The following is a 71,514-nucleotide window of genomic DNA, read 5'->3' on the forward strand; positions in this document are numbered from 1 at the left end:
CCAAAGATTAATCCAGACTTGGTGACATTTATCCTTTGCCCTGAGGCCCTATTATAAAGGTTCAACACTTGTATTATATTTGTCGCTTCTGTAACATTGGCTTCCGCGAATAGGAGCGAATCGTCTGCAAAAAATAAGTGGGTTAGGGGCGGTGAGAGAGTATTGAACCTGAAACCATTGATCAGTCCGCTTTGTTGTGCTTGCGTGATCATAATTGAGAGGACATCCATGGCCATGACGAAGAGATAGGGCGAAAGCGGGTCGCCTTGCCTCAACCCTCTCTCCGGGATCAAAGGGTTGCTCAGAAAACCATTAACCTTTAGTTTATAAGTTGCTCCTCGAACCAGGATCATAACTCTTGCTATCCATGTGGAATTGAAGCCATAAGCCACTAGAGTTCTTTCCAGGAAAGCCCACTCTAATCTATCATAAGCTTTACTCATGTCTAATTTAAGGGCCATGTAATCTTTTGAATTCGAGCCTCCTTTAAGTAGCATATGGAAGGCCTCCTGGGACACTGCTATATTATCTTGAATTAACCTCCCCCCCCCCCCCACAAAAGCACTTTGATTCGGTGAGATTAACTCATTCAAATCATCTTTAAGCCTGAAAACAATGATGCGAGAGATGACCTTGAGGATGTAATTACAACAGCTTATAGGCCTAAATTGGCCAACACACTTCGGTGAATCAACTTTGGGAATGAGGGCTACTATAGTTTCATTGATTTCTGAAGATAAGTTGCCAGTAGTGAAAAAATCTTTGATAGCAGAGCAAACTGAACCTTTAATAGTATCCCAATGATTTTCAAAAAAAAGCCCATTCAACCCGTCTGGGCCTGGGGCTTTCAGCCCACCCAACATGTTCACCGCCTCAGTCATTTCAGCATCAGTGACTTCCATAAGTAATCTGTTATTCAGGTCAGAGGAAACCTTTAGCGGAAAATTGAGAAAACACTCTTCAATCTGGTTAACTCCTTCGGAATGAAAGGTTTCTTCATAGTGATTGACAAACGCTTCCATAACTTCATTCTGACCCTCAATCCAAGACCCCTGTGAGTTCCTCACTCTATCAATTCGGTTTCTGTTCCTTCTCCTGATTGTGGAAGCATGGAAAAAGTGAGAATTCTTATCTCCAAATCTGGCCCATTTAACACGAGAACGTTGCCCCCAGAAAAGTTCCTCCTGCCTCCAGAGTTTGTCTATCTCCAGTCTGAGATTTTTCACAGCAATCCAGTCCACACTATGGCCAGGTTTGTCCAGCTTCTGTTGTAAATCATGTTTGAGTCTTATGATTTGTTTGTCTGCCACTCTAAAAGTTTTTTTTTGCCAAGCCCATATAGTTTTCTTGGAGCTATGAATCCTGTTAGATAGGTCTTTCCAGCAATCATCAGTATTCCTTGGTTTGAGCCAACCTTGAGCCACTATATCTGAGCATTGTTCATGCTCATCCCAGAAAATCTCATACTTGAAGGGGGTTTTGCTCCACGTAGGTGGAGAGGGATCAAGAAGGATTGGGGAATGGTCAGAGCTGAGCTGTGGATAGGCTAGAGCAGAGGCATTGGGAAATAAGCTTCTCTAGTGCCAATTAGTTAGCACTCTATCTTTCTTTTCCCTTGTGACAAATCCATCTCGAGGATTACTATGCCATGTAAATTGACTACCTTTGAGGTCCACATCCATAAGTCCCAAACGGTGAACAAACTCACGGAAATTCTGTACAGCAGAGGGTGAAAGTGGTCTCAACCCGTCTTTCTCATGAGCATGCAACATGTCATTGAAGTCTCCTATCAAGCACCATGGTGTGTCCTCCCTGAATCTAAGAGCAGCAATTTGAGGCCAGAGTTGTCTTCTTCTTTGAGGAGAAGGGTCACCATAAACAAAGCTGCAATCCCAGTCCATTGTGGAAAGATTGGAGTGGACTGAGGTATGGATAAAATTATGTGAAGAGCAGAGAATCTGGATGTGCACTTCTTTCTTCCAAAATAGGGCCAACCTTCCAGAGAGACCCCTAGGATCAACCGTGTACAAGAAGTCAAACCCCAATCTTCTTCTAAGATTTTCTAAAAATCCCTTTCTGGACCTGGTCTCCATAAGGAATACAATGGTCGGCTTATTCTTGAGGCATAGGTTCCTCAGTTCCCTTCCCGTCGGGGTGGCCGCCACGCCCCGACAGTTCCAACTCAAGATCATCATAATGGTTGGTGGGGCGTGGATAGGCCCGCCTCCTCAGCCATAGTCTCCAAGGTGTTGTAGTTTTCTTTCTCAAATTCACCTGCCACTGTTTGGTTTTCCCCTATCTTTGCTTTCTTTCTCTTCATCACACTAGTTACAGTGACAGCTCCAGGTTCAAGATCGCATGAGTGGTAAGGGGGACAAGCCCTTTTCAAACTGAGAGATATTGCTAAACTAGAGCTAAGCTGAGTTTCACTCTCATAGCTGATTTGCTTAGGAATTCTCCTTTCATTCTCTTCTTCCTCTGGTGGGAAATCAATGAAGTATTCCGGTGGATCTCTAGGGGTTGTGGACTGATCATTTGGCTGCATTCCTCTTGGATTTTGTGTGGGGAATTGGAACCTTTTCATTCTCCTTCTCTCCATTTCCTCTGCTTTTTTCCTCCAACCATACATTCCCAGCTCTTCATTGATCTGTCTAACTTTCTTTAAGGATTTTATTTTCTCCTCTTCAGTAAGGAAAATTGCATAAGGGCTTTCAAACTCCTCCGGTTCCTCACACCTTTCAACTAGGGCATTCTGTTGGAAACTGGGTTCAGGGTAAGGCCAGTTGAAGTCAAAGTTTTGGCTTAAAGTCTCCAGTTGGCCTACTGATTCCTCCTCTTCTACTTGAACAGATTGAGTATCAATGCCTGCTTGGCAATAGCTAGTGGTGAGGTAAGCTTCCTTTTCTACTTCAGTAGAGGTGTGAGAATCAACTCGGGGCAGGGCCTCATCCATATTTTCCTGGACTTGCTGGCTTGGGTTTTCTTTAGGTGGGGCCTGTTGGCCTGTGTCCCCCATACTGGCTTGTTCATCAATGGCTGGGTTTGATTGAGTTTCAGTCTGAATGATAATACTTCTTGGTATTTCCTCCGATCTCAGACTGGAGCTACCCCCCTCCTCCTTATTGTTGGCTTTAGCAAATTTGTCCTTCCAGGACTGGATATCCTCTTCTTCACTTGTCCCATCTCCGTTGGGTTTCTGAGTTGGAGTCATTTTCTCCACCATACTCCATGAAGTTGTGGAGGAAACTAGATCTGCTAGGGGCTTGCTAGGAAAAGCACTTAAAACCAAGGAGTATCGTGGAATGTTTGGATTGGGAATAGACATCACCTTGGCTTTCTTGCAAGTGGTTTGCTCATGGCCTATATATCCACACTTAAAACAGAGTCCTTGGAGCTTTTCATACTTCAATGAGACCCAGGCCTTCTGTAAAAATTGTCTTGGTACCCAAAACCCAGTGATGAGAGCTTTGTTCACATTAAGCAAGACCCTGACTCTGTAGTAGGAACGAATGATGCAGCCATTTACTTTAGGATCTTCTATTTCCAGTGTTTCTCCTACTTCACCTGCAAGTTTCCTGACATTAGCCTCAAGAATAAACTCCATCGGCAAGCCATGGAACTGGACCCATAATGGAACCAGATTAAAACAAACTTCTAAGATTGAAATGTGTGGATCCTAATATTGCAAGCTTAACAGATTGCCCATAACATTCCACGGGCTTTCTATCATGATCTTGTTGACCATCTCTGCTGTTGAGAAGGTAAAGATTAAGGTATTTAGGTTTAAGTCTCCCACTTGTAATCCTAGTGGATTTCCCCATGCTTTAACTATTGTTTGCTTCACTGCTTGTTTATTCAGAGGTTTGTTGGTGAAGACCCGACCCACTAGCATCCTCTAGGCCAGATCTGCGTTGGTGGTTGGGTCTGGTTCGAGGGTGATGGTTAGCCCATCAAGATCTGAGCCTGCTTCCATCAACATGTCTGATTCTGCCATAGCTACAAAGCAAGAATCCTGCTGGTTCAGAAGAGAGCTCTCAAAGCTCAGAAGCTTCCACACAAGGAAAGAGATATTCCACAAAATGAAAGAGGTCCAGCAAATCTGGAATGATACTCTTCTTAGATTTTCTTCACTCTAGAGGGTGCCCTAGCAGAGGAGAGACCTAAAAGAGAGATTAAGGCCGGGGAAAAGCACCCAGCAAACAAAGCAAATTGCAAGTCAACATGACTAAGATTCAAAGTAGACAAAACAGACAACAGTACAATGGCCTAGGAACTAGTGGAATTGAAAGCAAATTAAACAAGGGGAAGAAAAACAGAGACCGAGAATCTATACACAAGAAAAGTGGTCCTTTTAACTAAAAGCCAAGAGGCTTCACATGGCAGCTGACAGGTGAAATGAATTTCCCCAACCTCTTCACTAAAATCCACTCAACAATAATTCATGGAGCCAAGCTGCTCTTGCAATCAGTAACAAAGCTTCAGGCGACCAACAAAGAAAGAAGCATACCGCGGCAGGATCATCAGTAGTGGCCACTTGTTCTAGACAAAAAAGCTGCTACAAATTGCATATGAACCTGAGGAGAGGACAAGAGATCAAGGCCAGACAAAGTTTAAGCTCCATCAGTAGTGATTAGGAAAGCCATTCTTCAAAGCAGCAGCTTTGGCATCTTCCACCAAGGAACTTCGAAGCTCCTGAGGGGGATTAAACATCCAATTACCCAACAACTTGTCTTCCATACAAAGCTTGGCAACTTGGTGAGCAGATATGTTTCTCTCCCTATTAGCCCACACAAACTCACAACGGTGGAATTGTCCTCTTAGGTAGGAGATGTCCTGCAAAATTGCACTTGTTTCACCAATCAAGAAACCTGAATTGCAAGCCTCCACTAATTGTTTGTTATCTGATTCCAGCACTACTTGTGGGCAATCCAGATTGTGATCCAGGACTAATCCTTCTCTAATAGCACACGCTTCAGCTGTCAAAGTGGAAGAGGCAAAAATCTTGGCACTTGAGCCAGCTTGGAGCGTTGAGAATTTGTCACGAATTAAGACACCAATGGAAGCATGTGGCAGGTTAGCCACCCAACTAGCATCCACGTTTATTTTGAGATTGTTTCCATGGGGTGGAAACCAATCCACTGACCTCACAGTTTGTGGCAAGTTATCTTCTTTGACTGTGTTTTCCTTGACTGGTTGTGCTAGGGCCATGGTTTGGATTTGGCTGAAGACTCGCTGTAGAGCAAACCAAGGATCAGGATGCATAGAATTAAAGACCACATCATTTCTCCCCTTCCATATAGACCAAAGGACACATGCCAAGGTGGAGAAGTCTTTTTTGAAATCAAGTGACAAGGCTTGTAGAGTAGTAATCTTTTGCATCAGCCACACATCAAAGGACCCTAAGCCACCTGAAGAGATTATCCATTGGAGCGAGGAGCCAAACCAAACCGCTCTCGTCCAAGGACAAATAAAGAATAGGTGTTCCACTGTCTCATAAGCTTCACTGCAGACTGGACACAAACCCGTAGGTGAGATCTTTTTCTTCCATAAATTATATCTTACTGCTATCGAATTATGACTTGCCTTCCACAAAAAAATTTTGAGCTTTTGGGGGATCTGAGAAGCCCAAATTGTTTTCCATAATTCATTTGGAATAATGTGTGAACTTGTGGTTAGGGGCTGGACTCTAATTGAGTTGCTTCTTGCTACCTTGAAACCTGAACAGACAGAATAGTCCCCTCTAGGATTATGAGGCTAGAACAAAACATCTGCTTGATTAATTTTACTGACCGGAGTTTGAAGAATTTTAAGCGCCAAATCTGGTTGAAAAGTGCCACGAATGAGATCAATATTCCAACCCTCTCCATTAGGTGAAACCAGATCACTCACCATTAAATCAGGGGCATTCGTAGGCTGAATAAGTGCATCACCGGAACTCAACCAATTGTCCCCCCAAACCTTAATTGAATGGCCTCCTCCCACTGCCCATCTACTAAACCTGGTAATGAAATCCCTCCCCTCAAGGAGGCTTCTCCACATCCAAGAAGGGTTGCAGCCAAGCTTAGCATGTAAGAAATTTGAAGAAGGGAAGTAGATTGACTTTAGAACTCGCACCCAAAGTGCCTCTGGATTCGTTAGAACTCGCCAGGCCTGCTTTGCTAGGATCGCCAAATTTTGGAATCTGAAATCCCTGAACCCCATTCCCCCTTCCTCCTTGCTCAAGGTTAGTTTTTCCCAACTTCTCCAATGAATCCCTCGCTCCTTCCCTTGCCCCTTCCACCAAAAATTAGAAACCATGGAAGACAGCGAATTACAGAAAACCTTTGGAAAGTACACAATTGCCATAGCATACGAAGGTATTGCTTGTATAATGGCTTTAATCAAGACCTCCTTGCCAGCTTGGTTCAATAGGGTCTCCTTCCATCCTTCTATTTTTTCTCTAACTTTCTCTTTAACCCATGCCAAAGAGTTACATTTGCTCCGTCCCCAGATAGCAGGCAGCCCCAGATATTGGCCCGGGTGTTCCCAAATGGGCATATGCAGGAGGCTCGCAATATCCCTTTTAGTGCGGTTCACAGTATTCTTTCCAAAGATTAATCCAGACTTGGTGACATTTATCCTTTGCCCTGAGGCCCCATTATAAAGGTTCAACACTTGTATTATATTTGTCGCTTCTGTAACATTGGCTTCCGCGAATAGGAGCGAATCGTCTGCAAAAAATAAGTGGGTTAGGGGCGGTGAGAGAGTATTGAACCTGAAACCATTGATCAGTCCGCTTTGTTGTGCTTGCGTGATCATAATTGAGAGGACATCCATGGCCATGACGAAGAGATAGGGCGAAAGCGGGTCGCCTTGCCTCAACCCTCTCTCCGGGATCAAAGGGTTGCTCAGAAAACCATTAACCTTTGTTGCTTCTTTTATTTCTCGGGCTTATATTTGGGTCTGAATGTGGTTCAAGATAATATTATTTTTTTGGTCTCAGGTTCAAGATAATATTTATCATACTATAATTCGTATTGTGGGCTGGGGTGACTATTTTTTGCTGGGAAAATAGGCATTCTATCACAATCTCTGGGTTTTATAAGGTGGAGTTTTCACCGTAGTGACTTGAATTAATGAAATAGTTATCCGTTGACCCAAAAAAAAGGTGGAGTTATTGTGACAAAAAAAAGTTGGAGTTTTGCTTTGACTTTCTTTTTGTGGGCTGACATTTTTTTTGTGTTGTATTGTTATATTTCTTTCATCTTATCTTAATTATTTTTTGGATCGATCGACAATCCGTGAGAACCCCATTTAGCAAGCCTGTATCCGCTGTCAAACTCGAATAATCTGTCGTTAGTGAAAGGACGATGGCGGATCTAGTGATTTGATGTTTGATACTTAAAGGAATAAAGTAAAGTGAGAAAATAAATACTTATCATATACATGTGATATGATATGACACAAATAGTTTCAGAAAAAGGGTGTACATCATTAAACTCTTAATTATACTACACCCTCCAATCCTCCATCAAACGTTACAAGACATGTAAGAAAACTGGAAACATAAAGGATTAATGCACATAGTAATTAAGAAATTAAACTCCTCCTAAATTCATTAGTCAACCAAACATGAACCATTTTCTACGTACCTATGGTCCGTTTTATTTTCTCCACCACCATGATAACACTAGTTAGATCAAATCCACTACCTCTTTCACGACAGAGGCCACCAAGGTTTCCACCTTCCTGTTGGGAACAGAGCACTTACCACGAACCTGTCCTTGTTTCCCAGTCAACACATCCAACTGGCTCAACTTGACAACAGCATTAGCAAACTTGTCAAAAAACAGCTTCCTATCAGAAGCAAAAGATGCCACAATATCCTTCGTCCTGGCATCACTGAACAAATCCTGATCTGAAACAAATAAACCCTGGCGGTTGATGAGATCAACGTAGTATAAGTTATCAAACACGTTGGGGGTTCTCACGTCCAGCATGGCGGTGTTGGTGGAGTTTTTGGCGGGGCAAGTGGTTTTGAGGTTGTTGGCGAAGGTTGGGTCGATGGGGATGTCTGACTGGGTGATACGGTCAAAGAAGGAGCCGCAGTGGGCCCGTCCGAATGTGTGTGCGCCGGAGAGTGCAACTACATCGGTGGCGTCGAAGTTTCGTGGTGCGAAAGCGTCGAGGAGCTGGCCGGTTTTGAAGAATGGTGGTGGGAGGTTGCTTGTTCCGTTCACGCTTAAGGTTAGGCCATCTTTTCTCCCTAGTGGCACGTCAAATTTGGGACCTCCTGACTATTCAATTCAAAAAGTAACAAAATTTAGTGAATGATGAGGAATTTCCACGCACAATGCAGAGCGATAAGAGATTATTAAAAATATAACGAATTGTAATGATTGATTTATATTTTGGCTATCCTTTGTTCCATCTTTAATTTGACCTTTCTCCAAAGAACAATGATTTATCCCCCACTTACTTTTTTTTCCTTTTCATATTAGATTATCCATCACAACTACATATTGCTCTTTTCTTTTTTCTCCGCCTCTACTATACACCTCAAAAAGAGGTATATATGATCACTCCCATAGTCACATTGTCCTTCTTGAATAAATATTTTACTATTAAGTGCTATGACTTTTTGTGGCTCTCTACCAAAGTACTTTTCTAAAAAAAAAGTTTTGGATCATGAAAATAAGTGTTGTTTAACTTAAAAAAACTTACCGTGTAGGGTCATTTAATTTATTTTTTTATGGATCAACAATAATTAAGATGAATGGATCAAAAATTTCATAAATCTTTATGGAGCTAGTATAAAAAAAATCTTATTGAATCACCATATATAGACGAGGCAAAGCAACCACATGCGATGAGTTAGACAACCTCATAAATTTATGACTTTTTTGGTTAAGTATATGTCCTCATATGTAGACTCTGAAATGCTAAGAGTAAAAAAATATTTAATTAGCAGGAGTTTTAAACATCCGAAAACTAAATACATCGATCGATTTGATGGTGGTTTGTGTAGCACTTCTAAGCTGCTCGATTCATTTTTTTTTCTTTAATACTGTGCAGATTATGGCAATTTGTTAATAATCATTATAGGTTAAATATATAGATTATACTTATCAAGTTAATCAAATCAATTCAAAATAGATATTCGATCTTATATTGCACAACGTTTATATATATTCATTCACACATCACTTTTTCTTTTATATATCTTTTCCATCTACTTTCATTTTTTCTATTATTTTTCTATCATATAATTCAACATATTTTTCATTTCTTAATTACTATTCTTATGTACTTTAGGCGCAAACCAAAACTTTTCCTGCACTCACCAACCCCACTACCCTCAAACCTTTTCTGAACAAATATTATACATACATGCATATATATATGCATACAAGTACATATACATATATACTTTATTTGTGTGATGCGCCAATACATAACAAAAAAAGTTAGTATGAAAATGATCAGATGAAAGGAAATAATTACTAGGGAAACAGCTTCGCGTGCGGCGAGAACAACGAGGTCAGCACAGGAGACAACGTTTCCACACTGCCTCTGAACAAGAGATCGAAGGACTTCAATGGTTTTCAAGGCCTCTGGTCTTATTCCTACATTTGCTGGTTGATCCCTTTCACTTGGACTTCCATCCAACAATATCGACCCATCACAACCCTGCATTCATTCATAACCATAATGAGAAACAAAATGAAAATATAAAAAAATGTGATATATGATCAACGTGAGAAAAATTAGAAATAAAATGTTTGTATGGTGTATACATCATAGAAATTTTTTCCTTTTCGCTTCGTGATTTTATTTGGATTAAAAAAGTTTTGGACGAGCTTATTTCCTTAATCATGTTTAATGATCTACTAGTCCCCTGCACCTACTATTTCTACTTAATACATTTGATCCAGTTTCAAAAACAAAAAGTACCTTACGTGCATTAGAAAGAAAAGGAAAAAACTATAATACTGAAGATTGGAGTAAACTACTATATATACATACTCCTTAATTACCTGAACGAAGCAGTCATGGAAGAAGATCCTGAGCAAGCCAGGAGCTTGACCACTGTCCTGTTTGAATACTTTCTTGAGATGGTTTCTCACGATGACTTCAAGCACAGGACAACTCGACGCATAGAAGTTCCATGACAGTCCACTCACAATTGGAGGCCTCGCTGCTACAAGTGCCTCGGACTCAGAGGAGGCATGGATGCATTGGGAAGCAAAAAGTAATGAAGAAATCAAGAGCAAAAAGTACAATTTAGGCGTGCTACCACTAGCTCTAGCCATCTTTGGTTTGGTTGAGTGAGTGAAGTTAGCAGCATCCACTAATGTTTATTTATAGATGGACTGGGAGGGTTGTTTTGGAGTTTCACGTCTTTCTTTAATGAGTGCCAATTCTTTATTAATGTGTGGAAGTGGAACCCATGAGATGCACATGTTACACTCTAAACCTTAAGAAAATGCTTGATGAACATCCAAGTAGGTACACATAAAGTGATTTTTTTTTTTATTTTCAGTTTGAAAATGTTTTCACCCAATGGAGGTCTACAACTTCTTTCGCATTTGGGGCATTGGATGTGATCTCGAATTTTAATGCCCTAGACAGACTTCCAAACTGAATATCAAACACAAACTAAGAAGTTGACGCTAACAAAGTAAGAACTTACGCAATAGCTAAAAATAGAAACAAAAAAAAAAAATGAGGGGGCATAAATTTTACGCACTAAATAAAATTAAGAATGACTAATTGAATAAAGACAACACAATTCTCTTTTGAGGGATAATAAACATTTTAATACTACTTAGAAATTTTTTCTTTAGGGTGATTGCCTCAACTTTATTGTGCATGACTCTGTCCCCCTTGCTTTAGAGTGTCGGTATTGGGGATGACTTTAAAAAACCTGAAGCTAACTTGTAGCACTAGTTTAACCGACTCTAAACCAACACAATTTGTTGGAGACGTTGGTCGACACAACGACCGACACAATAACAGTTGCTATGCATAATCGATGATGAGACATATACCACTACACTATAAGAATATGTTGAATTACCGCTTAGCGTTAGCCACACATCAGGGCTAAATTTGACTAGTTAGCCTCGACGAAATCGACACAAGACCGACATTAGTCACACAAAAAATGCTCATTAATATTATGTCGGCTTGACCATCGCTATATTGCATGCGTGGACTAAATAACATTTAACCTCGGTTTTGACAGACGCTAAATCATAGACCAAAGTAACATATTGAAATAAAACCCTCTTCAAAATTTTGACAAAAAGTGATGGTTGGATTAAGATGCATTTATAGACAAACTTGAAATTAAACTAACATTCCACGAATCCATAGTGTATAACTAACATTGCACAAACTTGAAATTAAACTAACATTCCAAGAATCGATATTGCAATCCTTCCATCACATTATTACCCCCACTTGGGTTATAGGCTTACGTTACCAAGCCCGGTGACAATAACGGTGCCCACTAGGGTGGGCAACTTTTTTTTGGATCCACCGGTGGACCATCATTAAACACCGTTGGATCTTGGAATATAAGAATATTCTTTAGATTAATGGTCAAGATTGAATTTCAATTAAAAGGGTATAATTGTCCCCCAAAATCCCCAAACCCAGTAGCAATTCCTTCATCCAGTTCCCTGCCATCTTTCTCCAATTCATCAAACCCACCTCTTACATTGCCAAATTCCTCATTGTTCACACTTTCTTGTGAATACTGCGACATCACATCTGCATCGTTTGAAGTAGAGTATCCATCACGAGCTACTCGAATTTCAACAACTTCACCCAAACCATGCTCATCCACAGCCACTTCACTGTAACTATCAGAACCTAAATCACTGCAAAATGCTAGTTCATCTTCTTCATCCATGTCCCGCACCTGGTGCCTGTGCACACCAGAAATCCATTCGTTCATGTCGCAAATCCAGATCTGGATGAACAAGGTGGAAAGGTTCCTCCTTTCTTTGTTCTGACCTCAGATTCGAAGAGAGGGGAGAAAGATCTTCGAGAAAGTACCTTCCTTTCTGAAAAAAGAGGACATCGTAGCTTCGCCGGAAATCGCCTCCGGCAGCGGCGCATGGCGGCGGTTTGGCCGGAGCAGAACTGAGCATTGGGCCTTCAGAAGATTTCTTCTTTTTCACTTTCCTTGATTGGGTTGTTTTGACAGAACAAGAGGAAAGGGTACAAACCCGATCTTCATCTGGGTTAGTATCTTCATGACGTTGAAATATTGGTGGAAAATCAAATCTGTTAAAGCTGCAGTGTGAAAATGAAACATGTATTAAAATTACGGCATCAATTCCAATTAAATTAATAAAGATTAAACTGTGTACTAAGAAAAGGATATATAAAGTTGAACATCTCAACCACATAATCATTGCATCAGATGATCTATGTTAATGGTTGAGGATGATAGATTCTGGATTCCTCAGTGGTTGCGGAAGAAGGAGATTAAAGGGGGATAGATAAAGAGGGGAATAACCTAAAATATCCTTGGTGTAAAGTCTAATATACCCATGGTGCACCGGTAGACCAAAAAGAAAGTTGACCACCCTAGTGGGCACCGACAATAACAACAATACATGAGTATATAAGTTATGACAAATCCATTTATCCACCGAATGTGGGACTAGGCTCGTTAAACTATTCTTTTTTTTTTTTTTTTTTTTTTTTGATAAAAATCGTGATTTTATTAATCTAAGAGTTGTGATATACTCACATCTCCCTTTCTCTTACATATTATTTCCATCCTATTTTCTTTTTTTTTCTCTCTGCATTTTCTGTCACATCACCTATCATATCACTCATTTACCTCTCTTTTCTTCATAATTTGATGAGGTGGAGGTGGAATTGGTTTGTGAAAATATTTTTACTCTTAAACTAATCGACCATCACATCTCATCGCGTCCTTTGTTAATGTAATCGAGCTAGCACAAATACCGAAAAGGGCCAACATAATTATCACTTGCTTTTTAATATAAATAGTCATCGCCAAAATTAAAAAGGATTAGATGAACATGCTAAAGTGATTAGTACCATGGCTAGAGATAGTGGAGTATTTTAGTCATCCTCATTGATGAATATATAGGCACCGGATAATTTGTTACAGTGTGGGAGAATAAGGTGAGATACAGAGCAGAATTAAAGAGTCCATTCTCTGCAAATAATTATGAAGTTAACATGTTGCAACTCTACATGTCAATAATAATAATGATTCTACTAGAACACCTTAAAGGCTTAAAATAGCACCGAAAGTGATTCTACTTTCAACATATTTATCCTCAAACAAAAGGTTAAGTCTGTAATCAAACAAGATGTTTAAAATAATGTCTTAAACGTATTTTTTATCCATTTATTTTGATAGTTGAACTCCATTTTTACTCCCATTTTTTTAAAACTGACATGCTAAACCAAGTATTTTGAACCAAGGAAAGCTATTAAGTCAAAATTAATCTCATCACTAATGAATAAATACTTTGTTTCTGTCAGAAGCATGGATGGATAATTTAGGATTTCAATTGTTGCAAACTTAGTAGGGGCTCATCATGACGTTCCAAGGCCCCTTCTCGACAATCTCCTTTGCATCTTTCTTCTTCGAATTTATTTTGGTCTACAGTAAAATGAAAACACAAAGATTAACTAGAGGTGACACAACCCTCTTATTAACAAAAAGTGGAACAAGATCCTAAAAGGGAACATATAGCATTCTAAAAGTACATTGCATTTGCAAACACAATGTCACTAGCCAATTTATGCGAGAATTAGCATTTCTATGAATAAGTACAAAGGAGATACTCCAAGAGCGAGAGGTAATAGAGAAGATTTTTGCTACCAACGAGATACCCCAAAGGGAGGAAACGTCACAAGAGTTTCTAATAATCTGATTGCTACCAACGAAATCCATACTTAATCACTAATTTTTTTTTGAAACACTTAATCGCTAAATTAAAAATGTTACACTTTACTAATTTTGTTTTTGGTCAAAGAGATAATGTGCCATTCATTAAAGGTCAGGCCCAAGATGAACAAAAATGTCTCAACCAAAAAAACAACAAAAATGTGATAGTAGACGTTTACCATCGCCACAAACACGCACGTGAAACAATATTATATAACAATGCTATTATAATAGAATTACATTAAAACAATCTTACTTATTGCAATATTTTTGCTCTTCCTATGTAGCTATTTTATTTACATCGTTTTGATAATCAAAGTGGGGCATTGATTCCAACAATTTAACAACCTCAACCATTTGAGGCCTTTCCTTTTGCAACTCACCAGCACACATACAAGCAATGCGTATATACTCCTTAACACTTTCTTCCCTCAACCCTTCTTCATCTCTTGAAATCTTCTCATCCACCATTTTCATCTCAGCCCCCTGCTCCTTCATCTTCCTAGCCCACTGGACCAGCCCAATGTCCACCCCGTCGAACCTCACCGCCAAATTGGGCCGGTGCCCCGACGCGGTTTCCATCATCAACACCCCAAAACTATACACATCCACCTTCTTATTCGCCACAAGGACACCATCCCTATACTCCGGGGGCATGTACCCTATAGTTCCCGCGAACTGCGTTGACACGTGCGAATGCGAGGTATCTATTCTCCGGGCCAGCCCAAAATCAGCTATATGGGCCTGAAATTCAGAGTCCAATAACACATTGCTAGCCTTGATGTCTCGATGGATGATGGGCTTGTCAAGCCCGTGAAGATAGCAAAGCCCATGGGCCACACCGCGCATGATGTTGACCCGGTGAACCCACGTCAACGGGAAGCAGCGGAAAACGTCGTCGTTTGATGAGTGCCCGTGAAGCCACTGGTCAAGGTTCCCTTTCTCGATGAACTCGTAGACGAGTAACCGTTCCGGGCCGGAGGCCCAGTACCCGAGGATCTTCACGATGTTGCGGTGGCCGAGCTTGCTGAGAGTTTCCATCTCCGCCGCGAACTCACGGAAGCCTTGGAAGGCGTCGGGGGAGAGCTTCTTGACGGCGACGACGGCGCCGGTGGAGAGGCGAGCCTTGTAGACTAGGCCGAAGCTGCCGTCGCCGACGATTAGGCGCGGGGAGAAGTTTTCTGTGGCGCGGGAGAGTTCTTCCATGGAGATCTTGAGTTTGGGATCCCAGGACCAGCTGGCGTCGACGATGGAGAGGGAGGAGCTGGGGTTGGGGTTTCGGAGAGGGCGGGCTCGGATCTGGTTGTTGCGGCGGGTTCGGGATTTGGTGGATTTGCGGTGCTGGCAGAAGAGGATGGCGGCGGCGAGGAGGAGCGTGACGACGATGAAGCTGCCGATGGCGGCGAAGATGGCTTGGACGCCGTGGTCCATGGTGGGAAGAGAGAGAAAGAAGGTTTTAGAGAATGAGAGAGAAATGAAGGGGGAAGGTGGGTGGGTGTGGGTAAGAACTAAGAAGACTAGACTAGTCAACGAGTTTGTTTGTTGACTTGTTCATCATTTGTAATGTTGGGAATGAAGATTGAATAGTGTATTTTAGTGGGGTGGTGCCAATGACATGATTGACATGACTATAGTGGTGAGACCTTTAATTTATTGACTTAAAAGTTACTCCCTCCGTTCCCCATTATAAGTCACATTTTTTGAAAAAAAAGTATTAACTTGGAGAGAGAAAATCATAGAAAAGTAAATAAGGGTAATCTAGGAAAGTAAATTATTTTTTTTACAAATTTATTATTAGTAACTACTTTTCTTAATCTAAAAGAATTAGTGAAAGTTAGAATGTAATGGAGTTCCTTAGGACTGTTCATGGTTCTCTCAGAACCGAAGCTAACCAAAAACCGAACCGAAAACCGAACCGTTAAGAACCGAACCGTTAAGAACCGAACCGAACTCGAACCTAAATTTAAAAACCGGTTCGGTAACCGAACCAAAATCTCAAAACCGGTTCGGTAACCGAACCGAACCGATATATCCATTTATCCTGTTTCCACACAACCAATAACGGATAACCAGTTAACCACAGAACCGAGAAGTGAGAACCAGTGATGAGTGAACCCTAATTTCAGCACCGCGCCTCCTGCTCCTTCCGCCGGCCGCCGCGCCACCTCCTCATTCCGGCAGCGCCTCCTCCTCCTCCTTCCGGTCGCGCCGCCGTCACCTTGAACACGGCCAGCACGGCAGAACCGCCGTCACCTTGACCACCGAGCTCAGATTCTTCCCACCAACAGCGACGTTCCAACGTAGGTGATCTGAGGTCGTAGACTCGTAGGTAAGCTTTCTATTTGTTTGAATATCTATTCATTGTAGTTTCTGATCTGGGTTTGGTTCATTTTTGCTGATTATTTGATGATTGCTTTTCTATAATCGTTTGTGATGCTCTAATTATTGGCTCAAAAACCAATTTAACTTTTGAGTTGAATTGAACTGCACCCTTAATTGTAATTAACATGTTAATAAGCTCCCTGAATGTAGCTTTCCTTTCGGTTGTTATTTGACATTGGGGGGTTGCTATATGTTATGTTATAAGTATATATCAATTGAACATCCTAGTATTGTTTAATTATGTACCATTGTACCTAATATTGTTTTTATCTGGTAGATCTGCTTTTGATATTTAGTATTTACAGTCATGTTGAGTTCATTGTCTCATTTGCGTAATTTGCCAGGTTGAAGTCCCAGATGCTTTGTTAGAGCTGTACTTGCTGCTGAGATTGACACAATTTCTCCTCCAGAGCTTGTGAAACAGTTTGAGCAAGTCCTAGCTGAAAAATCTCAGGTCAGTTTGATATTTAGAATGTTAATTGAATTAAAGCTGCAAAATCTCAAGTCCTAGCAGTACATTTAGAGGTATATGATGATTTTCAGCACTGATATTTTGAATGTATCAAGTTTCTTCCATTGCTATATAAATTGTTAATTTGATAATTAGAGGTATATGCTGATTTGTAGGCTGCAACACTGATATAACTTGTTCTTTTGCTGCTATTTGTGTCTTAGAATCACTATCTTTTGCTGTAATCAGTCAATGTAGTTATGTGCTTGTTGCTTTGATAAGTTGCATCATGACAATGTAGTTTTTTGAATAGATGTCGTCACCAAGTAACCAGATGGATTCCGAGTTCCAAGAAACTATGCAAGATTCAATATTTTCTACACCAGTTACTAACACTGGAGTTGATGTTACATTCCCACCACATCCTAGCACATCAACTGGCAAAAGGAAACAACCCTCAGAAGTGTGGCTCCACTTTTCACAACAACCTAATGATAAGAGAAGGGCTGCGTGTAACTACTGTGGTACTCTCATTAGTAGGAATGGAACAAGTACTATGCGGACCCATTTGACGAGATGCTTGCAATATCCAGGCAGTGAAAAAAATAAGAGAAGAAAAGATGGTCCATTTCCGCAGGCTGCAGAAGGACAAGTAGGAAGTGGCATTGTTTCTTCGCCTACGGTCTTTAAGTTTGACCAAGATATATGCCGAACAGAACTTGTGAGGATGTTTATTGCTGCTGAGCTTCCATTCCGGTTTGTCGAAAATGAAGCCTTTCGCCAGTTTCTAAGTGTTCTACAACCGCGATTTGTTGTCATTTCACGGTCTACTCTGAGGAGGGACATTGAAAAAACGTTTGTTGACGAACAAGTGAAGTTGAAAAGGTTCATGTCCAAACATTGTGGTAGGGTGTGTCTTACAACAGACACATGGACTTCTGTGCAGAATTATTGTTATATGAGTTTGACTGCGCATTTTATTGATGATGATTGGAACTTGCAGAAAAAGATTATAAACTTTCGGAAAGTTACGGGACATTCTGGAGTGGTTATAGCTAACAATGTCGAGTTGTTTCTGAATGAGTGGCAGCTAAGTCAAGTCTTGACTATAACTGTGGACAATGCTACATCTAACGATTCTGCGATTGACAAGCTTAGAAATAGTTTCTTGCCATTGAACAAGGTGATTTTGAATGGTGAGTATCTTCACATGCGTTGTTGTGCACATATACTCAACTTGATTGTCAAAGAGGGTATGAAAGAGATTGATATTTCTATTTTGAGGATTCGAAATGCTGTGAGATATATGAAGTGCTCTACTAAAAGATTTCTTAAATTCATGAGCTATGCTGAAAGTGTGCATATATCATACAAAGGTATGCTGAGTTTAGATACAGATACTAGGTGGAATTCAACATACACAATGTTGGAGGCAGCTGTACAATATGAGAAGGTTTTTGTGTTGTATGAAGCACGAGATTCCAAGTTTAAGAAAGCAATGTCAAAAGATAATGGGAAGGGTGTTCCTACATCTGCAGATTGGGACCATGTGAAGTCTATTTTGCCTTTTCTGAAAATATTTCATGCTTCCACAAAGCGCATTTCTGGTTCCTACTACGTAACCAGTAATGTGTATATGAAAGAAGTATTTTCTATCGGAAAAAAAATAAGGCAATATGAAAGTGATTACAATGCTAAAATAAGGTCAATGGCTAGCAACATGAGGAAGAAGTTTGAAAAGTATTGGGGGGACCCCGATAAAATGAATGTCTTCTTGTTGATTGCTGCTGTACTTGATCCCCAAAGTAAATTGGGCTATGTTAGCCACTTTTTGAAGTATTTCTTCGGTGATGAAATGGGGAATGAGTTGATATCAAAGATGAACTCTAGCTTGAAATCTCTATATGAGCTATATGGAGGCAAGGAAGCGGGTTCTCAAAGACAACTCGACCAAATGGATGAAGATGATGATGATGATGATGATGATGATGATGATGATGATGTTTATTGCATGAATTACTACAACCAAGAAACTGGATTTCGGGTTGATGCTACGTCTGAGTTGGAGAAATACTTGAATGAAGCCCGTGAGCCTTTTACTAAAGGGGTTGAGTTTGATATTCTAAGTTGGTGGAAGGTCAACTCAAGTAGACTTCCGATCCTGTCAAGAATAGCTCGAGATATATTACCTATTCCGGTCTCTACGGTAGCATCAGAATCTGCATTCAGCACTGGAGGAAGGGTGTTGAATGATTTTCGGAGCTCCCTAACTCCGAAAATGGCAGAGATGTTGATTTGTACCCAAGACTGGATGAAAGGAACACCTTTTTCCCTGGTTTCTAGTGAGGACTTTGAGGAGCTTGAGAGATTTGAGAAAGGTTAGTTTGCATCAATCTTCTGTGTGAATAGGTTTTATAAATTATTTTTGAAGTAATAAAGTATTTTACTTTTTCGCAGAGCTTGTTCAACGAGAATTGACTGCTGGTTCAGAAAATTACAACCTTTATGATGATGATGATGAGCTTTAAGTGGTATTTTCATATTGCTACCTCTTTTATTACCATTGAAAGTGTATTTTCATATTGCAATATTTTTTTTAAAGTATGGTAGATGTTGTTTGCTCTCTTGTTCTGCTCTAAAACTTAAAACTGTTCTGTTCTATGTGATTGTTAGCTCAGAGTTCTGTTCTGTTTGGAGATGAATTGATTCTTAACTTTTACACTCTTGTGTTGATTTCAGCAGGAGTCTTCTGCTTTTAGACAAATTCAAGTGGTGGTCATGTCATCAGAGAATATCTTGACTCTTAATTGATAGGTAAAACTACTTCTCCATTTGGTTCTGATGTGATTATTGCATGCATATTTGAACATTGAATGATTGAGTCTCATCTCACTCAAAAATTGGGACCTAACTCTGCTGTGAATAATACACTGATGTGTAATGACAATATGGTTACAATTTGCATTACTTTTATTCCAATAGAAACCTTGAACATATAGGTCTTCTTGAAGTGATCATGTGCTCATGTTTATGTAGCCTTTTGCTCTTGAGTAATTGAGTTTATTTCTCCCTTGTTGTAAAATCCTGAGAACATGATCAAACATTGCTGCAGACCGCAGGAACATCAGCACCTTGATAAGACTTGCAAACATAGGGTGTAAAATTTGCATAGTCCTGAAAAATTAACACAAACAGTAGATTTTATGAGTATCTTCTTAATAATCTGGAAATCAAATTAGTAATGTGTGTGTGTGTGAATGAGAAAAGAGAAACTCAGTAGATTTTCAGGTTGGGGACAGAAGTAGCTTTTGTAGGGGGCGAAGTAACTCAGTAAATTAGTCATGTGTGTGTGTGTGAATAAGAACATTTTTTGCATGTATGTTTCTCATAAGATGCTATTTGCTTAATGTGCAGGTGCTTTGTGTTTTGATGATTAGAGTGAAAGGAATTGGGAGGTTTGGAGAAGATGCTGAGTGGAGGAAGATGGGAAGAGAGTTGCTACTGTTTCTTCCATTTGTTACTAATTGATATTTTCTGGGATTTGACATTGTCCACTGTTTCATACTATCACTTAAATTGACATTGTCCACTGTTTCATACTGAACTTCTGGGCCTTTTGTTTTATATCTTTTAATGGTAGTTGACAATTAATCCTCTTTGGTGGAAAAGTTACTTTTATCAAAAGTAAAAAATGACTTGTTCTTCTTATGTAGTATCATTTGACTTGTTTTTAATTGAGTTATTTTAATGGTTCTGAAAAAATAACTGGTTCGGTTCTCCTGAATTAATATTAAGTTTTTTGATTCTGAAAAAAAAAAAAAAAATTGGTTCGGTTCACCGTTTTACCGAACCGGTTAACCGAAACTTAAAACCGGTTCGGTTCGGTTCGAACCATACTATATCGGTTCGGTTCTCTCGAACCAAATTTTTGGTTCAGGTTCGGTTCGGTTCGGTTCAAGCAAAGAACCGAACCATGAACAGTCCTAGAGTTCCTTATGCCTTCCTAGTGGAGATCCAATGCAGACAAACACTGGAATCAGATTCCAGCAACTAGGAGTCGTTGCTCTGATAAGACAACGTAACTTGAACCCACGTCCAAGCTATTTGCACACCTCACGTTTCCAGTGTTATCGTGTGCTTCTTACACACGCGCACCTACATTCGGGGCTCTCCAAGCTCAACAAAGTCGAAACATGGACCACCATTAGAAGAACCTCCAAATAACAACACATTCTTCAAGCACTTTATTGCCCCCACTTGGGTTACTGGCACGAGTGACCATGTCCGGCGCTTGCTAACCATGATCATGGATATATAAGCTGCTCACCCAACGATTAATCTCTCGATGTGGGACTCTAAGCAGCCTATGTTTTATTAAGAAGAATGTTTGTTGAATCTAACACAAAAATGCACCATTAAGAAGAATGTCGATGTGGGACTCAGGGTAAGAGAATATTTTATTCTCTTCTTTATACTGCATATAAAGTGTGTGTGATTCCTGGTGTTTTTTTTTCAAGTTCTAGAGAATTTCCTGGTTCTTGGGCATATATATATATAGTGTGGAATTCTATATGGAACCATCCCCAGGCCTAATTCTTCCCACTCCAAACTCAGTTAGTAAATTGACCAAATCCCTTTAAGCAAGCACTGGTGGAATATCAAACTACAGTCTTACTTGAATCTGGCTAGCTATCATCAATCCAAAGCTGACTATTAACTCTTTACTAAAAAGACCAATGTTTCATTCACTGCTATTTTGATAAAAGGATTGCAAAAGTGAATGTTGAATGTATAAGTTCCTACATATGACCTTGTGTGCAGGCTTATTATTGCCAGTGGAATCACTTCCACGTTTAGGCACGCACGAGGGAGCGTTGCTCTGATAAGTCAACTTTGAACCGAATCCAGTCCAATTTGCACACCTTGTTTCGGGTTGGCCCACATGTATCCACACAGGCGGCACACCCTTAACTTGGGGCTCTCTCCCTTCATCATCGGGTATGAATATTACACTATTCAATACAAGCAGGACAACCCTTGCGGGCTCTCTTCCTGGAACTGCTGCAGGCAATTAAGGACTAAGATGAGGAACACACATTCAAAAACACTTTATTGCCCCCACTTGGGTCACAAGCAAGCGTTACCAGGCTCGGCAATTGCTTAACGTAATCATGGGTATATAAATTAGTCACACAACTTTTAATGTGTCAATATGGGACATGAGAAAATAGATAGGTAAAACGTTTAGTCAATACCTATATAGGTAACTGAAAAACTCTGTTAAAAAGAATAACAAGTGAATTTGTATATCACAATCAATCATCTAGAGAGATGAGTATTGATTGTCTTTGATAGATTCATTTGATTTAGTTCTTCCAAAGTAGCCTTCATTTGATCGAGAGTGGTCTGTCCTGTTTTTCCAAGATACACTAAAATGAATTTTCATGTGCATGAGGTTTACTTTTTTCTCAAACATGGAAAACAAGGTTCTCTTCCTATTTTAAGTTGTAGTAGGTCCTGTTTTTCCAAGATATTCTTTGCTTGATCTATTTGTGCTTCACCATCCTGTATTATATTACAGAACATGAGGTTTAAGCACCTGGTTTTATGCTTGATTGGAAAAAAGGGCAAGAATTTAGAAATAATTGAGACATAACCAATGCAATGTTATTATGTAAATTCCAAATCATTGAAAAGCATCAAATGCTATGTACATGATTGATTTGAGATCATCCAATTTCTCATATTGGACATTGGATATGCAAAGATTGGAAATTTGGCTTTGAAAAAATTGGATAACGTGCTGACCAGAGACCTTAAGTACGTCGATGTGGGACTCAGAGGCAAGATATTTTATTCTCTTTTGCATATATTTTATTCTAATCTTTTATCACAGTGAAATGCAGCTTTTTCTAATGAAGCAAAGCAAGGAGGGCAAGGGATAGATGTGGGTTCACTTGGACATCCTTCTTCCCCAGCTTTTCTTCTTCTTGCTTCAAATTTTCGTCTTCATGTAAAATTTTACTAATTTGCACCTGTTAATCTTGAAGAGGATGTCAATAAGATGAAAGATGGCTACAATTAATCCAGCAACAAGGATGTTAGAAGTAACATCTTAGGCTGCAATATAGCAAGGAGAATAAGCGGGTCATAATAAGCTAGTCATAGACATGGACAGATTTGGTAGTGAACAAGAGACCTCAAAACATCTTCACTATCAGTTAGCTCCATCCAAAAGTGGTGGTTAATTTCTGTGATATTTGCGTTGGAGAAGACTACGATGGACCGTGCAAAGAGAGCGCTGCTCTGATAAGACAGCCTAACCGCGGATAGTTAGCAGCACACCTTGCTTCGAGGGGACCAATACACACACCTTGAACCTTGAGCATGACAGCCCAAGTCACCGAAGTGCTGCTCTGATAAGAGCAAAGGTAAAACGGGAGCGGAGACCCGTGCAAGGACGGGTAGAACGTGTACACATCACAATACATGGAACCGCACCAATGTCAGCTGGGCACTTCAATTCGGCATCATACTGATAACACCTCGTAAAACTTGGAGGCACCTCCCATTGCAGAAGCCACACATTGAGATAATCTCCAAACCAAAGCCCACTTACAAATGAATGAAATCTACCATCACTTTAATGCCCCCACTTGGGTCATAGGCATGCGTTACCAAACCCGGCAAGCAAATATTAAATACGTCGATGTGGGACTCAGGGTAAGAATGGTGTGTGGCCCTAAATGCTTCGATGTGGGACTCTGGGTAATATTTTATTAACTCCAAACTCAGTTTCTATATTGACCAAATCCCTTAATGGTATCAGGCAAGAAAAACATGGACTGGAATGTCTTCCTGGGACTGCTGCAGTAAGCAAGGACCACGATGAGGAACTCACATTCTTCAAACACTTTGTTGCCCCCACTTAGGTTATAGGTATGAGTTACCACACCCGGCAAACAATTCACAAAATCATGGGTTTATAAAGTACTCAATCAACCTTTTTTTAGCGATATGGGACTTAGGTTTCCTCATTTTTAATTTAATTAACCTAACAATCACGATTTTCTATAAAAAAAAATGTTAAATGGCATCTGACACAAAATGCATAGTTGAGTTCTGGCGGCATAAATGTATTCTGGCATGTCTTAATCCATAAATAGAGAAGCAAAATTTATATAGATAAAGTTTGATAACACTCCTGAAAAAAGTGGCAACTAGAGACCGGTGAGAGATAGGAAGCCGAGAGAAATAAAGTAAGATGTGAGAGGTGATAATTTTGGGATGCACATGAGCTGAACTGATCCGGTCAAGCAACCCCTCCAACATGAACCGATCCAAAGCCAAAAGAATGAATTGGATTGAATTCTTAAAGGAGGGATAGAATTTGATTCTGAAAGGAGAAATCTTATGAGTTCGGTAGGGATTTCGAGTTCAAGAAAATGAAATTGGAACCAAACCATGAATTCAAACATACATAACCACTAGTGTTTTGCTGTGATTAGTTTCAGTTGTCTTACACTTTGATGGAAAAAAATTAGTAACATCCTAGTGGATTCACTTCACTAACCTGTGTTTGATTCACTTACTTTCATATTGCACTAGTTTTTTGCTACTTTATAAAAAAATCTCACTTTTTATATTCCAAATTTAATAATATTTTAATAGAAATTCGATGAAGTTGTTCGATCAAACTTGAATATCATTGTTTTCATTCAGGTTCGAAAGTAAAAATGCGAAATCCGATCCAAATCAACATGAATGATTAGGATTCTATTTTGGTCATGAAATAATCCAAACCAACCTTTCAAAGTTCCTTCCTTAGCCATCCAAATCTTAGGGCAATATTCTAGAACATGTATCAACTTTTTTCTTTAAAGCTTTCATATGTTACTTTAATCTTACTATTTGGGGAATTGGTTAAGTGGAATGAAGTTTCAAGTTCAATTGCATTTTTTTATTGAAGTGCTTAGCAGAAGCTAGGAAGTAATTAATCACTAGTGTGAGTGAGTCTATCAACAGAGCAAAGGAAAAGGTTGACTATTGAAGTTGAGCTTGTGGCAAATCCTTCTAAAATATTCATGGATAAACCAACTTCTGGGCTAGATGCAAGAGCAGCTGCTGTTGCTAGGAGAACAGTAAGGAACACATTAGACACTGGAAGAACAGTTGTCTGCTGCACCAACATCCATCAGCCTAGCAAAGATAAATTTGATGAGGTGAAATAGGAAGACTCAAGAAACGTAGCAATTTTACTTTTGTCCACATCTCCATTCTGAGTTTCTAATATTTTGTCACAATGAAATGCAGCTTTTTTTTCTAATGAAACAAACCAAGGAGGGCAAGGCAAGAGACATATATGTGGGATCACTTGTACATCATTCTTCCCAATTCATTAGTTTCTTTGAGATACAAAATAGAAATGCTATGAAAAATAAGAGAATACTGAAGTCTTTTTTCTGGCTTCAAAATTTCACTAATTTGCACATGTTAATCTTGAAGGGGGGTCAATCCAAGGTATCAATAAGATAAAAAAAAAAATGGCTACAATCCAGCAACATGAATGCTGGAAGCCACAAAGATGACATATTTAAAATCAACATTAGCAAAGCATAACTGAATGAAGAAGAAAATTAAAATTTCACAGGGATTTACATCAAAAGGAGGAGGCAAAAAGTGACTGTTGAATGTGTGTGTATGAGTTCCTATAGAGGAGGACCTTGTCACCTTGTGTGCAGGCATTTGACGGAGTGGAAGTCCGCTAACTTCCAAGGAGGGGGCGTTGCTCTGATAAGCCAACGTTGAACCTGTTTTCGCCACTAGGCCAGGCAATTTGCACACCTTGTCTCGGGTTTAGCCCATGTGTTTTCACACAGGCCCCCTTACATGGGGCTCCTCCCTCCATCATCTAAGTATGAATTAATTCATACAAAGGCAGGATAACCCTTGGGCTATCGCTCCTGTAGTCTGCAGCAACTAAGGACCACCATGAGGAACACACATTCTTCAATCACTTTAATGCCCCCACTTGGGTCACAGGTATGCGTTACCACACCCGGCAAACACTCCACAAAATCATGGGTTTATAAATTACTCCATCAAACTATTTTGGAACGATGTGGGGCTTAGGCTCGTTTGTTTTTAATTACCCCAACAAGCACGATTTTCTCAACAAAAATGTTAAATGAAATCTGATGCAAAATGCACAATTGAGTGCTTGCAGCATAATTGTATTTTTGCATGTCTTCCATAAATAGAGAAGCAGTATTAATTTTTATGGATAAAGTTTGTTCAACAATCCTCAAGAAGTGGCGAATAGAGAGAAGTAAGAGATAAGAAGTCAAGAGAGATAAAGTAAGATATGTCATAGATGATAATTTTGTGATGCACATGGGTTGAATCGGTCTAGTCAACCCCTCCAACGTGAACCAATCCAAAGCCAAAAGAATGGAGGGATTGGATTTGGTTTTGGAAGAATAAATCCGATGAGTTTGGTAGGGATTTTAGATTAGAGAAAATGAAATTGGAACCAAACCATGAACCCAAACATATATAACTATTAGGGTCATGTTTTGATTAGTTTTAGTGATCTTACACTTTTTTGGGAAATATTAGTAACATCCTAGTCGATTCATTTCAATAACTTGTGTTTGATTCACTTAGTTTTAGTGGTCTTACTTTTTTTTAAAAAACCCATTTTTTATATTCCAGATTGATTTTAATAGAATTCCGATCAACTAGTCCGATTCAATATGAATATCATTGTGTCCATTCGGGTTCAAAGGTAAAAAAAATGTGAAATTCGATCCAAATCAACACGAGCACCTTTGATTGATTAGGATTTTGTTTTGGTAAGGAACTAATCCAAACCAACTGATTGCGTTCTTTAGATGATATGATCGTAAGAGAAGAAAAATAGAAAAAAAAAATAGAGTGAAAATGAAGTGAAGTTGTAAATGAATCATAGCTCGAATTTGTATAGCATTCATTTCGTTAAGTTCTTCAACCGGAAATCTGCACACTCTTTTATAGCATCTGTATAGCATTCACTCTTTTATTATTTTCTTCATTTTTGTGCAAACGAATAAAATCTGTGACAAGAATTCTGATACAAAATTGTGAAATAAAGGGAGCAAAATTGGTGGTTGAATTCGTTGGACGATGTGGGGGACACGTATAGTTTATAACAAAATCCACTGAAACAAAAGAAAGAAAGGAGGCAATAAAATTTCACATTCCAGTAATACAGGGAATCACACTGGAATCACTTTCTGTCTCTATTCATTCTCACGAAATTTCAAAGCAAAAATAAAAAGTGAAAGTTGAATGCTTAACGTGGGTGTTCTCTTCTAGAGGGTCCCGTACATCCGGCACTGGAATGGAATGCACATCCCAGTCACAAAGAGCTGTTGCTCTGATAAGCCAACGCACACTCCACCGAGTGTTCTTGGGCGACAAACGCACTGACACTCAGGCGCCCAAACGCCCAACACTCAGGGCGCTACCCTTTCATCGGTGAACCAGCAGAGAGGAACTGCCCACACATTCTACAAGCACTTTATTGCCCCCACTTGGGTCACAGGCATGTGCTACCATGCCCGGCGAAAGTTCTTCCTAATTCTCCATATATAAATTGCTCAACAAATCTTTAATCTATCAATGTGGGACTGGGACTTGGCTCGCTCTTGATTATCACAATCGGGATTTTGTCTGTTTGTGTGTTTGCTTTTTGGTTTAAACCAAGACGAACATGGGGTTACAAATAATAAATGAATTTTTCTTTTTCACCAAGTTTTAGAATCTCTCTGCTATGAATTTTCCGAAGGAAATTTCTAAAGCTTCCATGTATTTTGTGAATCATGAGTTACACGAGGGGGGAAAACATGTGATCAGATTTCAATCTGTCAAAAGCTTGATTTCGTTTTCATTATCTACTTCAGTAGGTTTTGCTTGGCCAGGTACCCCTTGAGCAGTGCAAGCAACATTTTTGACGATTGCCGAGTAAAGGTCAAACTCCGCCTTCAATTTTAGGCAGCAAGCCTGTATCCACTTCTCTGCAACTGTCGTAGATACACTGTCTTGGCTATCCCTCTCATGTTCTTCGATGGCGGGCCGTATTTCGTTGTATAAGGAATCAAGACCAGATGTAGCATCGGTTTTTCTTCTCTGCGTGAACGAAAAAATTTAAATAAGAGATGAATGCAAAATCATAATACTAAAGCTATCTTTGCAAGTTGAAATACCTTGCTAACTAGATTTACCCCACTGATAACAAAATTGAAAGAAAGCCAGGTGATAATACTGAGCAATCAGCACTCAAGGAAAAAAGGGAATACTAAAAAAGTCATACCTCAGAATCTAAAATCTCCTCTTGTGCTTCCTTTGATGTTAAGAGGCCAACTGCAAACTTTACATCAACTTTCTTCTTAATGATGTTTTTAAACTTTCCCCCATTATATGCCTTCGATCTTTTGGTAGACATGGACCTAGGTCCAATGGAATAGTTTCTGCCTGCAGCATTACTTCGGATACGTGATATCATCGCATTTTTTTGCTCAAGGGCCGGCTCGGTATCTATGGAGTACAACTTCATATCTTCACCTGCTACATCAGTTTTAATCTTCTTGACATCTAAACCGTTCATCTGAACTGAATCAATCAGCTGAACATCCGAGGACTCCGATAACTGCTCAGCTTTAGGCATAACATCCATGGAATGTGCAGTTTGTCCATTAACATCCGACATCACTTCATCCTCTGCAGAGTCATATACAGGAATTTTCTCAACAGAGTACCTGTACCCAAATACCATAAACAAAAATTAATGAACCAAAACATCATTAGAAAAAGCAATTGAAGCAAGTGCATCATGTCTGGGTTTGTTTCTAAGCAATCACATTATTGATGTGATGAAAAAAGGTTCTCTGGACTTTATACAGAGAAGGTTATCATAAAATAAAATGCATACACCCACATAAATTGTATCAAATCTACCTTTTTCCCAAGCAGAAGTTCCTCAAATACAAATAGGGGACAGATTCTATCAAACATCTTCCTTTCAAATTTAATACTGAATAACAAGGAAGAAAAAAATACACTCTTTGTCCCTTAATTCTAAGTTTCATTTTCACCTCAGAAGTCAGAACTATAACACATTAAGAAGGAAAGAGTTGGTAATTGGAAGCATTTGAACAAAATGTATACCGGCCTCACCTAGCCAAAATGTTAAAAACAACCATATATTCACTGATAGAAAAAGGGACCCAATCTTAACAAGTGAAGTTTGAAGTCTGAAGACCATATATTCCATAATAAATTAAAAACTAGGAATGGCCACAAGCCCACAAGTCACTAAAAGCAACCTAGTGCATGAGGCATTGAGGCTCTCATCATTGTGGGGTCCAGGAAAGGAGAAGGGTGCGATATACATCTACACAGCAATCTTACAGTGGCTACAATGCTGACCCTCAAATGGAATCAGTAGATAAACCAGTTAGCCACGTTTCAAACACTTATAAAAAAGGGTATTTGTATTTGAAATTTCAAATGATGACACTAGTTTCAGGTGTAAAACCAGTTAGCCACGTTTCAAACACTTAAAAGAAGGATATTTGTATTTGAAATTTCAAAATGATGATACTAGTTCAAGGTGCCACATATTCAATGCTGAATAATTTGAAGTTTGCTCATTTCAAGTGGTGTCTGGCAGATGATCTACAGGGAAAGTGAAAGCTGTAATTTTGAGAAGAATGCATCAGAAGAAAAAGGATAAATTATAAATTACCTGTCATCATCATCTTCCCATAGATAAGTATCCTCCTGAACAGAGTTTACCCAACATGCAGAAAAATTAGATGATTAAAAAACCAATAATAATCAAAGAAAAAAGAACAGACAAATAAAAGTTAAGCTGAAAAAAGCAATACGAAATCCCAGAACAGGGACACAGCAAGGTACTTCTTACTATTTTATTTAATTTGGTTTGAACACAAGAATCCTCCTCAGAACATGTTCAAGCCGGGAACATCCACATCTTGGTGGGGCTGGCTCTTCCAGTGGTTTTTTTCCCATACACATGACTCGACCTGAGACATTGCTTAAGGGGAACCAAGCATGTACCATGTACCGCTCGAACCAACCACCCATTGGTGGTACTTCCTATTATTACAACTGCTAGATCTTTCCCCAATTGATAATTTGTGCACACATTCCACTATAACAAAACTTATATGATCAAATCAAATAAATAAGAGCCTGCCTCCTTAATAAACCTCTACTAATTACATTTTTATTTTTCAGAATTATTTAATATTCAATCATAATCAATCAAAATATCAAAAAGTAGCACTTATCGTCACCTTTCAAGCTATTGTTGAGACTTAAATCCTCATTGTTTACAACAACCAACACCATGTCTATGCATTTCAAATGCTAAACCAATACAAAATTTCATTAAGATGCTTGAAAAATACAAATTTTGATAAGAACCTTGGGAGAACAATACCACAAAAGCTAGCCGTTGTAGTTATAGAGCCCAAGGCCTTATAAACCCCACACCAAAATCTCACACTTCTAATGTGGGACTCAATTCCCATACCTTACAATTGCATCCTAACCAAGGTAGTCAGAAGCGGGATTTAGCAAGAAAGCGTGGAGGGTCCAAAAGCGCTAAAGCGTAGGCTTTAGCCGCTTTTGCCAGTTATATATATATTATATATATTTACACTTATAAATATTTATATGCATATAAATGGTATAATTGGCATCAATATCATAATTCTGAGATGGTAAAATAAGCTATAAGACACTATAAACTACAACTTATAGCTTATAGTTTAGAGCACAGAGGAATATTATAGCTATTTTACAAAGAGAGAACAGAGAGAGGTGTTCATTAACCCATTCGAACAGTGACAAAACCATTGCTCTTAGTAACCCATTTCACAAAGAGAGAACAGAGAGAGGTGCTCTTAAAGTTTCGAACAAGAGAACAGAGAGACATAGTCGAAGGAAGAAATAGTAGAAGATTTGACAAACAACAGAAGTTTTGAACAACAGAGAGAGAGAGAGACAGGGTCGAAGAGGAACAACCCTGCAAATTGAGTCGCCGGCGGCAGCGGCGGCTGCACAGACGGCAACAGAACAACACAGAATCGTGAGAGAGCCAGAAGCTTCAAAATCGTGAGAGAGGGGCTCAAGATAGAAGAGGAACAATTGAAAATTAGGTTTAAAATCCCTAATTTTAGCAAAACGGGTCAAAACGGGTCAAAAAACCCGGAAACAAGCGAACCTGGCTGAAGCGCAGAAGCTTCAAAATCGCGCTTCTGCCACGCTTCTGCTGATTCTCGCTTTAGTCGCGCTTTGAAGCGCAGAGCTACCTCAAGCACGCTCTAGCGCTTCAAAAAGCGCTTCTGACTACACTGATCCTAACAAAATCAAGCACTGATCTTTTTGAGGTTACTACTACTTTAGTTGCTCAAAATTTACCTGAAAACCGCGAGATTTTGCTCCAAGGAATCCAGAACATTTGACTGCACCACAGAGGCAGCGAACCTTTGCACCTCCAAACCATTCAAAATTATAGTCATATGCCAATTCAGTTCCAATTGAAATATCATGCTTTGCAAATATGCCAACTCTTGTTTCACCCAAGACATTCCATTTTCTTGTCTCACAGTTTGGTTGACTGCAAACTTAAAAGTATACTATTGATGTCAAACCTTGTGTAGTAGGAAACAAGGAGAATAACAAAACCTGCATACTAGCATTCTACTTAATTTTAGCATTTTTGAAGCGATTTACCAGGAATGATTAATAAATCTCGCAAGGCTTCCTTTCCGTGTTGCATCAATAGATTCAGATGCATTTAGGCAAATAATAAATGCATCCTTAAGACCTGCAAAGAACACGTAAGTTTTACAAAAACATAAAATTAAATACTTGTCAAATAGAAATATTGAATTGACATTTGACCTTGAACTTCATAAGCATGCGATCTACGCTTGGCTTCTTTCCACGATATTACTTCTCCACAGTATTCAATGACAAATTGTCCTTCCTGTATGAAAGAAAAAAGTTGAAGTGCGGCACTATTGCACAAAAGAAATTACTAAAAAATTAACCATCTCCATTATAAAGCAGCAAATGCAATGACATGCATCAATTTTGGTAAGAAAGTTCCTTTTTTCCAAATTTCATGGCAATTCATTATATGTTTACCTTAATGTCCTCATCAGCCAAAAGACCCCACCCCCGGCCTTCAGTTTTGAACAACTTTGTTTTAGCATATTCACACTTCTGAAATTTCTGCAACCATGACATATGAAACATAAATATATGAATTGATTTTAGCTTCACCCTAAGTAAAATAGGTCAAAGGTTTGGAAAAAAAATGACACAGAAAAGTTCAAGTAGGACATTCTAGCATTCTACACATTGATATCAATCCGGATAGCAGCCAACACCAAAAAATTTATTGCGAGATGGCTGCTATGCTGAACTTTTACAAAAAAATATTCAAAATTTACGACATTCATTCATAATTAACAATAAAAAACCATAGGTGTCTTAAACAAAAAATACAAGTAAATACCAACAAAAGTCAAGGTAACAAAGAAGTTTTAGCCTCTAAGACTAAAACTAGACTGACTAAAAACACGAAAATCCAAGTAAAAGTTTCCTAAATACAAGTCATCGGTCATCCTCTGCTAGAAACCAGTCTTCCTCTTTATCATTTTCACTACTATCACAAGTGTAGATCTCTTCCTCCTCATCCTCTTCAAACAAAACCCTTTTCATTAGTTTCCAAAGTAACAACCCTACAATACCCCCAAAATGCCCATGCATTAACTTCTTGAGAGCATTTTTGGGTTTTTGTTAGTCCCACCAAATAGCAGTTAAATAGTGCCATCACGGTCACTATTTCCATCACTTTAACGGCCGTGACAACCTCTACACTAAACTGTGACGTACGGAGAAACCAGGAGCCAAAAAAATTATGAAAAAAGAAAAAAACCGTGGAAGTAGAGCATAAACACGCAACGCCCACAGAAACATAAGTTGGAGCTAATAAGTAATAACTTCTCAATGATCAACTTTCCACTGCCTAGAGGGTAGTTATAGTAAGCAAAAAAACCGTATCTTTAAATCTCGCAAAGTCGCAATTAACAACTGAATATTAACTTATATAATATATAACAACTATATGATCATCACACACAGACCTAAATATGAATTCACCTGATTTTTGCAAAAGATACCACAAGGGCAATAACCAGGGGTGCATTCAGAGCTGGTTAACACATTCAGGCACCTATCCCCACACGCACTATCGGGGTCATCAGAGTTATACCTGCATTCACATATAGCAATATCCTCCTCCTTCTGTTTCTTATGCCTAGACAAAAACAAAGACAAGGTCAATTAAATTAATATAACTAGTAAGTAACATAGCAAGTTCAATTACGACTTACGAACCTTCGCGTAAAAAAATCATTCTGAGTTATATGAATATATGGAGGTAATTCTTCAGCAGCAGCAGCAGGATCCTTGAGAGTAATAATAATGTCATTGTTATTCAACTCAAACACACAATACATTGAACAATGATTTTGGAAGAGAAAAAGAATTACCATGTGGGTAATGAATGGTTGAGAGTGTGAATCTGCTGATAATAACGCAGTGTTAGTGGCAACGAAGAATTCAATTGAAATAGATTTTACAAAAACCTAGCTAGGGAATAATGAGAGTGACGAATCTAACAGTGACAACTACATGGTAAATTAAGATTGCAAAAATTGAGGAAAAGGTGAAACCTTTGTCCGAAAACTAGGTATGCAGAGATGTTGTTCCCCGTCGAAAGAGAGAGGAGCCTTGTAGCGGCCACCGTCGTGTGGAGGTCTAGGCCACTGCACTTGTTTAGTTTTTTTTTTCCTTTTCTTTTTATGTTGATTTAATTTTCTTTTATTTCTTTAATTATTAAAAAAAAATTATGGTACAAATATATTCATGTCACTCTTAAAATTTGAAAAATCTTTAATATTTTTTTTCCCGGCACTTTAAAGTGCAAAACAATACGCATTTTAAAGTGTGTTCAGTCCTACAAAACAAGCGTTGAGAACTGAGATTATATGAAAGAAAGAATCAAACACAGTTAAAGTGACATATGATGTACCTAATTAATTGATGAATAGAAAACAATACTAAATAACATGTTTAATACAATCTTTAGAATTACAAATGAAAGAGTCAATGTCACAATTTATTCTATTTAATCAACGCTAGGATCTTCGAATTCAGGGTTCTTCAATAAGTTTTGTTTTGCGAGATTTCGTGATATTAGGGCCTGTCATCATCCAAGTACTGTGTTTCACAAGCAAGAGTTGTTTGAGCACAATGAAAATGTCATTGAGGAGTGGTAGGTGACATAAGGAATTCATTCTTTTAAGTGCACCTACAAAATATGTAATCTTAGTTAATATATTTTTTTAATGGATTCCAATAAACACATTTAAGAAAATCGCAACGTTATATCTGCACTAGTGATTGTTGTTGACAAGTAGCATAACTATAATTATGTGATCAAGGGACAGTAAGAGGTAATAATGTGGAGCAGCCCTTGTGGGACAATATCACAAAAACAACATGAAACTTTGTAGCAACAGGGTAGCCCATATCCGAAATGCTCATCCACTTCTCATGAGTTACAATCTCTTTTAAACCGGTACGATGTGCTTGAAGTGTAGTTTGGTACAATTTATCAGACCCATAGAATTAGGGATGGCAATGGGTCTCAAACCCATAGGGTACCCGTAAAAAATACCCACTATGGGTAGGGTAAAAATCCGTTAGATGGGTATGAGGTTGGATATGGGTAATTACCCGCAAAAAGTAATGGGTATAGTACCCAACCCGCCCCATACCCGCACACACATATTGTTATTATTATTATTATTTAGTATTATATGAATAAATTAACTTAAGTTATAGCTTTCAAACTTACTTATTTTAAAAAATAGGTGACTATTTAAAGTATTCATAATCATTGCTAATTTACTCCCACTTATTTTTAAAATTAGTAAGTTAATAACCTACAACTTTTGGACTATATTATAAATCCAAAATTAAAAATTAAGTTATATCTTTCTTGCTTATTCGTTCTAAAAAAATATATTCTTAGTTGAATGATTTTATTTGTTACGTAGATAATCTTTTGTATTTATATTAGTGTTTTTTATTTAAAAAATTAGTTGTATTTTTCGTTTTCTATTAACAAAAATAATGAAAAAATATATTTTGGTTAGCTAAATTGCGGGTAATGGGTACGTGTACGGGCATATAGGTACCCAGAGGGTACGGGGACGAGCATTCAAATTGCTACCCACGCGAGTTTGACGACATGTACGGGTAATTTTTTAAAACGCGGGTATAGGAATTGGTACTATAGTACCCTACCCATACCCTACCCATTGCCATCCCTACATAGAATAACATATATTGTGAAATGTTAATTTTATGCTAATTTATTATGATTGACGAACACTAGCCCATATTTCTTCCTCCATTCCCAACAGCGTGACAACACTCTTAAATTCACAATTTTCTTCGTCTAGACATCCACAATGTTAACTAACGTAAGGATGAAAGAGTTTAGGCACTATATTAGTTTTTTTTAATGGATTGTGTTTATGCCCTTTATAATTTTGTATTTATTAGCTATTTGACATTTTTTAGGATATTATTATATTTTCATTTATATATATGAGACATAGACGCTGTGAGGTAAGAGACCCATCTCCACCTAACATCACCAAATTTATCTCAAATGAATTTTCGTCTCTATTCTCATTTAAAAAAAAATCCCCAATATCAAGTCCTAAATAGAACAATCCACCTATGAGAATCCTCATAGGCAGATGGTAAGTGTCCTTCCTATTGTGGTGGTGTAGTAAAAAGGAAAACGATGTGACAATTTCTTTTTTGATATAATTGATGCAAAATGTTTGGTGTAATAAATAAAAGGAAAAGCATTGTGGGGGTGTTGTGTCCAGATTTACCTAGCAAGAAAGGCACCATTAAGAACCTAAAGATCTGCTACACCTGAAAAAGCTGATTTTGGAAGGAGAGAATACATTGGTTTCGGCAATGCTTTAATTGAAAAACATGTTTTGATTCATTTATAGTGAATTATATCTTCCATCACATTTTTATTAAATTTTTTTTTGATATTGAATTTTTATTAATTTTGTCTTCTCATATCATATCTCTTCTCTTATTTATCACATTAGTACATATATATTTCTTTCATTTCTTCATTTATTCTTTTTGGTGAGTGTGTGATTTAATTCTGAAAAACACTTATGGAAGTAACAACTTGAGCATGGATTATTTTCATTATTATTAGGAAAAAAAAAAGCAACAAATTTTGGCTAGAGAAAGGCGTTAAAGCAACTGGATATGGGTACGGTCAAGCTAAGACCAGCAAATCCAGGTTGGAAGTTCTCTTTTGTCCATTTGCTCCCTTGTGCTTTTTTTGGACTCATGCACTGCCCCATTTGAAACTGTTTATTTCTTCCCGTTAAACAAAAGTGTAAGATTTGATGAAAAGAGAAAATGATATACTAGTACTGATAAAACACAAATATAATTTTGCAACTTAATTCCACAACATCATCAACACCACTTGTCACACCAAAACAAATTGCAAATTCTAGTATAAACTTCATAATGAAGCTAATATTCATTATTTAAATATGCATATATTACATTACATTTGGGTAAAAAGTTGAATTCAAATTCAAAGCATATTCAGGCTAACAAATACAGTAAGCTCCATTTATATTTTGTCTCATTTTCTCATTTAAAATTTATATTTTTCCATTTCAACCATCTTAGAAAATAAACAGTTTAGTTGAATCTGCAGACACATTCAATCACTTTAACTTAAAAAAAAAAAAAACTTGATGATACTTCAACTACAACAATAGTTGTACTAATTGGAAATTTCTGTGTTGCAAGCAATATATGAATGAAAAAATACCAACTTTGATGAGACTTTGACCACACCAACTAATCATGAATTAATTAACTAATGATCCTATTTTGAAATTATACTAACCTAACCAAAAAAGATACTAGTAATATTTTAACCTTTCACTGACAGAGAATGGAGTATCTCACCTCATCAGACTCATGGGCCCCACTGAGATGCTGACATGTTCATGCAGTAAAAATGGGTAAGCCAATAGTAATAAGAAATTTTTTCACTGTGACAAAACTCAGATAGTGAGTGACCTGAGAACAAGATGAAATCAAACAAGAACAAGTAAATAAGTGCCGACATCCATCAAACACCCTGTAAAAACATAAACACAAGTTTGAATCGCAGGAAAATATTTGTTCGAAACAACCATTTCTAAAATGGGCGGCGACATCCGACAAAAATAAAATACTTATAAAATCAGACAGACAAGACTTTTCTTTTGATTTCCTCGAAACATTCATTCATTCAAAGAACAAAACCATGCTTACAAAATTCCAAAATAAAAATAAAAAAACCGCCATCTCTGTGGGATCACCATGCTCCTTTTTCTCTCTCTTCTTTTTCTTTTTCTGATGTGAAGCTTCTTCTTTTTTCTTCTTCCATCACATTACAACAGACAAAGGCAACAATTTTTGACCCTTCAATCCAACCAACGCTCTGATTGATTCACTGGAATGGACTTCTGGGACTCCTTGTACTGTTTTCTTGCCTAGTGTCAAGCAGAGGAGTGATAGTCTTCATGGCAGCAGCAAAGCGCGTGTACCAAGTTTGGAAAGGAAGTAATGTAAAGTTCACTTCTTTCCCACTTCTTCTATGTGTTTCTAGCTTTTTATGCTTGATATGCTATCTGGGTATGCTCTTAATTTCTGGGTTTGTGATTTATTTGCGTTGTGCTGATGGGTTGGAATCTCTGAGGTAGGTTTGGTTGCTAAATGTGGGCTGAAGTGGGAAATTTTGTAACTTGGAGTGTGATTTTTATGAATTATATAAACTGGGTGTGTGTTGAATATGGAACTAGTTGTGGGGTGAGGTTATGAGTTTCTTTTTGGAAATTTCACAACTTTGAATAAGCAGTGTTTTTCACTTTTCTACTGAGCTGTGTAGTTTTATCTTTGAGCAATACTTTAAATTTGTGTCTTCTTAACTTCTTGGAAGTGTTAGGCTCTGTTGAATTGCATTGTCTTATGAAAAATTTAAGGTATGGAGATGTGGAATTTGAGACTTTTTTCTCTAGTTTTGCTTAACCTTTTGCTCGAGGTGTGACTGTGACTTTAGATTTGGGTGAAAGGAAGGTAGAATTGAGCAGTGTAGCGAGTTTGAGCTTTTATCAATAATGAATTTTTGTATCTTTGGATGAATGTTTTCATACAAAACAAAAAAATCATGTCTGATAGTTAGGAATAGGATTGCAGTCACTGGGTAGCTCCACTTTTTACTTATGTTATCGATGTTTGTTGAAAAAAATACATTCATGGCAGATATGGTGAGGTTATTCTTTGCTTTGAATCGAGCTGTCATGGGGGATTTTCATATTCTCTTGGTGAAATGACTCCTGAATAGATTTCAAATAGATTATTTAGTGAGATATGATGTAGTTTAGGTATTGGTTAGATTATATAATAGGCTTAACATGGGATGGAACACTTGAGCAGCATAAGGTATGGCACTTGAATGACTCAACTATTATTGAATATTTTCATTTTGTTTTTAAGTAACTTTCGAAAAGTACAGTTTACATTATCAAAAGTTGTTAAACCTGAAAAATGTTACCATAGGTCACCATCACACTTCATTTGGGAATGTCATTTCTTCCTAAGTTCATCCTTATACCCCACATAATGTATATATTGGGGGCTTATCAAGTGAAAAAAGCTAATTTTGACCATACAAATTTACATGGATAGTTACAATTAGCCTCCTCTCATACTCTCAACTAATACAATCCCCATATATACACATACACATATATAAGAATATAAGTATGTGTGTGTATACATGTGGCCGTGTCCCAGTGACTTATATTTTAGACATTACGTGTGTTGAGTTGTCAGTGTCGGTGTCATGTCCGTTTTCCGAGCTTCATAGGCTGAAGCTGATGTCCCCCCACTCCCACCACTGCTGCAAAAATTAATTTCAACCTTTGGTAAATGCATACTCATATGAAGTAGTAATCTGCATTAGCAGCTGAATGCAGTGATACTTACGAGAGATGGATGTGTCTGTTAATGTTAGGCAGTATACTTGGTTGGATGATCGATTTTACATATTGACTGCAACTGAAATCTTCTTTTTAATTATTCGAATCTTCAGCTAAAAAGAGGTTGTCTGACAAGTGACAAACAATGGATGATTATTTGTTTCATGATGTGTTTTGGTCTCTCATGTTGTTTTACCTCATTGGCACAGAACTGGATGAGAAATTGAGAACCCAAATAGATAATAACCTTTGAAGTCTGAATCATATAAGGCATGATATGATTATGTACACATGCACCAAATGATAGTTGGGCAGTTGAAGCTTATATAGAAACAGAGGCATGTTGGCAAGAGTATGCTAAAATAAGCTGATATTAATTAAGGGTAATCAATGTTGGATTTGTCCTATCATGCATTGGAGCTTTTCTCTTTATATGCCTTAAAGGTTTCAGAAGGAGCAAGGTGTGTGAACTGTGAAGTTTTACAGCACTCTGCTTCAGTGTATTAGTTCTTTGGTGTATTGTAGAGAAATGCCTTATTTTCAAGGTTGTCTGTCTCTCTCCATTTACAACTATTATAGGACAGCATTGTATTTGTGATATCTCTATCGGTGCTTGATTAGCGGCGCCTGTATTTTCATGGGTGTTTGTCTCTCCATTTACAATTGTTGTATTACATGATTGTGTTTGTGATCTTTCTTCTGGTGCTTGGCTAATGGCTTCTTCAAATGATTTTATATCATTTGTATGTGATGATATTGGACTGCTTTATTAGTTTACGACATTGGGGTTTTGTTTTAGGTAGGAGGATTCATTATCCTCCATCAGCTGTACTTTTTCTCCGTTTGTTGTTGTAAAATTTCATGTGCACATACACTGAATATTTAAATGGGAATTTTGTATATTTTTCAGCTTTGTTTCCAATCTATAGTATTGTAAAATTGTGTAGTTTCTCATGAACAAGTTTCTTCTGTCCATCATTAACTCTGACTTCCCACTTATCTGTAAAATCTTCTGCAGAAATTCATATGTGGAGGGAGGTTGGTATTTGGGCCTGATGCTAGGTCCCTGCTTATCACCTTGTTGCTGATTTTGGTTCCAGTTATCATCTTTTGTGTATGTGTAGCAAGGCATCTTCGGCATGAATTTTCTTCAGATTATTCAGGATATGCTATTTTAGTAGTGGCAATTCTGTTTACTATTCTTGTAAGTTATGCTTAACATTTCTTGTAGTATTTGATGATTTTATCGTTCATTTGTGTTGTTGGGGCCTGGTTTGTCTGTTAGCTCCATAGTCTAAACTTAAAAATAAGTTATCATGTGTCGGAGATGAAAAAGAACATGATTTCTCCTGTTCAGGTATCATAATACATTGCATCCATCTTCCTACAAAATTTAACTCTCTCACTGTCATAGCGAGCAATTCAAGATGTATCCATTTACTATTAGTATTTTTTATCCTGATACTTTTCAAATTTATTGAAGTAAGGTTGGGAGCTATTTGGTGATAACATTTTGTTATAGAGATACTGATATTCTCCAATCTTCTTTAGATGACATGACACAATATAATCCTATAGTCTGTGTTTCTAGGTCCTGTTGCTTCTCTTTCTTACTTCCTCTCGTGATCCGGGTATCATTCCAAGAAATTTACATCCACCAGAAGAAGAGTTCCGTTATGATTCTTCTGCTGATGCTGGGGGAGCACGACAAACACCTAGCCTTCAGTTCCCTCGAACAAAAGAAGTGATTGTCAATGGTCTTGTTGTAAAGGTGAAATACTGTGACACTTGTATGCTGTATCGTCCTCCTCGTTGCTCACATTGCTCCATTTGCGACAACTGTGTTGAGCGTTTCGATCACCACTGCCCTTGGGTGGGCCAATGCATTGGACTGGTATAATAGTTGACAGCCATGATACATGCTTGCTTCTTCATTGTTTTTCTTTGGCTGTTACTTGTTTGCTTTGATCTTATTTGTTTTTGTGCTGTTGTAATGTGCAGAGAAACTACCGTTACTTCTTTCTGTTTGTTTCTTCAGCAACTATTTTGTGCATCTATGTCTTTTCCTTCTCAGCTTTTTACATCAAGGTTCTGATGGATAATAATGACAGTACCGTGTGGAAGGCGATAAGAAAATCTCCTGCATCTGTGATACTAATGGCTTATTCTTTCATCTCTCTGTGGTTTGTTGGTGGACTAACTGGTTTTCATTTATACCTTATAGGCACAAATCAGGTTAGCCAATTTCTTTTTACATTTCTGTTTTATATCTTGTTTCAGTGTTTATAATAGCTCATTGGTCAGTGTACATTGGACTTGTTAGTAACTATGTGAATCAACAAAGTTTGATGGAGTGATCTTTGTGGAATTAATTCCAAACAGCGTTATTTTAACATATACTGAGTGGTGTCTTGAGTTGCCTTGTCACAATTTAGTGTTTGCTAGATGTGTTGTAGGGATAAAAACTGTTCCATATTTGTATTCATATAGCTTGTGACAGAAGTTTGTTATTCTGGAAATTGATTCTCTAGACTTCTTGCTTTATACATGGATATCATCATCATCTAGTTTAGTGCCCCTTGTCTTGCAGACAACCTATGAAAACTTCCGGTACAGAGCTGATGGCAGGATCAATGTTTTCAACCGAGGTTGTTTAAATAATTTTCTTGAAGTGTTCTGCACAAAAGTAAAGCCCTCAAGGAACAAATTCAGGGCTTTTGTCCAAGAGGAGGTACAAAGGCCAATGGCTCCGGTCAATGACCGGCAGCGTGTTTCAGATGACTTGGGTGGAGATCGCCGTCCTAAGGTTGAAGATGATCTAGATATTGGTGAAGACCTATTGAAGATATCGCAGCGTAGGAATATCGAAGAACTCGATGAGGACATTCGGAGCAGAGGGAGCAACGGACAGCCCCATAATACATCTGAACCTGACTCAATTTTGTCGTCAGATCGTCGAGCTCAAACAATTCGATCCGATAATAGGCACTCAAGTTGGGAAAGGAGGAGTGCAAGCTGGGAAATTGATCAAGATGTTCTTGCCAATTCAAATGTCACTGAAAGCAGAAACTATGTTACATCAAAGGAAATGCGCCAATGAGGAGTCTGGTTTGTCTTTATGATATTTTCATGGCACCAAATATTTGTGATGTGAGATTACGTGGATGCTAAAGATGGTAAAGGAAGCGTTCCTTGATCAGATTTTGCCATTATTCAAAAGGGAGTTGAATTAGTTGGGAAATTTTGGCATAAAAACTTAGCTTGCCTTTTATGGTGATCCTAGTTCATTGAGAGGTCATATAAATTTGTGTTTGTAATTGTTTAAGGGACGAAGTGTCTTGGTTTTTCTGTTTTTGTAAGCAGTCATATATGTGGATCTCATGTTGGCTATATTCTTTATGTAAATAACCAATTATGATACTGAAATAGCTTCTCTACATGTATTGCATTTTAGTGTGTTCGGGTACAACTTGATTGCCATTTAAACAGGAAGAATTTTATCCACTTTTGTCTTGAAATGAGTGCTAACATCTTTTACACCAATACTAACGGATATCCAAGCATAAGCCCCTGTAAAAACAGGGTTATCCTGACTATTAATGCGTTAATCTTTATTTATTTTTATTTTTCTAGTGTCTCAGTAATAATACTACTATGTGTGCAATAAACCCTTAAATGTTATGAATATTTGGATGCCCATCAGAGTTAGGAGTCCATGGGCCAGGCCCACATGTATACTTGTTCAACACTCTCAACACTCTAAACCTAATAGTATAAATACAAGGGAGTCTGCACCTAGCAGAGCATCTCCATCATACTATTTCTCTATCTCTTGTTCCTCTATTCCCCTCTCTTATTTACTTGCTTACTCTTTATTCATAACATGTTATCAGCACGATAGTCTCTCCATAAAATTCTCAATTCCTAAGAGTAAGTACCACATCCATGTGGAAGATTATAATTTTATAATTTTTTTCTTCTTCTTTCTTCTTCTTCTTTTTCGAATCATTTATCTATGAGTCAAAAGTACTATAGTAATAAGCATGAATCATGAAGATTCATAGCCTTACAGTCCAGAAGCACTGTAATAATAAGGAATCATGAAGATTCATAGCCTACAATCCAGAAGCATTGTAGTTGAAATATTTTGAATGAATCTTCACTACGTGTCTAGAAGTACCGTAGTAATAAATATGAATCCTGAAGATTCATAGTCTTACAGTCCAGAAGCACTGTAATTAAATTATTTTGAAAGAATCATGAAGATTCATCGCATTACAGTCCAGAAGCACTGTAATAAAGAATCATGAAGATTCATGGCCTACGTGTCTAGAAGCACATAGTGCAATTTTCAAAATATGAATCCTGAAGATTCATAACCTACGAGTCCGGAAGTACCATAGTTGATTTTTAAAATATGAATCCGGAAGATTCATAGCTATGAGTACAAAAGTACCATTATAAATTTTGTATGAATCATGAAGATTCATAACCTACGAGTCGAGAAGTACCGTAGTGCAATTTTTTTAAAATTTGATTCCTGAAGATTCATATCCTACGAGTCCATAAGAATTGTATTGAGATATATTCTCTTTGAGCTATGAGTTCAGGAGTACCATAGCTTGAATACACAAAAAAAAAGTTCATGAAGAACTAGAAACTAATATGGATACTTGAATGTAAGAGAGAAATTGCTCTGCATCTCTTTACATATCATCTTCATTCCTTCCTTGATGTGTATGGAGTATTATTGAATCTTGCCACTAAAGTGGAAGAAATAAAGAAAGGTCATGAGATACATCAAGAAGAGATCAAGAAAAGAATCATAAAATATACTATATTTAAATCTTTTATTTTGAATTGATCTCTTTAATTTTGTTACTTTTAAAACAGTTCTATGATGACGAGATTTTAAATATATATATATATATATATATATATATATATATATATATATATTTAAAACTATCAATTATTAAAGTCGTTTCTTTTCTAGATTTTTTTTAATATGTGGATATCTTTTTATTATACTCATTGATTCATAAAGGAATATATTCTCAATTTACGTTTATAATGAGTGCTTGATTTTAAAACTAGATACTACGGAAAAAATTTATATGATATCAATTGATTTTGAATAAAACTAGGATCGAAGGGTAATTGTAGAAACATTTGTATGTGGATGTACTATTTTATTTAGTACATAAATCTTTATTAAATCTTAAAGGATTTTTTTTAATGTGTAAATATTTATGAGATCATGAAGAGAGTATATTTAGGAATAATTCTATGAGTTTGTTATAAAATTATTTTCGTTATTTATGACAAACAAATTTATTTACATGTATTTGAACTTCCTTTTTGTATGATAAAAGAATATTTAAACAAACTTAGTTGTTTGAAATAAACAAAAGAAGACCTTATAGTCTTTTGTCAATACATTATAGTTCCTGAAGAACTATATCGTTATCATTGATCAAGTTGATTGAAAGATATGTATCTATCATGTAAGCTACAGAAGTAGCAATATTAAGGAAGGATTGAGATATTCCCTGAAGTGAATATTTCAACAAACATGACAAAAGTTATGATCATTTAGATCAACGCATGGTTAAATGTCCCTGAAGGACATCCAATGGCATATATGGTATTGTTTCATGAAATGAAACTTTTGTGGTTGCTCTCTAGAAGAAGTCTATGAAATTTCAAAGCAATATTTTAAAATGGATCATTGACACTCTTGAATAGATCCATAGATCAATAATATTATATTTTTGCAAGAAACAACCCAAATGCGGTTGGAATCATAGAAGTGATATTTGAATCAATGGTTGATGTGACCATGATAATGACTCCTTATATGGGATGTCTGCCTGACACAATGTGATGGTCAGTCGACGTGTCCTATTGGCACAGTGATGAAGCAAATTGCAGTGCAATTGCTAATAGCTTGCTGAGGGGGAGCATAATAATGTGTTTGTGACTCACACTTAGGGGGAGAATGTTGAGAATTAAAGTGTGAGTTACAGTCTCACATTGGCGCGTGATCTCATGCCTTCTACTCCCCTTATCACCCCCTAAATTGATATCAAAGTATACAAATATAAAGAGCATATATAAACATTGTTGCTAGATATTGCTTGGATCGGTAGTAATCCAGAGATGTCAAACCTATTGAGTTTTTCCATGCGATGGATATGAGTTAAAGGAAATTATGAGATGCAATACTCATCTTGTGACACAACTGTCATGTACACAAATTCCTTATTAATTTGAAAGTCTTGAAGGACTTTATTTTTATCTAATTGATGTAACGATAAACTATGGGTTGAAAATATCAAAATCCTTAAAGGATTTAAAACGTCAGAAAATTTTACTTCAAACATTGAAGTATTATTTTGAATGAGAAAGTTCTATATATGGAACAAAGTGAATGTGATTGGCATGACCGGTTAGACCATCCCGAGTCTTATGATGCGAAAGTATATGAATTCATATGAGCACTCATCGAAGAACCTGAAGATTCTTCAATATAATGAATTCTTATATCTTGTTCTCATGACCAATTAATAATTGGTAAAATATGGGTTTGAATCCCACATACTCTTGAGTATATTAGATGCGATACATGTGCACGTATTCACTCTTTTTATGAGTCATTTAAGTATTTCATAAATTTATCGATGCATCGACTAAATGACCAAATATATGTCATCAACTCTCAATATTGATAGAGTGAAAATTCCAACCTTGATCAAGTTGGTAAATGACATGATTTTGAATATCTAGTTGCACATGTTCGTATTCAAATGATCTAGCTAATTTGTTTAATTAAACGCCTCATATTTATGGCTAGATAATTACATATGAGAACAAATAGCCTTATTTATGGACATGTGATTTTGCAATTAGCAACATTGACACGCATCAAGCCAACAATTCATTAGAATTCTCCCCATTGTAATTGGTTCATGGTCAGGAACCTAATATCTCTCAACTAAGAATTCTCAATGTGCGTTATATATTTTCAATTGCTCCACCACAACGCACTAAGGTGATACCACAAGGAAAGTTGAGATTATGTAATCAATTTGAGCCATTACCGATAGATATTTCATATCTTACTTGTTGTTTCTCAACATTAGGGGGAGATGAAATTAAGCAGCTCTGAAAATTTGTAAAGAATGCATATGTATACTCGCACTATGAACCAGAAGTTCAAAAGATGCATTCTCTGACCGAAAAGGAATTATTAAATTCCTTATATGCTGCAAATACCCTTCTCTAACTTAATATCCCAGTTGGAAAATTTATTATTAGACTAAGGCATGCCTAAAACTTGGTTCAAAAAGATAGATCCTAGAGAAGGATGATGGTCTTGTTGAGGAGGCAAACTATCTTGAAAAGTGTAGAGACTACAAAAATATTTATTCCTCATGAAGAGGTTCAGGTACCTGTAATTATTTATTTAAGAGATCTCATATGATTATGTCTCTACAAGTTAAAACAAGGAACCAAGAACATGAAGAATTGTCGGCATGATGAAGTAGCGCTCAATATTAGAAATATGTGCGAGAATCTTGAACCCGAAAATGAATGGGTATGATTGGCCATAAATAGAAAGAAGCAATTCATTTGCTGAATTTAAGGGTCGTTGGACCTCATGCCTATACCCTAAAGGTATAAAGATGATAAGGCTTAAAGAGTCTTTGTAGTAAAATGAAATAATGTTGTCATATTTAAGACACATGTGACAATCGTGGTGGATACTTGGAGTTACAACTTATTTGTATAGCTCACTTGAGATTGATATCTCTATAAAACTCCTTGAAGATTGTAAGATGCCTAAAGCACACAATTCATGTTCTCAACAATGAACAAATTACTAGATTGAAGCAATCTAGATGATTATTTGCTTAAGGACGGTCACAAAATGACCCAACCAACTCATGCATATTTATGATGAGATGTGAGATTGCTTATGTCATAATTAATGTCAATGACAATGATTTATTGAGACTCTAGAAGAGCTCATAAAAGCTGTAGATTTGCTAAAGAAAGAATTTGAGATAAAAGAGTTGAGAATGAAACTTTTGTCTAGCCTCATCAATTGAGTATCTAAAGGATGAGGTATTTATGTACCAAAGGACTTATATTGCAAAGGTACTAAAAGGATTCTATATGGACAAATCATGTCCACTGTGTACTCTATTGATTTTAAGGTCATTAAATGTAAATAAAGATCCTTTTAGACCTTGAGAAAAGAATGAAGAATTACTTGATCCTGAAGTACCATATCTTAGTGCTATCAAAGCATTATTGTATCTTGCTAGTCATACTCGACTTGATATATCATTTGCTATTAACTTATTAGCAAGATATAGTTCTTCACCTACACAAAGACATTTGAATGAAAAACAAGTGTTTTGTTATCTTAAAGGCACATTAGATATGAGTTTATTTTTTCCCTTTATGTCCAAGCTTAATCTAATTGGTTATGCCGATGCTGGATATTTGTCTAAATATCTCAAACAGGTTACTTGTTTACATGTGGAGGAACAACCATTTCATGGAGATCTGTGAAAGAAACTATGATAGCCACCTCAGCTAACCTTGCAGGAATATTAGCATTACATGAGGCAAGACGAGAATACGTTTGGCTGAGATTCGTGATTCAATGCGTACTTGATATTGGTGATTTGTCCTCTTGAAAGATGCCGCCAACAACTATATATGAAGATAATACTACATGCACTACTCAATCAAAAGAAGGATACATCATGGGAGATGGACAAAGCAAATATCACCGGAGCTTTTCTTCACTCATGATCTACAAAATAATGGTGACATAGACATCCAACAAATTCGCTCAAGTGATAATTTGGCAGACTTATTTACGAAGACTCTTCCAACTACAACATATGAAAAGCTTGTGCAGAATGTGGGAGTTCGTCGGCTTAAAGATTTCAATTAAAATGCATTGTACTCTTTTTTCCTTAACCATGTTTTTTCCCATTGGGTTTTTCATGGTAGGGTTTTTAATGAGGCAATGTACAAAGACGAACTATAGAACGATGTACTCTTTTTCCTTCACTAGGTTTTTATCCCACACTGGGTTTTTCCTAGTAAGGTTTTAATGAGGCACATTCTTAAGGGATGGTCATCCAAGGGGGAGTGTTATGAATATTTGGATGCCCATCAGAGTTAGGAGTCCATGGGCCAGGCCCACATGTATACTTGTTCAACACTCTAAACCTAATAGTATAAATACAAGGGAGTCTGCACCTAGCAGAGCATCTCCATCATACTATTTCTCTATCTCTTGTTCCTCTATTCCCCTCTCTTATTTACTTGCTTACTCTTTATTCATAACATTAAAGATTAAATTGAACATTTTGGTTACATATTTTGAGACATCGGAAAATATATTTTGAGGATAAATTAAAAGAATAAAAACTACTATTTAATTAGGTATGTTTATATTTTGTAATATTCTCATATTATTTTGTCTAAGACGTGTATCTTTCACATGAGACAATGGCCATGAGGTGGTCCTTACAGCTTGCTATTGATTTGGGTTTCCGACGGATTTCTTTGGAGACAGATTGCCTTGCAATTGTTTAACCACTGGCATGCAAAGGAGGATGGCCGATCGTATTTGAGTTCCATTATTAATGATTGTCGTTTATTGAGTCATGCTTTTGATTTAGTTTCTGTTATGTTTGTTCGCCGTACGGGCAATACTGTTGCAGATTTTTTGGCTAAGAACGCGGAAGCTTATACCGATACAGTATGAGTGGAAGAGGTCCCTTTAGCCGCCGCACCGCTTATTGATGCTGATGTAATGAACCTTTTGCCGACTGGCCTTTAATATTTTGGCAGTTGATTTTCAAAAGAAACATGAGACAATTATGTTTAAGTTCGGAACATTTATATTCTGCTGGAGCTGGCTCTCCAAGCGGGTTTTTATTTTTCATCCACGAGACTCAACTTAGAACTTTGCTTAAAAAAAGTACTAGCTGAATCATTCAGCCGTTGCTTAACCCATACTTTCACTAATATGCAATTTACGATTTTGATCTTCTTCACACTTGTGCGGTTTTGTTTTCAGACTCTATTGGCTTTTCAATTTTCATCTATTTTTCAACATAATTTGTTTGTTTTTTATTTTGATGTGATTTTCTAAGAAATGAAAAGATTGAATACTAAGTATGCAATGAATCAAATTATGATTCAAATTTAGTGAACGAACTATTTATGGACATGAGTGGTTATTGCTCTACTTAGCAACCTGGTGCCACCAAGATTTTGAATGTAATTCACCAATTCTAGAACTGCAATCGAGTTTGTTATAATTAACCTGATGAATGTATTTGATGAGAAAGTTAAACAGTTTTAGACCAAAATGGTTATAGTCAAAGTTCAATCTTAACTTTGTCATAAATTTAAGCATGATTTGATCTCCATTCCATGCATCACAATAGCTGTAAATTCCTATAAACAAGGTCATCAAACCCAAAATAGAGTTCCAATCACTATAAAAGAACCCAAATCATACAATGTCACACACTCTCTCCCACCCCATCAAGGATCCATTAATCAAATAAACAAAAACTCCAAAACTCATCATTTTCCAACAACACAAAAATGAAATCCTTATCATCATCATCACTCTGTTCCTTGTTGTTCTTCACCCTCTGCATAACTCTCATTGCTCAAACCGCAAATGCCAAACATGCCTTGATGGGGCAGGTTTGCGGCCAGGCATTGCAGGAAAAGGTGGCCTGCATGAGCATTCTGAGGTCAGACCCAAGAATCTTGCACGCCAAGAACTACCGTCAATTTGCGGAGCTGGTTCTGCAACTGGGTCTGAAGAAAGCCATTGCAGGACAGAATTTTCTCAAGGGAATTGCAGCAGTGAACAAGTCTCCAGCGATTGTGCAGTGTGCCAACTTTGACTATGATGGTGTTGTTGGATCGTTCAAGAGTGCCATTGGGGAGTTGGAGAGTGATGCCCAGACAGCGAGTTATGATGCCAAGGTTGCTGGTGATGGACCTGATACATGTGAGAGAGGTTTGGCTGCTGAGCATATTGTGAATCCTGCTATTTCTGGGCTTAACAGGGAGATATTGTTGTTGTCTAACATTGCTTTTATAGCTACTGACAAACTTGATTGATTGGGTTTTGTGGGATTGTAATGGGAAATGTATATTGGGGTGGTGGGATTGGGTTATCTTTGGTGTCAAGGGTGGAGGTGTGTACCTCTTTTTTTGAAAGGAAACCAAATATATTGATTAAATGCTATCGGAACAACCTTGTGCTTAATAAAATCCTATTTATTTATTTGTTCTGGTAAATGTTTAATGGTTTTTTTTTTCCTTAAAATAAAATTTGGCATGAAAGCATCATACTAAGCAAGATGGAAAGGTAACACATAAAAGACCTAAAAGTTGCCTTAGATCCTTATTGTCATCTCAATGTATCAAATCAATCTCATGGTTTTGACCCGATGCTAATTCGCGTCGCTTACTCAAAGCGTTAAAATTTGAAATAATTTGGTTTAATTGTAGTGTTGGTTTGGTTGATGATTGGAGTCGTTACTCGCCATATTAACTTTGTTAGGCTGATGCTAAATTGGAATGAATCAAACTTAGGTAGTTGGTCATGGTTGAGCGTTGGCCTGGCTGACATGATTGTTAATCAAGAGTTTAAAATATAATGAAGCAAAAATTGTGTTACTTGCTTGATGCATGACATGGTTTTTAAATGGAACGATGGTGTGTGTTTGAGTGAGAACGTCTTCTTTGTATGCCTTTTTTTTTAGTGATGGTACTTTGAATATAGTTCATGTGTAACAGTGTAAGAGGATCAAAGAAGAATGTAAATGAATTTGGGTCAGATTTGGTTTGGGTCTCTTCTATTTTTTTTTTTTTTGGGTCAATGTCTCTTCTATTTAATATGAACAAATTGACTAGATTGGGTTCAGCATTGAATTAGTGGAGGAGGGTTGAAAATTTGGGCCAGGCCCAAATCATTAGTGTATCAAAGTCAACTCATTGACTAGCTAGATTGGGTTCACTATTTCAAAAAAATTGAAAAAAAAAACATGTGAAAAGAAAAATACCCTTATATGACACTATATATATATTTGAGAATAATGCCAAGAGAGGGAGTTGTCACCTCTAATCCAAAGTCTATGGAGCCAAGGAATGTCTTGAAGCTTCCCAACGAGACAAAGACAATTCAGATCAGAGTGAGTGAGAACTTGGTTTTGTCATACCTCAATCCCCTTGTTCAAGTTGAGCTAGGAATCTCCTTTTTGCATTATAAAAAAAAAGTATCTCATTTTGCATTAAAGGTTTTCTAAATCTCAATTCTCATTATCATTCAATATGTATTAAGGTTGTGATTAATTGGACGAGAATTGATTTTAGTTTACCAATAGTTACATTTTAGATTGCTTTTCCTTCAAAATGGATTGTTGAATTTGACTAATTGATGTAGTTTATAAATTTCTTGAAATAAATAGAATTTTATGGATGGATATGTGAGTTAAGATGATGACCAAATATTTTTTGCTAAAGGATATGCATGACTGTTTTGCATTAAATATTTAAATGGTGATGATAATTAATATATTAAGATTTTTACTTGATTTTCCTTTTGCAGATTGTGTTGATAAAAGTAAAATTATAAAATATAACAGGTGATAACTATTATCAGAGCCAAAGTGTGACAATTTGATTTTAATTTCTTGATTTGCCCTAAATTTTATAGTTTACATTCCACATTCAAAAGGTGATAATGTCATGAGAAAAAATAACTGTTGCTTGTAGAAATCATGAGACAAACAAACAAATCTTATACATCATTTTCTAATGATAATTTCATTGAACATAAAGTTCAAAGCATGTTCACGTCACGTCAAATGAGATATTGCACATCATGTTCAATACTTATCCTTTTACTCATCATCAATCTGGAACGTACCTTTTTTTTTTTTGTTAATAAATGTACTTGTTTTATTTCATTAGAGCAAATTGTTACCAACTTAAGTTTAATTTGATGATGACCTCACGTTAATGTGACTTATTTGGTCCCCACTTAATTGCAACTTTGGTCCCTGACATTTATAAAAGCCACGATTTTGGTCCTTCACCTAATTTAATTACAAAAATCGTCCCTCACCTAACACTCTGTGAACAAAGTTGGTCCGACCGTCAATTTTTTAACGGAAGAAGCTTATGTGGTGTTTGAAAACTTAGGTGGAAGTGCCACTGGAGAGAGGGAGGCACATGCCTCTACATCTCAGAGGAAAAAACAACAAAAAAACTCAGAGGAATAGCACACAACCTCAATCCCAGCGTTCCAACAACTAGGCCTCCCAACAGCAAAGCTTCACTATGAGATAAAAAAAACAGCCGAGAGGAGAGGAAAAATCGATTATGACGCCAGTGGCACTTCCACATAAGCTTTCAGACGCCACGTAAGCTTCTTCCGTTAAAAAATTGACGGTTGGACCAACGTTGTTCACGAAGTGTTAGGTGAGGGACGATTTTTGTAATTAAATTAGATGAGGGACCAAAATCGTGGCTTTTGTAAATGTCAGGGACCAAAGTTGCAATTAAGCCTATCCATAAAGAAGAAATAAAAGGAATGAAAAAGAAATAAACAAATATGGCATATACCCACTAAATATGGCCCTGCTAGATCCAAACACTTGTGAACCTAAACCCTAGCTAGCTACTTGGTTGCTTACCCAAAATGGTAGGTAAACTAGCGATCACCACGCCCAAACTCAAAAGCCACGAAAGTGCTCTACTCCACGTTATAGGAAAAACTTACACGGAAAAAAAAAACGTAAAGAAGAAATTTTGTGTGTGATGATTACATTTACATTTATTGATATTTTTTCATGCACATTATTAATTCCAACCAAAAACCTTCTTAAGTATACAACTAATCCACTTATAAAACCTAACAATTAATCTTATAGTGACTTCGCGCTTTTTTTTTGAAGAAAGAGAGTTAGAGATACTAGTAGGAGTCTCTTCCAAACAGAATCGAAGTAAGAAATTTCATTTTAAATTAAGTAATTAACAACTTAATTACCACCTCTACGTACAAAAGAAAATGAAAATGTAGCAAAATGCAAATAAAAATCGGTCTAATCCTTAAAACATAATAAAAATAAGAAAAAATCAAATCGAGAGTGGTTTGGTTTTAAGAGAATTATAAAATAGAAACTTTATGTTGGATATCATAAAAATCTCATTTATTTTTGAGTTTTTTTTTATCTGCTAAAAAATGCTCTTAAATAAATGACAATAAATATGTTTTGGTTTGTATTCAAACTACTACAAATCTTGTGGCTGGTTTTGTCTCACTGGTTGTGGGATTGGATTATTCAATTCCTTTCCCCAGCCCCTAGTTACTAGCATTTTGATCTGTTCATTCTTTATCTTTGTAATTATTTTGTTCCTTTTGGGTTAGAGTACCCCTAGTACTCTCATTCAATACATTTTGCATATCCAAAAAAATAAAAAAGACTACTACGTGTACGTGTTAATTACTTTTTTTATTTATCGGAAAAAAAGATTACGTAGTACTAGACAACTAGTACAACATCTTAATTACCAACCCGTTAAATAATGAGAAGTAAAAGGCATAAATTAAAGAAAATAAACGTAGTTCTATTCCGTCTCATTTTTAATGAGATAATTACGTAGTTTGAGAGGGGAGAATGAAAGTGATGTTTGCGTTTGTACTTCCCGCGAGACGTAAACCTTAATCTCACGTAATCTCATACTGAATAGTATAATTGTAATATGTTTTCTTTGGTCAGTCCATTAATTAATTAGAATGATCGATTTTACTACCTACAAAAAGAAAACACGAAGATATTTTCATAGCATGTTTAATTTTCCTTATTTAATCTATTATTATTATTCTAGTCGATCGCTTTATGTTACATCCATGGGCTGTTGGGTGGTACCTTGTAATTTATGCATTGAACTTCTAGTTGGAGAAATGTTTTTTATGCACTTCTTAGTGCATATTGACTAATCACTTTATGTACTCTAATTACACTCTACCGCAAATTGTCGTAAATTGAACCACTCGTGTTAAGTATAGAAATATAATATAATATAAAACTAGCGTTTTTACCCCGTGCGTTGCACGGCGAATATTAATCTCATTATTTAGGTATGTATTAATGAATTAAAATAAGAAAAAAAATAAGCATTCTACCAAACAAAATCACAATCAGTATCACACAACTTGCAAAATTTTACATAAACTTCATATATATTTAATTCTAAATATTTTTAAAATTATGAAAAATATACTTAAATTAGATGAAAAATTGTTCCCGAGAGTTAGAAAAAGTGGTAAAAATTAAGGGTTGGATGAGAATGTAGAGTGAGCAAAAATTATTGGTTTTTACATGAATTATTTTTCACGTAAATTGTTTTTCCCCGTGTAAGTTTTTTACCATGTGATCAAAACATGATAAAAAGTTTTAAAATCTGACTGAAAATTTGGCCCCAGTTGCTATTATTTAGCACTCATTTTACTTTGTCAACACAAATCACAATTTTTAAAAAATGAAATGCATTAACTTAAATTGAATATTGAATCCTTAATCTATGAGATGGTTCTATAAATTATATTTATTTCTTAAAAAAATAAAAGAATCCCAATTAATTATTATGAATGAATTCACAAATGATTTAGAGTGAAAAAAGCGTATTTTGTGTCTAAGTAAAATAATTTAAAATCCAAGTGATAAGTGTTTGCAACTTCAATCTTGAACAAATATGTTTTGTCAATCAAATTCAAGATTTCCGTGTGAATCGTGAGAGGATAAGAACCCTGAAATATTGAACAGATATATTATTTTCGTTGGTTTTATCTATATATGCAATTGCAGTTGAATGATATGCCATTTAACTTGAATTCATACATAAGTTTCAAGTAAATCTGAACATGACTTGTTCAGCAGTGCAGACGCCTCCTGATCACATAACACAAAGGTAGTTGTGTCTTTTGAATCCATAACCCTTAGTTGAATTCTAAACTTGTGAGTTGGAGAAACAACGTGACGATTACATGGCTCACAAAAATACATGTCATCGGCAGGATACACCTTCTTGCTACACTTGCACGCAGGATAATGTCATACCATACCATCTGCAATATACTTAACAGTACCAAGTACAACACAATGTTTTCTGAAAAAAAAAAATGCATTAATCAATAACTGTAACATATGTTATTAGGACAGACATAATTAATATTGCGGAATTATGAAGTGAACAATATACTTCAGCAAGATCTTTGAGTTGCTCGATGGTTTTCCCATCACTCTTTTTCAGAAAATCTTCTTCAAGGGATATTTTCTTTGAAGATTCTTGAAGCGGACTAATAACTTGTGCTGCAGGATCATTTGACTCCATAAATCTAGGAATTAGGCGTACATATGATTAATTCAAATAACTCTATCATAATAAGGGTGAAAATAAATACACAATTTTTGTGATAAATATTTCAGAATATAATGCATATATCAAAGTCTTCCTAACAGTAGCATGAATCTTGCAGCCCTGTCATTTTAAAAATAAAGAAATTAAGCAATTTATGAATGCATTGGAAAAATTAATTAAAAAAGTTTAAATCCAAAAAAAAATGGTATACCTTGTCATCCATAAGTATCATGTCCATTGAAAAGGGTAGCTTAGAGCCATATAAGCTCGGACTAAGCCATATATGACTGACTTTGGCAACAATTGTCCATGTTTCTTTAGAGGCATCCACCTTGGACAGATCGTCGATTCTTGAAGCCATCAATAAAAAAGTTACTTTGAAATATGCAAGGAATGATGGAAAATGGTGGGAATGATGGATGGGAAATGTTTCATAAGGGGGTATATATAATCTGAAATTAGGGTTCACACTCTGATTTTATTCCCTATGGTATTTCAGTAATAAAAGGAGCGGTCAAATTATTCACAGGAAATCAGCGTGTTATATTGGAAAAGTCGAGTCTTTTTGAAAATAATTTCCATCATATATTTTGCAAAGTCACGGGCCAATCCATCAATTATTCGTAAAAAATTAAAAAGATTCTTTAGCAGATGGCCTCCAATGTTAATTTCTTATAAAATTAAAAAGTCAAGCATTGATAATGTACGCATGGAATTGTGGGATTATGATTGAAAAAACGTGGATTTATGGTTTGAAAAAAGTCAAGCAGAAAAAGCGTGGAGTTATGTTTTGAAAAAATCAAGCATTTATGATTGAAAAAAGAGGAATTATGATGGGAGAAAGTCAAGCAGAAAAACGTTCAAGCATGGACGTAAAAAGTCAAGGTATTTAAAATTTAGATATCTGATTGCCAAAAGAATAGTAATTCTATGATTGGATTGGTTAATTCCAAGTCTGAATATTTTTTGTGTATCAATCTGTTTTTTTGTGTATCGTCATTTAATAGGTGTTAATTTAATAGGTGACAAATTAGAGAGAAATTGATGTTGTCAATTAATGTGCGAGAGTCTCTCTGGCGGTGACACTTGTCAGCCAGAGAGATTGGTGTGAGGAAAGTCATTCTTAGAGTGTCATGTGTTATAATTTTTTGGATAACGATTTTCTTTTATAAAGTATATAGATTAATTACTTACCTAACAATTTAAGTTTATGGGATTCTTGATATGCTTCAGAATTACTATGGTTAAATGGTATAGAGGTCGATTACTCTCGCTTCCAATTCTCTTGTAATAAAAAAAAAAGTAATGTTAAATTTAAGCACATATGTTGAAGTGAACTTATGCATTATTTCCACTTCATACTTGAGTAGACCGGCTTGATGTGACATCCTTAATTATATCTCACCAATAAAACCATTTCATGTCATTTAAAAACCGTCGATTGTGATTGGAATGCATATGCATTTTTCATTGACCTGAGAAATTATTGTTTTGTGGAATAGAGAGACGAAACAAATAATCTATCTTAATCACCCACTTGTTATGTTAAGTATTCACCAATGGCATGTAGTGTGCTATGGTTTACCAACCAATACAAATCATGTATTTGATGTCTCTTTACCAATAAAATTGTGTTATAACAAAAACATATGAATATGAACTTATACTCTTATAGGGTAGTTTTAAAATTACACAACACAACGTATTATTTATTAATAGGACATAGAATTAGACATTAAACCGGACAGAGGATTCTGATCCCTTGAGGAATAGAATAGACAATCATATTTTGGTCAATAATAGACAATCATTTAAATAAGGTTGTGGTTGTATAGTTTCTAGCAGACAACGTTTGTATTTCTAGCAACAGCTTTTGTATTTTTAGCAACAGCTTTTGTAAAGCAAACTGGCTTCTACTCCTTTCTGCGGATTATTAGAAAGTTAACATCAAATTCGACTGAGAATTTGGACTAAAATAACTTTAAAGTTAAAACCTAGATGCTTTTTTGTCTTCAATTACCTCTAAACTAAGCTTCAAACTTAGATGCTACTTTGTACCTAACATTCTTATCTACCCTACTATTTTATCATACCCTAACTTTCCATTGTCTCCCCTATTTTCAAATACTTTATTCACAAGAATAATAACAATAACAAATAATAGTTATAACCCAATTCAAATCTATATACTTTAGAAAAGAGGAAGGTTGTGAGCTCCACCTCCATGACTTGGCACTCCAAGAATTACTCTAAACCACCCCCCTCTTTGCAGGACAAGTGCCACCTTCTGATTCTTTTGGACCAAAATAGTATAAGCCCATATTAATTTCAGTTTTTTTTATGGAGGCCCATTAATCAAAGTCATTTGAATGATAATTTAGTTTTAATTGTTTTAGAACCCCTAATTAATTTCATTCAAAAAAATTCGAATTATTGGTTGTCATGGAAAAGGAAATTTATTTTTTGAAAATATAATAATTAGTTTTGGAAAATATTAATCAACAGTGTTAATAAATGACTCCATTCTGCAAATTTCTTTTTGCATTCAATCCATTATACTCATCGATCCATTTTCAAAAAAGTCAAGGAATTTGATGTGTGTTAATTCTCATGAGCAATTCACGGACAGGGTCAGCAATACTAGAGGGGAAGTAACGTAAATAATGTGATTAATACTTGAAAGAAATTAATATGATAACACAATTAATGGTTTAAATCAGATTTTCCTTTAATAGCTCATCAGAATGAGCGTGTTTCTTATTAACATTGATTACGCACTGTATAGTCAACAACTGGACTATTACAAAAAGAATCAGAATTCGCTGCTAGACAAATACCATCCGTGCGTTGCTTTTTTTTTTCTTCCTTTTTTAGGTTGAATATACCAATAACCCTAATTCCCAAATTACTATATAAATCACCAAATGGCATTCTTCAACTTCATCTTTTTTCCCACCAACTATTAGCTTTGAAATATACTTTGTTCTAATGGCAATCAACGATCTCGCCACCATCGATGCATCAAAAGAGAATTGGTCTATTGTAGCTAAGGTGAACTGTTTGTGGCTTAACACTAGCTTATATGGATCCAAGCTTCCATTTTCCATGGACATGATTCTTATGGATGAAAAGGTAAATCACTTTTTCACATAAACATCATGTTTGACGTTCTTTTGCTTAAACTATAAATCGCTTATGTTCTCCTTTTATTGAATTTCAGGGTTGTAAGATTCATGCTTCGGTTAGGAAGACTCTGATATACCGATTCCAATCTTTGCTAAGTGAAGAACGTGTATATCAGATTTCTATTATTGCTCCTGGAATGGGAGAAAATTACTCCATGCGTGTTTTATTAAATAGGCAAAAAGGCTGTGACAGTTTTAAAAGCATAAGAACTGTAAAGGGTGTTGTTTATCCCACATTCCGCAATGCATGCGAAGCGATGGGATTAATGGAGGATGACCGGGAGTATGTTGATGGAATTTCGATTGCAAGTGAACTTGGTTCCGGATCTCAGCTACGGAAATTATTTACAAGAATGCTTATGACAAACTTGATTTCCAGGCCACAAGAAGTTTGGAGAAAGTCTTGGACTCTTTTAAGTGATGGGATTTTATATGAAAGAAGAAAATCACTCAACATTCTAGGTATTTCATCAATATTAATTTTTTGGCCATAATTAGTAATATTTTCTTTTTTATCCGTTAAGAATTTAGTATGCATTTATTTTTTGACATGTATAATTGTCCACGTCTATTACTATTTCTTTCCATATGTTAATTGAACCAAACAGTATTTACCGTATTTAAAAAATTATGCAGCAACCTAAGAGATGTACTATCATAAATTTTTGGACAGCTAAAATGTAGAAATTACATACCATATCTATTTTCTAATTTTTATGGAGATACTTTTCTCTTATACTCAAATTAACCTATAATTAGTTTTCCCAATAAAAAAACAAAGATTCACCTACCAAACTCACAATTATTTGTTACATGTTAAAAAAAATATCAAAAAAATCTATATCAGAAATTCTATTATCTAAATAAATATGTCAAGTTTTTTAAAAAATACTTTTACACATGAGTATCACGTTCAAACTACTACCATTTTATAAAAATAATCATAATTTGACATTATCAAAATATGGTGAGTGTGATTAGAAGGACAATTTTAAGTTGTGTAAATGAATTTTCATTCTCAAAATTAAAAAAATAAAACACAATATTTCTCCTTTAATTTTATTTTCTAATTTAATTTATTTGCCTTATTTCATTTAATTTCCTTCAGATCTTCGTATAGAGGATGAAGAATTACATAACTTATGTATGATTGAGATTGAAAAAATATTGCAAGGCAATGGAAGGTCACTCAAAGAATTTCCATGTTTACCATACCCTAAACTTTCAGAAATTCATAATTTTGAAAATAGATTCGTAGCAGATGAGTTGAATTATAATAGGGATGAAATGGTAAAGATTCATGATTAATTGGTCAGTTCCCTTACTTCAGAGCAAGAGATTGTTTATAAGAATGTTTTGGACGCCGTGTTGTCTGATAACGGTGGATTCTTTTTTCTATATGGTTTTGGAGGAACTGGAAAAACATTTGTTTGGAATACATTATCTGCTGCTTTGCGTTCAAGGGGCCTTATCCTCTTAAATGTCGCATCTAGCGGAATTGCATCGCTATTGTTACCTGGAGGTAGAACGGCTCATTCAAGGTTTTCTATTTCTATTTCAATAAATGAGATATCAACCTGTAATCTTCGTCACAGTTCCCCAAAAACTGAATTATTGAAAAAAACAAGCCTAATTATTTGGGATGAGGCACCTATGTTAAACAAACATTGCTTTGAAGCTTTAGACAGATCTCTTAATGACATTATGAAGACTCAGTCTACCCATGGTTATGACATTCCATTCGGAGGTAAAGTTGTGGTACTAGGAGGCGACTTTAGACAAATACTTCCAGTTATTTCCAAAGGAAGTCGTTCTGAAATCTTCGGTTCAGCTATCAATTCTTCATATATTGTGGAAGCATTGCAAGGTAATGAAGTTGACTGTTAATATGAGATTGCAAAATGCTACATCGACTTCTTCAGCAGCAGAAATAAAAGAGTTTCCAGATTGGTTGCTTCAAGTGGGAGATGGTACATGTAAAACGATTGATGAGGAAGAAACACTTATTGAGATTCATCCAGATCTTCTTATTGAACAGTGTAAGGAACCGTTGCTTGAATTAGTTTATTTTGCATATCCAAACCTTGCGCATAATTTGCAAAAAAAAAAAAATCATTCTTTCAAGAAAGAGCGATCTTTGCACTAACACTAGAATGTGTAGAGGAAATCAACAACTTTATGTTAGCAATGATTCCTGGTGATGAAACAGAATATTTGAGTTGTGATACTTCGTGCAAGTCAGACGAAGATTCGGGTGTCAATGCAGAATGGTTTACATCTGAATTCTTAAATGATTTCAAATGCTCTGGAATTCCAAACCATGCAATTAAACTGAAAGTTGGTATCCCTATCATGCTCATTCGAAACATATACCAAGGTGCAGGGTTGTGTAATGACACTTGAATGATAGTCAATGCTTTGACTAAATATATAATTGTTGCTACTGTTTTAAATGGAAACAAGGTCGGTGAAACAACATTTATTCTAAGGATGAGCTTAACTCCATCTAATTCTGACATTCCATTCAAATTCTAACGCAAACAATTCCCTGTTACTTTATGTTTTGCAATGACTATAAATAAAAGTCAGGGGCAATCTTTATCTCATGTTGGACTGTATTTGTCAAGACCTGTCTTTACTCATGGGCAACTATATGTTGCACTTTCTAGAGTTAAATCTAAAAAAGGGTTGAAGATGCTCATCATAGATGACGAAGGAGTTGTATCTAACACTACACGCAACGTAGTGTATCAAGAAGTCTTCGATAATATTTGACATGTAAGTGTTTATTTATCTTACAATTAATTTCAATTAAAATTTTAGAAATAGGAAAACCGACATGGTAATTCTCTTTATTGTTTTACAACATAAAAAGATATCAAGCAATTTATTGATCATCAAATTTGAAGGTGTATTGACGTTTCTATAAGGTTAGTTTACCACTTTCAAATTATACACAGTTTATATTTGTATTGATTACTGATTATTACACTAATAAGGTTTTTTTTCCTTGCTAGATTCTATAGCTCAAATATGCTTGATTGACAACAAGCTCGGTTATGAAGTCTTTATCATTAATCATGGACTACAATTTCGAATAAGCGTTCATGTTGCTGTCATTGTTATGTTTATCTTATTTCAATTTCCATGTAATGCATTACTTAAAAACTTTGATTTTTATTACTATTCAAGTGTTGACAATGTGAGGTATCTACAACCTCATCAAATTAATATATTTACTGTGGTCAATTCATTTACATGTTTGTAACATATGTTCGGTTTTATATCTTTCATACTTACTTAAAAGAGTCTAAACTAAGTTAAAAGACATTAATACTGATTCATCCTTACAATAAAATTAATCGCCGTGCAACGCACGGGTAAAGAACTAGTATTTAAAAAAGAAGTGGGATAACAAACAAGACCTTATTTTTCCTTTGCTGGTATTTGAAATAAAGAAAGAAAGTAGTAAGTAATTAAAAGTAAAAAGGAAAAGAAGACGCGTATGTATCCTATACCAAATCAATCAACCAGGAGGTGGTGGATAGCCACTTGTATCTGACCATGTTGAAGGTGGGAAACCAGATCCACTACCACCGTCACCGCCGCCGCGAGAGGGGTCGCCTGGCGGCCGGAAAAGCCCCACTTGCTGACCAGAAAACAGGGGAAATGAAGCAGAGGAGAGTTGACTGGAGGGTGAAAATGCAGTTGGCGATGAAGATGATGACAAAGAAAGCGACTGTGATGGAGATAACAATGAAGAAGAAGAAGAATGAAGTGCTGCCATTTGTTGTGAAGAATGAAGCGCTGCCATTTGTGATTCATAGAACCATTGCTCAAGTCCATGGATGTCCCCTGAACCCTTCAGCAGCTGAGAATATTCCCAATAGTCTCTGATCGAATCAGAAGTCCCCTGACCCTGAAAAGGAAAAATCGGAGGCTGCGGCGGCGCCGGGGAATAAAGGGTTGCCGGAGAAGCAGAAACCGTGGTCCTGATGGTCGGAAAAGCATGAACATTCATCGGCCTTACTGGTGCTACTGGTGCTACATTTTCTGGGAAATTGAGTTTTGCTCTGTTTCCTCTGAACCTCAATGCAGCATCATCATAAGCTCTTGCTGCAGCTTCTGCTGTGTCGAATGTTCCAAGCCACACTCTAGCTGCTTTGTGAGGATCACGAATCTCCGCTGCCCATTTCCCCCACGGTCTCTGCCTCACTCCCCTGTATCTCCTCCTCCTCTCACCACTTTCTTCAGATGGTGATGCTGATGCTTCACTAGATGTAGCTGTTGTAGCTGCTTCTGTTGCTGTTCCAAATCAAAACAAAAATCACATACACAAACATTTGTACCAATGTTTAAATTGCTACAATACAATGATGTATCTCTATTAAACAATTTAAGCACTGTTCTATAGTAAGTGACATGTTAGTTAAGTTTCATTTCTAATTGCATTGTTTCTAAAAATTGTTTGGTGCATACTTAATTGAATAGCAGGATTATAAACAATTGGTCAACAATTTGGGGCATGCGCGCATGCAGCAACATGTTATATTTTTAATATGATATATATTTATTATTCAAGGTACTAGTCTTCTCTAAAAAAAATATAATAAAGAGAGGGCAAAAGAATCATTTGCACCTGAGGATGATGATTGTGGTTGGGATTGTTGTGAAGGTACTCTGAAGTCACCAATGTTTCTGTTAGGTGCAGTGACATCTTGTAACAATTGAGAAGAAGAACCAGCACCAGTTTCTTCACGCCCTCTTTTGTGCCCAACCCATGAACCAGAAGCAGAGGAAGTAGCAGAAAATCCCAATAGAGGACCAGAAACAGAAGAAGAGGAAGAAGAAGATGAAGAAGAATACAAACGAGGAGAAGAAGGGCCATGGTGGTCAAGGACAAAACGTGACATCAAAGGAAAACCACTTCTTGGGACCCACTCGGTGTGGGCCTGGGTCGGCACCGAAACTTGAGGACCAGGCATTGCCACCTTCCCTTGTTGCTGCTGCACCAGTTGGAACTGTGATGATGATGGCCCTGAGCTTCCACTTCCACCACTACCATCACCATCACCTTGTCTTGAACTACCTTCCGTTTCCTCATCACCGCCGTGTTGCTCCGCCGTGAACCTCACAAACTCGCTTGAACCCCTTTGGTGCGCCACCGTTGGAAAGCACATGTAACCTTAGCAACTCTGCTTTTTAATTTGATGTGTTTGCACTTTGCAGATAAGATCAACCTAGAATTTCTTTCGAATAATTCCTTCTTAGATAGAAATTAACATGACTATATAAGAAGCTAGAGTAAGAGAAATCGAATATGATGAGGATCTAACCATAAACATGCACCACTACACCACTAGCACTATGTAGCACCTTTTCTGATAACAATTTTCTTTTTTGGCTTAATATTATTCTAGTTCCAAAAATCTCTATTCGAATTTTGATGCTTCAAAGATGAATAATATATGATAAATACTGTACCAAGTTAAATAAATATAAGGTTGCCGCCTCTGAGATGATGAATTTGGCTAGCATGAAAGGTTTATTTGACTGGTGGGGATGCAAATAAAATGGAATTAACTAGCTAACACTAGCAGCATGAACCACCCTCTGCAAATTAATTGTCGGTTTCCCTTTTGAGATATGGAAAAGAAACGGTGATCATCTTTGAATTGAACTCTATGCTCATATAAGCAAGCAAGTCAAAACAAATGCATAATAATTTAATATATAGACAGACACACACACGCATGCACTCACGCTTCCTATTGATATTTTTTGGGTTCATTGCATCATGTTGCATTGAATGGGTTTTAATATTTTGGGCTCTAGGAATTGTTGTTAGCCCATGGTTAACTGATGGTGGGTATGGTAAAAGAAAGCACAGAATAAGAATAGGATTAAATCATAAAGTCAGTGGATGAATGTTATGGATTTGCTTGAATGTGTAACGTAAGTAAAAGGATAAGATTAAGATGTAAAAAGTTTGTGGATTAGGTTGGGATATTCATGTTCAATGACATTGTCTTGGTGATAGCAATTTGCATTAGAAAAAACAAGAAATTAAAAAGTGTTGTTTGAAATTTATTTTATTGAAATTTCAAATGTAATTGAGGTTAGTTATTCTTGCAATTAAATGGACAAAACTTGAAGGATTCGGATTGCATATGTATGGTCAAAACACGGCTCTGGGAAGACGATTCACAATTCCATGCAATACTGTTTGTTGAGTTAAACAAAAATGGTATAGCTAACTAGCATTTGACCTAGTACCTATAGTAGTGAATTAGTGTTAAAGAGAAAGGGGGGAGGTAAGTGTTAAATCTAAACATGTATAGTTAGGCATGAATTGAACCGAACACAAATCATATGTTGTACTTCACTTCGCACTAGATGAAAATAGTGGAAATATAGCTAAAATAATATTAGTTATAAATACATAAACGAAAATTATATATGTATATACAAAATGATAAATTAGGCTGAATGTGCAAGGAAAGTCCATAGGCAAAGGATGTTCATGTAAAAGACATTTTAATGCTCAAGTTAGCTTTTAAATTAGAGAGACGAATTTAAAGTTTTAAAAAATATTCAATGCGCAAAATGAATAATGTTTATCTAACTAAATGATCAAACATGTCATTATAGAGTATAATATTGTTGAAGTGTTTAACCTTAATGAAGTCAATGTATATGACTTTTGAGGTACGTACTAACCACACTTAGACAACCCATGAGTTTTTGCTTGTATAGTTCTATTATTGAATGGGATAAATCTCACTTTCAATACAATATTCACTCAGTTATGATATATTAAGACCATTTAGAACAATATTGGCATGGAGTTTAACAAATAGTAGATATTTAGGTCTCGTTTTGAAAAACAACTTAATTAAGCGCTTAATTCATAAGCTATTTTAAAATTTATTGAAATAAATTAAAATTAAGCTATATATAAGTATATACTCTTTTTTATAAGCTATCCTGCATAAACTCTCTTAAACATTAGCAGAAGTGTTTATACTATCAAATAAGCTCTTTCAAACGGGGGCTTATTACAGTACTCTTGAAAGATTTTGCTTGAATATGTTTGAATTAATCGGTGGGGTTGGTCCTTACATTGAACTTATCATTGAAAACGAAAAGGACACTCTCCTTCCTTAACCTTGCCTCCATCCAAAATGCTAGTATATGTCATTGATATTAGTATATAATAGAGGTTCCTGGATTTTATGGGGATGAAAATGTCAACTTGGACTTTGTGATGGAACAAAGCTTACACGTGTACTTCCATGAGAGAAACAAACCAAAAAATCACCTCTCCTTACATTGCTATATCCTATACGTAGTTACCATCTTGGTGGACATCTCTACCAAACTGTAATTTTTTAACAAACTGTATTTGTTAGCTCTAGCTAGGTTGAAGCTTGGCTATTTAGGCCCATAATATTATTTTATGGCATCTTAATTAAATAGGGTGATTCATATGACATTAACATTAGCTAGAAGTTTAATTAATTGGATAATTATTACACGTGTACATGGATAAGTAAGGTGAGAATTGTAAGTTTTTATTCACATTTTAATTACACTTTCACTAAGAGAAATAAATGAAGAAATAAGAGAAAAATAGAAAAGTGGTATATGTGACATAATAGGAAAATGAGATGGTAGAAAAGTAAAAATAAGATGTAAGAGATAAATGAGTTTAATGAATCAAAACCTAAATATTTTCTTTTTTTAAAGCAAAAATTTATATTAGATTAATAGTCAATAATACAAACAACACTCAACAAAGTGAGCATAATAATACAAAACCCATATATATATATATATATATATATATATATATATATATATATATATATATATATATATATATATATATATATGCAATGAGTTGAATACACATATAGGAAATTTGCCATTCATTTTTCTCTTCCATCATATTTCAACTCAATTTTTCTTTATATATTTTTCTTCTTAATTTTTCTATCACATTATTTATCATATCTCTATTTTTTTTATCTCTAAAATGATGATTTTAATAATCGTATTCATGATATTTGTAAATATATTTCAATTTGACTTATTAGTTTTTTTTTTGAAATGTTTTTAAGACCATGCTTATTACCAATAGAATTTGTGACTAATTAATTAGTGATTGAAAATAAAAATAGCATTTTAACTTTTTCTTTTTATATTTCGCAACAGATTTTAATCGTCACAATTTAGTGATTAATTGGTTTATAACTAACTATATAAAATTAAAAATAAAAATGTAAAATTGTATTGTAGGCTATGGGTTTTCTAATCGTTGATTAGTGACAACATTATAGTCGCAAATTAATTTAAAAATATTATTTCAAAATTTTCATCAAAACTCTGTCCCCCCTCTAATTTTTTTCATTAATTCAATAATTCCCGTAATGTTTCCTCCGCTGGTTTCCTCGCCCTCCCACTACTTCCCCATTTCTTTCAATTTTCAAACCCTAGCGCTTTATCTGGGAGAGAGAGGTCGAAAGGGTGTGGTTTAGGGTGGCTTGGTGGAGGTCATGGGTTTGTGGCATTGGTCCCGTGAGGGTTCTAGTACCGAGGGAGGGAAATTAGTCTCTGGTGGTTCGTGGATGCTGGGTCCCTTCAAGTAGTGGACCATTGTGGTTGAGTTTGGCCGCCTATTAGGTGGAACAACAATTGAGGGGAGAGGTCAAAGATGAAGAATAAGGGTTCTACATGCGGTGGGGTTATGGGTTTTAGAGGTTTGGGCAGTTAATCCATGGGCTGGAGCTCGCAGCGGCTCTGGTGGAGGTACCAAATTTTCAATCACTTTAAAAATAACAAGATATATAATTGATGAACGTATTAAAAAATATTGAGTGACGTGAAGTAGATTCATATGATTTATGAAAAGCTTAATTGTAGAAAGCATGGTATCTAATTTTCTTAACCCTTGAAGCATTTCCAAAATGGAGGTGTCTCAAGCCTTGTTTAGAGGCAAATAACCAAACAATAATTACCAAATTTGAAGGATGCAAAATGGCTGGTATAACTAACCACCCAAGCACTCTTTTTTGCTTTTTCTTTTGATTAATCTTTCTACGTGGACTAGTAACTACACCAGGTACTCCTGCCTCCAATGACCTACACGTGTACCCTTACTGTCCTCTCCCACCAACACTGTTGTCGTTTCATTTTCACGATCACAGAAATCCATCATCAATTAAATGATTCATTTAATCATGCTTGGTTTTAAAGTTGAATTTTTTTAAATGTTTTAGGTTATTTCCGTTTTGATTTAAGCACGTGTTTTCACTATTTTTGTTGTTTTGTAAACTCACACGGAACCATCATTCATTGCACTATTGCCTGCTTGTCAATCTCAATTTATTACCGAAGTTCTTAGGTGATCCGAATTAGATTTTAGTAATCATTAAATACATGTTTAAATCATGATTTGTAACAAAAATCATGATTGATTTTCCACATCAATCAATTATTATGTTAGAGCCGAGTTTTTTTATTCACAATCCTCGAACATAAGATCTTGTTTAAAATGAATCAAACATATATCACTTAAGTTTTTTTTTTTTTGAGTAACATATATCACTTAAGTTAACTACATGCACATTGATATATTTTTAATAACTTGATTGTTCTTAAATAATATTATTGCAATAACTATGCTATACTAAGAAAAAATAAATCAAAATAAAAAATAAATAGCCAGCCTAACTAAGAGAGATACATTAATCATCATTGTTAATTGAACCGACAGACCTGTTCAGATGCAAAATTACTAAATTAGTGACCTGGCTTCCTAACTGGTCTCGCTAAAAATACTATTAATTCATTTTCGGGCTAAGTTCACTGAATAATGTGTTAGTTTAAAATTGAATTTCTTGGTTGTAAAATAATTTTCAATAACTTTATAGATAATATTTATTCAAAAAAATCAACCTTGCACGTATTAATCAGCTAAGTTTTACAATTTCTCTTGTTTATATTTTTGTCTTCTATTATCTTTTTAATAGTTAGGACAAAAAAAAACTTCTATTAGTGTAAAAATAGTGTGGCCCCGACTCCAATGTTAGTTTTTATCCATTAGTGATTAAATGATGTTGTCTAAATGACCAATGATAAAGTTTGGTTTAAATAACTTATCATCCAATCACATTGAAGATAACTGAGTTTAAATTTCTATATTTTATTTATTAATTTATTTCCAACTCACTTATCTTTAATGTGATTAGTTGATGAGTTATTTAACCCAAACTTTATCATGAGTTATCTAGACAACCCCTGATTAAATATTCCATTTTACTTAATGATACAATCGGTCTGAGTCAGCTTACCGGTCAATGACAGATACTAAAACCATTGATCAAGTTAGCATCTGTCTACCATTAATTAGCAGCTATTTATGGTTGATGCTAATTTCATTGGTGATCAACTAACCGACACTAATGTGAAATTGGGTTCAGCTCATCATGAATAACACAAGTTAGTGTTGGCTACCTTTTATGGTTTCTCCCCCTAATCGCCCGTATAAGCCCCCTCCCTCCGCCTTCTCCCCCCTCAAACCCTTAACCCACACATAGGGTGCGTCGTGCGGGAAGCTATGCTCAGCGCATGTCACTCTAAGAATTTGGCATAAATATCAAAAAAATGGCTGAGGAGTTTGGACGTAGGGTAAAGAACCAATGGAGGGAGAACCTTGCGATGGTTGATGGGAAGGTCCTACACTTGATGGGGTTAGTGGTCATGTCTTGCGAAATCAATCAGGCGATTGCCCGTGAGAAAAGGAGATCGAACAACAATGCTACTAGGAAGCACCAATGAGCATCCCTAAGTTGTCAGAGGTAGTACTATTGGCAGCATAGAGGAGGCGCTTTGACGAGGAGGAACATAAATGTACAAATGAAGTAGATCGATAAGAGTGTTTTGGTATTTTTACAAACAATAATTGTTGGTGTATCATTGCACAAGTGGTGTGTATTAAACGTTGCTTATCTATCATATGTCTCATTTGTCTCTCATATTTTTTTTTTGTGCATACTATATAAACAATGTTCATATATCATATATACCTTATTTCTCTCTTACGTTCTTGTGTTTCTTTAAAGTTAAAGGTGAACATTTCCCTCTTTTTGTTAGTCTATCATGTTCATTTAATGGGATGTTGAGAAATGACAAGGATCGACTCCTCCCATAATAACTCTATAATCATGAATTGGATGACACAACTCATTGTTTTTTCCTGGTCGACATGAATCGTACAGCTCCCATTAATCTCCATCAATTCTTCTGCGCATGTTTGCTCCAGAGTGAGGCTACACCACCTCTATCATATTTTTCGTTACTTTTTAAACATATATTTTTGAAAGGTATAATAACAAATTTCTTAATTCTTTCACACATAATTTAAGCAACATTTAATACTTGATAATAAATTTTAATTTCTTGAGTATAATCTAAGATGATATTAAATTCTTTTCTGTATGTATACAATTTTAATTTGGAGAAAACTTGAATCAAGTTCTTCACATTCATTTCATCAAATTCTGCCTTCAAACAATTATAAATAAATTTTATTTCTAAAGAAAGTTTATTTTATAAGCATTTCTAAAAATAAGTGACGTTCATCAAGAATTTATTGTTGAATTTTAAAAAACCATGCATGTTTATTTGATTGATAAACTTGACAAAAGGAATATAAAGATCTTAGACAGCACAAAATATTCCTATATAAAATTGATGTAGTAAAATGCATGCGAAGCGAATAGGATGATTGGGTAGGTTTTGGTGGGTGGGCATGTAAGGGATGAATTTGGTCAGGTTCAATGGTCACGTCTGAAAGGGCTTCAAAAAGAACTGAAAAGAGAGACCCCTTAATTAAATTGGCAATGATTAATCATTAAAATTTTCGAATGGAAACAAAACGTGTATGCATGCCAAATTGTCAATTCAAAGATGCTGTGATTATATCGAAGCCTGAAGGATACACCTGGATAAAGAAGAAGAATATAGTAGTTGATTACTTGGTGAGACACGTGCTATTGAAAAGGAGAGGACAACTCGAATCTAAATATGCACTCCCTCTACTTTTTTATATTTTTGTCATTATTTTAAGAACTTTTTATTTATTTAGTTCTTTGAAACATTTAAAAGAGTATTTATTATTTTTGGGGTCATGCATAGTAACATCCGAATGAGAAAGAGCATTTATAAGTTCATACTGAAAAAGCTCTGTTATATATATGAATTGTAAAAGTAGGATCAATTTCAGTTTTCTGAAATACAAACTGATTTCTTGCTTTCCAAGTCATCCATAGTTGACAAATAGCATAGATACTGCAAAATCAAAATGATCCATATGCTTATGAAATGAATTGAAATGCCCTTTCCAACCATTCATGAAATATTATTTTTTTATAAGCCAATCATTTGTATTTAAAGAAGCACAGGGGTGCTAAGCCCAATCATTCATGAAATATATAATATAACATTTTTTTTATATATGACAATAGTTAATGTTGGTGGTACTAGGTATAAGTAAAGCATGCTCTACATATAGTTTCAAGTTTCAACCTCTTAAACAACAAATAGGATTAGATGAGATATTTTTGTATGAATGGCTATACCCTGGAATACAACTATTGAGGGCAACTTTCCTATAGCCATTTAGCCACATATCCATTTGTCACTCAACTATTCATCCTTGCATGAGTCTACTTGTTCAAATGTTTGAGGCACAACCAAACGCGTACTTAACAGACACATGGTTGTTTTAGCTTGAGCATGTATCGATTGTCTGAGTGGACGATACTTCTGGTTTAA

At 36.1% G+C, this 71,514-nt stretch overlaps 8 protein-coding genes across 9 annotated transcripts; 3 read left to right on the plus strand and 5 right to left on the minus strand.

Annotated features, from left to right (window-relative positions):
• Nucleotides 1-4,620: 4,620 nt before the first annotated feature.
• LOC130719921 (uncharacterized) lies at nt 4,621-6,822 on the minus strand. Its single transcript, XM_057570515.1, has 2 exons — nt 5,791-6,822; nt 4,621-5,232 (listed from the first exon to the last, which is right to left on the minus strand). The coding sequence occupies exons 1-2, from the start codon at nt 6,820-6,822 to the stop codon at nt 4,621-4,623; spliced, it is 1,644 nt and encodes a 547-aa protein (XP_057426498.1).
• Nucleotides 6,823-7,399: 577 nt separating this feature from the next.
• On the minus strand, nt 7,400-10,320 carry LOC130721223 (peroxidase 12-like). The gene is made up of 3 exons (XM_057571984.1): nt 10,017-10,320; nt 9,484-9,669; nt 7,400-8,276 (listed from the first exon to the last, which is right to left on the minus strand). The coding sequence occupies exons 1-3, from the start codon at nt 10,290-10,292 to the stop codon at nt 7,674-7,676; spliced, it is 1,065 nt and encodes a 354-aa protein (XP_057427967.1). The 5' UTR covers nt 10,293-10,320; the 3' UTR covers nt 7,400-7,673.
• A 3,788-nt stretch (nt 10,321-14,108) lies between these two features.
• LOC130720510 (putative serine/threonine-protein kinase) lies at nt 14,109-15,489 on the minus strand. The gene has a single exon (XM_057571157.1). The coding sequence runs from the start codon at nt 15,356-15,358 to the stop codon at nt 14,207-14,209; it is 1,152 nt and encodes a 383-aa protein (XP_057427140.1). The 5' UTR covers nt 15,359-15,489; the 3' UTR covers nt 14,109-14,206.
• A 1,193-nt stretch (nt 15,490-16,682) lies between these two features.
• On the plus strand, nt 16,683-17,641 carry LOC130719923 (uncharacterized). Its single transcript, XM_057570516.1, has 3 exons — nt 16,683-16,763; nt 17,074-17,585; nt 17,638-17,641. The coding sequence occupies exons 2-3, from the start codon at nt 17,074-17,076 to the stop codon at nt 17,639-17,641; spliced, it is 516 nt and encodes a 171-aa protein (XP_057426499.1). The 5' UTR covers nt 16,683-16,763.
• A 9,377-nt stretch (nt 17,642-27,018) lies between these two features.
• On the minus strand, nt 27,019-33,711 carry LOC130721424 (histone-lysine N-methyltransferase ASHH1). Of its 2 annotated transcripts, none has more exons than XM_057572225.1 (11): nt 33,578-33,711; nt 33,395-33,429; nt 33,240-33,310; nt 33,003-33,159; nt 31,983-32,069; nt 31,737-31,821; nt 31,566-31,659; nt 31,251-31,449; nt 29,548-29,582; nt 28,114-28,558; nt 27,019-27,929 (listed from the first exon to the last, which is right to left on the minus strand). In XM_057572225.1, exons 2-11 carry the CDS (start codon nt 33,395-33,397, stop codon nt 27,660-27,662), a joined length of 1,446 nt encoding a protein of 481 aa, XP_057428208.1. In that variant the 5' UTR covers nt 33,398-33,429; nt 33,578-33,711; the 3' UTR covers nt 27,019-27,659. The 2 variants fall into 2 exon arrangements, with proteins under 2 accessions (XP_057428208.1, XP_057428209.1); XM_057572226.1 differs by having other exon boundaries at nt 33,395-33,426; nt 33,578-33,703.
• A 3,578-nt stretch (nt 33,712-37,289) lies between these two features.
• LOC130721425 (protein S-acyltransferase 8-like) lies at nt 37,290-42,449 on the plus strand. Its single transcript, XM_057572227.1, has 5 exons — nt 37,290-37,588; nt 40,020-40,205; nt 40,593-40,895; nt 41,003-41,236; nt 41,592-42,449. Exons 1-5 carry the CDS (start codon nt 37,544-37,546, stop codon nt 42,099-42,101), a joined length of 1,278 nt encoding a protein of 425 aa, XP_057428210.1. The 5' UTR covers nt 37,290-37,543; the 3' UTR covers nt 42,102-42,449.
• A 7,102-nt stretch (nt 42,450-49,551) lies between these two features.
• LOC130720535 (uncharacterized) lies at nt 49,552-50,324 on the plus strand. Its single transcript, XM_057571186.1, has one exon. It carries the CDS (start codon nt 49,649-49,651, stop codon nt 50,177-50,179), a length of 531 nt encoding a protein of 176 aa, XP_057427169.1. The 5' UTR covers nt 49,552-49,648; the 3' UTR covers nt 50,180-50,324.
• An 11,708-nt stretch (nt 50,325-62,032) lies between these two features.
• LOC130718201 (ethylene-responsive transcription factor ABR1-like) lies at nt 62,033-64,391 on the minus strand. The gene is made up of 2 exons (XM_057568716.1): nt 63,314-64,391; nt 62,033-62,979 (listed from the first exon to the last, which is right to left on the minus strand). Exons 1-2 carry the CDS (start codon nt 63,852-63,854, stop codon nt 62,201-62,203), a joined length of 1,320 nt encoding a protein of 439 aa, XP_057424699.1. The 5' UTR covers nt 63,855-64,391; the 3' UTR covers nt 62,033-62,200.
• Between the last annotated feature and the right edge of the window lie 7,123 nt (nt 64,392-71,514).

The sequence above is a fragment of the Lotus japonicus genome, chromosome 5 (assembly GCF_012489685.1).
Source record: "Lotus japonicus ecotype B-129 chromosome 5, LjGifu_v1.2".
NCBI lineage: Eukaryota > Viridiplantae > Streptophyta > Magnoliopsida > Fabales > Fabaceae > Lotus > Lotus japonicus.

Bases quoted from the DNA above. Each gene is read 5' to 3' on its own strand.
- LOC130721223 (XM_057571984.1), bottom strand. From the start codon at position 10,292: ATGGCTAGAGCTAGTGGTAGCACGCCTAAATTGTACTTTTTGCTCTTG. The intron at 9,670-10,016 runs GTAATTAAGGAG...GAATGAATGCAG, and splicing joins TCCATGACTGCTTCGTTCAG to GGTTGTGATGGGTCGATATT. The intron at 8,277-9,483 runs GTAATTATTTCC...TGAATTGAATAG, and splicing joins CACGCGAAGCTGTTTCCCTA to TCAGGAGGTCCCAAATTTGA.
- LOC130719923 (XM_057570516.1), top strand. From the start codon at position 17,074: ATGTCGTCACCAAGTAACCAGATGGATTCCGAGTTCCAAGAAACTATG.
- LOC130721425 (XM_057572227.1), top strand. From the start codon at position 37,544: ATGGCAGCAGCAAAGCGCGTGTACCAAGTTTGGAAAGGAAGTAAT. The intron at 37,589-40,019 runs GTAAAGTTCACT...AATCTTCTGCAG, and splicing joins AAGTTTGGAAAGGAAGTAAT to AAATTCATATGTGGAGGGAG. The intron at 40,896-41,002 runs GTATAATAGTTG...TGTAATGTGCAG, and splicing joins TGGGCCAATGCATTGGACTG to AGAAACTACCGTTACTTCTT.
- LOC130720535 (XM_057571186.1), top strand. From the start codon at position 49,649: ATGAAATCCTTATCATCATCATCACTCTGTTCCTTGTTGTTCTTCACC.
- LOC130720510 (XM_057571157.1), bottom strand. From the start codon at position 15,358: ATGGACCACGGCGTCCAAGCCATCTTCGCCGCCATCGGCAGCTTCATC.
- LOC130718201 (XM_057568716.1), bottom strand. From the start codon at position 63,854: ATGTGCTTTCCAACGGTGGCGCACCAAAGGGGTTCAAGCGAGTTTGTG. The intron at 62,980-63,313 runs GTGCAAATGATT...GATTTGGAACAG, and splicing joins ACCACAATCATCATCCTCAG to CAACAGAAGCAGCTACAACA.
- LOC130719921 (XM_057570515.1), bottom strand. From the start codon at position 6,822: ATGGCCATGGATGTCCTCTCAATTATGATCACGCAAGCACAACAAAGC. The intron at 5,233-5,790 runs GTCAGTAAAATT...TTTGCTCTACAG, and splicing joins TTAAAATTCTTCAAACTCCG to CGAGTCTTCAGCCAAATCCA.
- LOC130721424 (XM_057572225.1), bottom strand. The intron at 33,160-33,239 runs GTTCGTAAGTCG...GTTTTTGTCTAG, and splicing joins AATGATTTTTTTACGCGAAG to GCATAAGAAACAGAAGGAGG. The intron at 31,660-31,736 runs GTCAAATGTCAA...TGTTCTTTGCAG, and splicing joins GCATGCTTATGAAGTTCAAG to GTCTTAAGGATGCATTTATT.